Source organism: Lutra lutra, chromosome 13 (genome assembly GCF_902655055.1).
Source record: "Lutra lutra chromosome 13, mLutLut1.2, whole genome shotgun sequence".
NCBI lineage: Eukaryota > Metazoa > Chordata > Mammalia > Carnivora > Mustelidae > Lutra > Lutra lutra.
In genome coordinates this window covers 31,891,983-31,964,071 of record NC_062290.1, presented here as the reverse complement: position 1 = coordinate 31,964,071, position 72,089 = coordinate 31,891,983, and the positions used below count along the sequence as shown (strand labels likewise).

At 44.2% G+C, this 72,089-nt stretch overlaps 2 long non-coding RNA genes and 1 pseudogene across 3 annotated transcripts in view; 2 read left to right on the top strand and 1 right to left on the bottom strand.

The window, feature by feature from the left end:
• Window positions 1-20,636: 20,636 nt before the first annotated feature.
• On the bottom strand, window positions 20,637-44,634 carry LOC125082966 (uncharacterized; annotated as a pseudogene).
• Window positions 44,635-69,220: 24,586 nt separating this feature from the next.
• On the top strand, window positions 69,221-71,731 carry LOC125083587 (uncharacterized). Its single transcript, XR_007122316.1, has 3 exons — window positions 69,221-69,339; window positions 69,827-69,922; window positions 71,690-71,731. It is a non-coding gene; the product is annotated as an uncharacterized LOC125083587 (long non-coding RNA).
• The window catches only part of LOC125083585 (uncharacterized), a 5,206-nt gene continuing 4,846 nt past the window's right edge, over window positions 71,730-72,089 (top strand). For both annotated transcript variants that reach the window (XR_007122314.1, XR_007122313.1), the window contains exon 1: window positions 71,730-71,809. This is a non-coding gene — a long non-coding RNA (uncharacterized LOC125083585). The remainder of the gene's footprint in view (window positions 71,810-72,089) is intronic.

Genomic DNA, 72,089 nt, shown 5'->3' with positions numbered 1-72,089 from the left:
GGCAAGCCTGACTCCCCCTGACTCAATTGTCTTTCCAGAAAGCATTCATCCCCTCCAGTATGGGTGACCTGTCCCTCAGTTGGGATCCCACAACACTGGTCCTCATCCATCAGACCCAGGCCAGTCCTGGGTAAGGATCTCACCCATAGCTTTTGTCCTGGGCATGGACAATACTCGGTGTGGAGACTGTCAGTCTGGAGCTTCCTAAATTGTCATCTGTTTTTGTAACAAATGCTGGGGTTCCTTGTGATGGGGCTCTTTCCCTCCAAAGTAGTCAAATGAGCTGCCCTCACTTCAATCATGACTGTCTCCTACCTCACCCTATCATATAATCATTGGTACATAGCATCTTAGGCTTCCTTGCTTGCCAGGATACCAGAACCTTTTGATGGTCAGAATTGAAAGTATTTTCTGTAGGTGAATTTGGTTTTTGATGGACCTGTTGGTAAGATGAAACCTGTCCACTCTCTACAAATCTACACAGAGCTTGTGCCCCTGACCAATAGTGCAGTGCTCCAGCCCATGTCAGCCCTTCCCCTAGAGCTCAGAGCCCTCCTTTCTCACTGAGTCCGCATTCACTGGTGTTTCTCTCTCTTCCTGAAGGGAGAGCCACAGATATCCTCTCTCTGAAGATGTACCTTCTGTGCCTGGTTAGCTCCATCGTGTGGCAGAGAAGAGAGGGATTACTACCATGGCTTCTCCAGCAGCTTCAGATTACGTGGATGCCCCTTACCCAACATTGTGGGAAGAGAGGGATCTCCCCCTTTTTCTCACATGGTGTCTTGTCTTGAGCCTCCTCTCTCACACAAGCTGAAATTGAGGGGTACCAAGGTTGGGGGAGGCAGGGGTATGGGGTCATGGCTAGGGGAGACTGAGGGCTATGGGCAAACTATATCCAAACTATATCCAGTGCCAAAACCCTTGGTAGAGCCTCTCTCCATCCTGCAGCTTCCATGAGCAGACAATGTGCTTTGTAATGGCCTCTCTTGTTCACACAAGTTCAAGTGGCTTTTGCTGTTGCCACTAAAACTACATCTGGATGAACACAAATCTGTAACGCACTGAGCTGCACTGTCCTTAGAGGTTCTTCCCTCAGAGGATGTGGTCTGGCCAGAAAATACAGGGAGCAACCTGATAGGAGTGGCCTGGAGCCGGGCGTGGTTGCTCAGGTTAGAATAGAATCTCAGGTTAGAATCTCCACAAGGGGTTGGAGTGGCTAGAGCGTATCACCGGACAGGGCCTGGGTGATGTGTATTCCAGGATATAGGGCAGGGATACTTGTGGGGGATGACACATGAGAGGGCTATGGGAATGTTCTTCCCTGCTCTATGGTCACTCCCATTACAGATGGACTCACTGCTGGCTTCTCCTCCTTATGGTTTCAGATATCATCTATAGACTCCAGATTCCTCCTTTCCCAAGGAAGGCTGCCACTGGATAAAGAGCGTAGATAGAGGAGCCTGCAGCATGTCTTCCAAAAATGTGGTTAAAGTGTGTTCCAGAAATGGTGCTTATAGGAATCAGACATAAAGAACAGAAATTTGTGACACAGATGTACTTATTACTTCAATGATGTGAGTCAAATAATTGGAAATGGCTCAGTTGTTCAACAGATGGTGCTTCAAGTGCTGTCACTGAGAATGTCCAAGGGGACAGCAGCAACCATGCCTATCCACTGTAGGAACATCAGGTAGAACAAGAGCCCAACCCTAAAACTCTCTCTGCCGCACCACCCATCTTTGTATACACACATGCATGCAAGCAAGCACACACTAAATCCAGAGGAAAAGCATGGAAACTGGACACCATCCATTATGGGTGATTATTTCATGGAAGAATGAATGTGTCTTCATTTATTCATATTTAAATCATTATTTTACCACATAAACATAGTCTCCCTAAACCTAAAGAACTATTTACTTTATTTCCTAACTTGTTAGTGAAAAAATGGGAAGATTTAAGGTGTAATGTTAATATTTTTATAATATGCCCACTAAAATAGTTTAAAAATGGCCTATGCAGGAAAACAAAATCATTTAAATGTGTCTCATGGACCCAGACATTCCCCGGTTTCTGCATTTCAAGGTATCCTTATGAAAGGGAACACAATTCCAAATAATGATAGTTCATTTTGGGGCTTCCCATGACCATTGCTGTTTCAGACACATTAGGTGTAATAAAATGCTATTTTTATAAAAAATTGAAAAAAGGGCGCCTGGGTAGCTCAGTGGGTTAAGCCGCTGCCTTCGGCTCAGGTCATGATCTCAGGGTCCTGGGATCGAGTCCCACATCGGGCTCTCTGCTCAGCAGGGAGCCTGCTTCCCTCTCTCTCTCTGCCTGCCTCTCTACCTGTGATCTCCGTCTGTCAAATAAATAAATAAAATCTTAAAAAAAAAAAAAAAATTGAAAAAAAAAAGATTTTTATATTTTTCTTATGTTTTGTAGCCAGACAGAGAAGGCCATAATGTAGGATACCAGGCACATGAAAATCCCAGATGAAGTACCAAAGACAGAGAGAAAAGCAGTGGTTGCTGGGACTGGGGTGAGGGAATGAGCAGTGAGTGATACATAGCCCAGGTTTCACTGTGATGGAAATATTATTCAAGTAATGAGTGATACATAACCCAGGTTTCTCTGGGATGGAAATATTCCTCAAGTAAATGGTTGTGCAACACTATTAAAGTGCTTAATGGCACCTCCATATACCATTGAAAAGGATCAGAATAAAATTTTATGTAAACTCAAATTCTACTTTATTTAATGAACAAAATCTATTAAGCCTTATACAATTGTATACAGAACACAAAAATTAAAAAGAGAGAAATGACAGAGGAGGGGAAACCATCCTTAGGGTTCCAGCCAGAAAGAGCTACTTCTTGGGGGCTGAGGGTGGTTGTTCCACTGAGACAGGTGCTGGCTCAAGCCCTTCTTGACCTCCATAGAGGGGCTAGACTCTTCTGGACCTCCAGGTCAGGCAAAAGTGCTGGTGGCTCCTCCATCACAGAAGAGTGAATTAGAGCCCTGACTACCACCTGCACTGGTCCCAACAGGGCAGGTGGTGTCACCACTCTTCTTAACGTGTGAGCTCCAGCACCAGGGAGGGTTAGGGCACCTTTGTCTCCAAAGATACAGCGGATGCTACAGTGGGAGCTGGGCCGAGTTCCTGATGTTGTTCAGGCTGTTGCTCTGGGCCTGGTGCTGTAGCTCCATGAAGAGAAAGTATCATCAACATTATTGAATTCCCATGTGCCTTCTAAATAAAGGAAACTTTCCCCACCACTCAATGTTGCCTGCATGCAAGAACAAATCTCTGTGAAGTCTCCATGACTGAAGACCACCGGGACCAGGATCTGAGACTATTTACTGCTCTCTGCCCAACTGCACTCTATGGAGGCTTGGTCAGTGTGGCCCATCCTGTTCCCTCCTCAGGACCACATCATCAACACCAGTCCTTCTCACCCACAGATTCTGGCTCGGTGGGCTCAAGGTGTTATATCTGTGTGAGCAGAAGCTGGGCATGGTGCTTCAGGTCTGGGTCTGGCATACTGAGCCCCATGTATGCCAGCAGCATATTCAGGCTGGGAAATTCTGGGGACTGTAAAAATGTTCAGAATACTTTTCTAGCCATGTGTTCAAGATGGAGGAGATGGCCCCAGGGATAGACAGGAAGAGGAATCAGAGGACAGGGCACCCTCCCAAATGAATATCCCAGGGAACCCTGTGGGAATCTGGGTCATTGGGCATCCAACTTCCATCAGAGACCAGTCCTATTCCTTGTCCACATGTGATCTGGCAATCCTGAGACAGGCCTGGTTACAGACAACAGGCTGGCAAGAGCCTCAATGAGTGGGAGATCTTGATGAATGGTGGGACCATTTCTGCCCTACATGGTGGATCTGGACACACTCTGTAATCTATCTCCTTGTGCACTTGTCACTTGAATTCAACTGCATGTGCCCAAGGAGCGGTGGTGTCTGGCCTCTTAATTACCCTCACTGCACATGCCACTGCTCTCTGAAGATCCAACCAAGGAGGGAGCAAATGGACTCTGTCTCTAGCCAGGCCTTCCCAGGATCCTCCCAATTCTTCAAACATTACCTCTTGTGCCCATGTGCTGCCTCTTTCACTAGATGCCATGAGTGGGTCTCCTACTGACACTAATCTCCCACAGGGTTTGAAATATCTGGTCCCTATACTCTCACTGTGTCTCCTGAGCACCCTTTGAACACCCAGTGTCCAGGTTCCAACATATTGCTGAGTTTGGTGGTTTCCACAGACTCTGGTCCAGGTCCCAGGGTTGGGGTAGAAACAGGGGTGAGAGGGCCTGGTGATGAGGAATGACTCTCTTAGAGGCTAAATCTGTCATCCATTCCCCTCTACTCTGCCACAGTACCCACACCCACAGCTTCCCTGGGTATCTGCTATCTTGCAACCCCCTTCATCCCAGTGGCATGAACCCCACATATCCCTCTTTACCAGAAATTCCAGAGGAGAGAACAAGGCTGCCCAGGGATGGCTCAGAGGTGTGACTTAGCCCGGCATAGGCTGTTCTGTATTACCTCATCGAACCTCCTGCCAAATGCCCTGTGGCTTTGCCCATGAGGTTTGAGCCAATATCTGCAGCAAGTCATTACCCTGGGTTTTCTGGGAGCCAGAGTCCTGGGAAGTAGGCAAACAGCAGGAGAACATCTTTCAATATTGGATGTCTCTAGCCAAGTAACTGTGGTGCTAGACTACACTAGAATATGGAAGCCTGTTTGTGGGGGTTCCAAATTCTGTTGGGGTCTGCAGTCAAGGAAGTAACTTCACTGCCTGAGATCACCTACCCAAGACTACTCCTGGATTGGCACCTACACAAACAGTGCTCAGGGTTGCCATCTGCTCATCCCCATTCTGCATGCAAGGCCACATCTGTACACAGTGACAACAATACACCCCTCTCCACAGGCCCCTAAGGAAGGTCTGGGAGCAGCCAGGGCCCCAGCTTGGAAACACACGTGTCTTCAGGAACAGCTCTCTAATCTTACCTGTTTTTGTCCCTGGATAAGACATTATCCCTGTCAGGGGTGGTCTGCATCTTGTATGTACAATACAGATGACTCTAGCATGGACTTCCTTCACATGTCCAAAGGCATTTGTGGGATAATATCTGTGATAATGGAGGAATGGTGTCACATGTAAGAAATAGCTCTAACCTTATTTTCATTCTCTTCTTCTCTGGGTCTGCTATTGGTTAGATCTCACTCTACAATTCCTACTGGTGTGTACGTGTGTGTGTGTGTGTGTGCACGTGTGCACACACATGCACGTGCGCACAGGCACATGTACACTCTCATGTGTGTACACATGTGTTCATCAGTGCTCAAATTCTGGAGTCCCAGAAGATGGCAGCTTCACCTACAGAGGGGTGGATAATAGCTTCCCAAGATCATATGCTTTCTAATTTTAAAAGCAAGAAGGGATTGGAGCCTTGGCCTCTGAAGTTCAGAATTCAACCCTATGCCTAGAGACTGCATACCCTGTACTGAGAGCCATTTACTTCTTTCCATTGGGTGTTATGTGGATAGGGTTCCACTCAGTGTGTTGCCATGAGCTGGGCTGCCCCTCAGACAAGAACTTGCTGGAATGCCTCCTATCTAGGATATCAAGGCTCACACTCACCCTTATACCATCTCCATGTCTGTGGCCACTTCTTTCAACACAACTTTTCCCAGAGCCCTCTGGTGAATGGCTACATGCACCCAGGGTCCCTACTTTGGGTTCATGCCTGTTTCAGCCTTCTAACCACTCTGGGCAATGCCCTAAGCCTGTTGAGGTCTTCACCTTCTCCTCTCAATGGTTCCCTGAAATCCCATATTCTGTTTATACATCTTTGTGTAACACTGTCACCTGGAGTGTGGTCTGGACTTAGTGATTCCTATTCCACAGAACATAGCAACATGACCCACAAGCCCCTTCTGAGATTTAGTTATAAAAACTCATTGCCCAGTCCCATGCTGACTCTGACCCCTATTCTCTCTCAGATCTTCACTCAGGAGGTACAAGCCCCTATGTTGAACCATGACCCAGACACTTGCACATTACATCCCAATGAGGGCCAGCAACAGACAGAACTCAGGCCTTTGAGATTGACTGAATCCTGCCAACATCCCTAAGTGAGCTCAGGTTCTCAGTGAATCAGGTCATGCCTTGGTGTTCTCAACAGTCCCAAAGTACTGAGCTCTGGCAGGAACCTCTAGCTGGGCACTCATGGATTCCTGATCCTCTAAGACTGTGCAAAATTGTTTGTTGGTTAAGCCACTGAGTGTGGGGTAATGTGGTCACACAGAACTAGGAGCGGGGTACTGATACTGTCCACCTGCCCCAGGTCTTGGCCCTCCTCCCCTTCCTCCCTGCTCCTCTCTTCAGCTTCTGCCAATCCCCCGGGCCTTATTTCTAACTCCACTGCAGGAATGTCATATCATTTCCAATCCTCTGCACCATGGTGTCCTCTGCCAGGCTAAATATACTCTGATTTGTGCAGGGCTGTCTCCTTCTTTTCCTGCCATAGGAATTCTCAATTTCATCTCAGCACAGCCTTCTCACACCCTTCACTTGGTGGAGCTCAGGACCCAGTTATAGTCCGTTGCTTTTTTCTTATAGGGCAAATGCTCTTTTCATTCACCTTTTTGGTTCATGATTGTCGATCTTCCCCTCTAGACTCTGAGCTCCCAGAGAGAGAAATTGGTTGCCTGATAAACACTGGCACCATCTGAGTGCTCAGGGCCCAGTGGCTGAATGAACAGACTAGAGGACCCAGCCATCCTTGACCAGCTCTATTGCTGAAGCCTATTTGATTCTCGTCATGGGTAAGACCTTTTTTTCCCCCGCCCTAAGGAAACTCTATGTTCCATGTTGGGCTCAAACTCATGACCCTGAGTTCAAGTACCACATGCCCTACTGGCTGAGGAAGCTGGGTGCTTCTCTGATCATATTTTATAGGTTCTAGGCTGTTAATGATTGAAATTTACTTGTTGATTTCAACATGTTGTAGGTATATTATGTTATGCTGAATAACCAAATAACTCCCCAAACTTTGGTATCATATCACCATAATTTCCCCACATGAGAGTGCTGAGTGAATCTTCAGTTTGGAGACAAAGCTCCTTCATGTGGTCTTTCAGGAACCAAGAGTCCCTCCACCCTGGGTCTTCTCACTCCATGGGTTGTCTTGCACTTCTGACACCATCAGCACTAGGGGAAAGATGACAAATACACATAGGAGGTTGTTTCCATTCAGGGTTTGAAGGCCTAAATATACGCTTTTATGCTCAATCCTTAAATTTTTTTTTTAGAATTTTATTTATTAGAGAGAAAAGAACACAAGAAGGGGGCTGCATAGGGCGGATAACCAGAGAGTTGCTGAGGTGAAGAGGACAAGGGGTGCCTTATATGGACTGGGACAGCTTGGGCCAAACAGAGCAAGTCTCCACCAACTGTGGTAGGCTGGGAGTAATGAGTAAACTCAGATTCCTATGCCTATGACCAGCCATCAGGAGAGGCCTCCCAGGGATTCCTTCATGGGCTCAGACAACATTGAGTGATGGGAAATATTTCCTTTATTTAGAAGGACACAAATAGTCAATCATGGTGTGGATACTTTCTCTTCATGAAGCTACACACCAGCCCCACAACAAGATCCAGATCCACTTCAAGAGCTACCTCCATCTCCTACTGAGATTCATGTTGCAGCTTCAGAGTTTGAGTGGAATGGGTGGGAATAAGTTGTGTGGGTGATACAGCTGTGGATATAGCAGAGGGGAGGAACCTGGGCTAAGGAGGCTACCGCAAAGTTTTATCAGCAAAGATGTACACAACTGAAACTTTTAAGTTTACTACTGTGGGGGGATGTCCCTGGATTAAAGGTATTCATGTGGTGAAGCAGGGTAGAATCCCAGGTGTGGCAGCATGAGGATCCTGGGGTCACAAGAACAGCTGGGGCCTGAATGCTTCAGAGTCCTCAGATATCAGTTGGGGAAAGCTGGCTGAAAACCATGAGGCCAGGTGCTGGCTTCTTGCTCTATGTAGTCCTAAATTTCAAATCACAACATAGTTGGGCGACCGCATTCCTGGAAGGAGTCCACAAAAAAAAAAAAAAAAAAAAAAAAAAAGCAGAAGTTTGGCAAGACCTATAACTTCCAGGAGGTACAGCATGACTCTGTGTGCCACAGAAACTCCTAGAAATTGGAGTCAGAATTCAGTTGCATGCTTTGTCTCTGGCTGGGTGAACACAGAATTCTGACAGAAACCAAGTAGATAAGACTGATGGAATGATTTCTTGTGAGAGCTCACTGAAGAGTTGGGTTGTAAATTTTCAGCTTCTGGGTAGAGAGCAGGGTGAAGCCATATTCATCCCACCCATTGGTGCTCTAAGCCTTCAGGGAGTAATACAGGGCCACATACTGGAATCCAGGGTGGATTACCTGGATGTCTGCCTCTGCTTAGGAGAGGTGCATTTGCTCCAGCTGAAGTATACCTGAGAATCAGTGCCACAGACCCCTCCCCCAGAAGACCATCACACACAACTCACTTCTGTCAAGTTTACTGATGATAGAGGGCTGCAAAGCTTCAACTTTTAGGGAAACCACTAGGTAGCATTCTTTGTATTTTTATTTTTTAGCTTTTTATTTTTCAGTTTTTTTCTTATTTTTCATCTGTTTTTAATAATTTTTATTCCTTTTAAAATTATTTTATTTAGTTTTATTCATCTCATTGTATTTTATTTTTTCTTTCTTCTTTTCTTTTCTGGACACAATAATGAGATGGAGAAATTCACCTGAAATTAAAGAACTGGAGGTAGTACTCACTAGCAGGGATTGTATCACTATAGATATAATTCAAATATCTGAACTAGAACTTAAAACAATGATTCAAAAGATACTAGACAGGCTAATAAAAGCATAGAAGACAATAGAGAATCCCTCATTGTAGAAATAAAAGAACACAAATCTATATGGACCCAAATTAAAAATGCTATTACAGACATTCAGTCCCAAATGAAGACTATGGGAAGGACTGTGAATGAGGCAGAAGAGGAAGTCAGTGATATAGAAGATAAAATAATGGAAAATAAGGAAGCTAAAAGAGAGAGGAAGAAAACTATTGGATCACCAAGGGAGATTTTGAGAACTCAGCACTTCCATAAAGTGAAATAATATCCAGATAATAGAGGTACCAGAAGATGACAAGAGGGACAGAAGGGGGAAAGGTTTATTTCAACAAATTGGAGCTGAGGAATTTCCCACCTAGCAGAAGGAAATATGTACTCAAGTCCAGGAGGTACAGAGAACTCCTTTCAGAATCAATAAAAATGTGTCAACATCTTGAGATATAAGAGTCAAGCTTTCAACGTGCAGTGATAAAGAGAAAATCCTGAGAGCAGCTCAGGACAAGAGAAACATAACCACTAAGAGTAGATAAATAAGGGTGGCAGCACACCTGTCCACATACATCAGGAAGGCCAGAAAGGAATGCATGATATAGTCAATGTGCAAAATATGTAATTTGTGCAGCCAAGAATACTTAGTCCAGGGAGCCTGTCATTCAGAGTAGAAGGAGAGATAAAGAGTTTTCCAGGGCAAACAAAACTTAAGGATTGTGAACACTAAACCAACCCTGAAAGAAACATTTCTGGGGATCCTCTGAGTGTAGAGAGATCCCAAAGGTAACAAAAATCCAGAAAGGAACAGAGACAAAGGAACAGAGACAACAGAGCAACTTTACAGGTAATACAATGGCACTGAATTCATATCTTTCAATATCACTCTGAGTGCAAATGGACTCAATGCCCCGATCAAAAGATATAGTATATAAATACGGATTAAAAGAAAAACAAGAACCATCAATATCCTGCTTTTAAGAGACTCACTGCAGAGGCAAGGACACGTCAAGATTGAAATTGAAGGCATGGAGAATCATTTAGTATGCTAATGGGCATGTAAGGAATGCTGGAGGATCCATCCTTCTATATTAGACACACTAGATTTTAAACTGAAGGCTATTATACAAGATGAAGGACACTATAACATAATAAAAAGGATGTACCCAATGAAAAGATCTAACGATTGTAAATATGTATGCCCCTAACTTGGGAGCCGCCAAATATACACACCAATGAATTACAAAATTAAAGAAACTCCTTGATAAGAATACAGTAATACAAGAGGACTTTAAGAACCCACTCACAGCAATGGACAGATCATCTACGCAGAAGATCAACAAGGAAACGTGGGTTTTGAATGACACACTGGACCAGATGGACTTCACAGAGATATGCAGAGCATTGCCTCTGAAAACATCAGAAAAAACATACTTTTGGAGGTTACATGGAACATTCTCCAGAAGAGATCACATACTAGCTGAGAAATTAGGTCTCACAAGTACCAAAATATTGACATCATAACAAGAATATTTTTAGACCACGCTACTATGAATCTTGAAGTTAATTACAAGAAAAAGCTTTGAAGGACCACAACTATGTGGAGGATAAAGAACATCCTTCTGTAGAATGAATGGAGAATCAGGAAATTAAACAAAAATTTAAAAATACATGGAAGCAAATGAAAATGAATGTAGGACAACTCCAAGTCTTTAGGATGCAGCAAAGGCAGTCCCATGTGGGAAGTAATGACAATAAAGCCTTTCTTAAGAAAAAAAATTATATTCTCGAATACACAACCTAACCTTAAACGTAAAGTATCTGAAGAGAGAACAGCAAATAAATCCTAAATCCAGCAGGTGAATAGAAATAATAAAGATTAGAATGCAAATCAATGTTACAGAAATTTTTTAAAAAGTAGAACAGATCAATGAAATTAAGAGCTATTTTTTTTGAAAGAATGAATAAGATGGATGAAACCCAGGCAGACTTCTCAAAAATAAAAGACAAACAACCAAATAAATAAAACCCTGAATGAAAAAGGAGAGCTATCTACCAACATGGAACAAACAAGAAAATATTATGTGCAATTAAATGCCAAGAAATTAGGCAATCTGTAGGAAATTGATGCCTTTTTAGAAATCTATAAACTACCAAAACTGAAACAGGAAGAAACAGAAAACAAAAACAGACCACAATCAGTAAGGAAATGGAATCAAAAACATCCAAACAAACTAGTCTTGGCCCTGATGGCTTCCCAGGGGAATTCTAGCAACTATTTAAAGAAGAATTAATACCTATCCTTCTGAAACTGTTCCAAAATATAGAAACAGAAGGAAAAGTTCCAAACTCATTCTAGGAGGGCAGCATTACCTTGATCCCTAAACCAGACACTGACCCCACCATAAAGGAGAATTTCAGACCAATATCCCTGATGAACAGGGTTGGAAACCTGTTCCCCAAGAAAATAGTTAACAGGATCCAACAGTACATTCAAAGGATTATTCACCACAGCCAAGCAGGATTTGTTCCTGGAATGCAGGGGATGCAGTGTTGGTTCTACATCTGTAAATCAACCAATGTAATACAACATAAGAAACATATGGCCCCTCAACAGATGCAGAGAAAGCATTTGACAAAGCACAGTGCCTTTTCTTGATAAAAACAACCTGCCATGTAAGGAAAGAAGAAAATGCTTCAATATCATGAAAGAACATGCAAATACCATTCTCATTAGAATAAATGTGAGATTTTTTTCGCCTGCGGTCAGTAACACAACAGGGATGTCCACTCTCACCACTATTGTGAAACATGGTACTGGAAATCCTACCCTAAGCAATCAGAGAACAAAAATAAATAAATGCACCCAAAGTGGCAACAAAGAAGTCAATTTTCTTCCTCTTCTCAGTTGACAAGCTATTCTATGTAGAAAATCCAAAAGACTCCACCGAAAAATTGCTAAAAACCTATACAGCAATTCAGCAAGTCCCAGGATATAAAACCAATTTGCAGAAGTCAGTTACATATCTGTACACTAACAAAGAGCCAGAAAAAGGAGAAATAAAGGAATTGATTCCATTTACAATTTCTTTAAAAAACATATGATAACCAGGACTGACCCTGACCAAACAGGTAAAAGACCTGTATTCTGAAAATTACTGAACACTTATGAGAGAAGTTGAGGGAGACACCAAAGAATGGAAAAATATTCCATGCTCATGGATTAGAAGAAAAAATGTTATTAAAATAGCTATGCTACGCAAACAAATTTACACATTCAATGCAACCTCTATCAAAATACCCCCAAACATCTTTCAGAGAGCTGGAAAAAACAATCCTAAAATTCGTGTAAAAAAAAAAAAAAAAAAAAAAAACAATCCAAGAGGCCAACAGAATGTTGACAAGGATAATGAAAATGGGAGGCATCACAAATCCAGACTTCAAGCTGTATTTCAAAGCTGTAATTACCAGGACAGTATGGTACTCGTACAAAACCAGACAGTTATATCCATGGAGCATACTGGAAAACCCAGGAATGAACCCTCAACTCTATAGTCTCCCAGTCGTTGACAAAGGGGAATGAATATTCAATGAGGAAAAAAAAAAAGACAGTCTCTTCAACAAATGATGTGAAAATTGGACAGCCACAGGCAGAAGCAAGAATCTGGACCACTTTCTTACACCATACATGAAAACAAACTCAAAATGGATGAAAGACCTAACTGTGAGGAAGGAATCCATCAAAATCCTAGAGCATTGGGGCGCCTGGGTGGCTCAGTGGGTTAAGCCTCTGCCTTCAGCTCAGGTCATGATCTCAGGGTCCCGGGATCGAGCCCCACATCGGGCTCTCTGCCCGGCAGGGAGCCTGCCTCCCCCTCTCTCTCTGCCTGCTTCTCTGCCTACTCATGATCTCTCTCTCTCTCTGTCAAACAAAAAAATCCTAGAGAAAAACACAAGCAACAACCTCTTTGACCTTGTCCAATACAACTTCTGGCTGGAGGCAAGGGAAGTAAAACCCAACATGAACCACTGGGACTTCATCAGGAAAAAAAGCTTTTTCAAAGCAAAAGAAACAAGAAAACTGAAAGGCAGACTACAGCATGGAAGAAGACATTTGCAACTGACCTAAATAAAGGTCTAGTCTCCAAAATCTAAGAAGAACTCATCAAACTCAATAACCAACCCCCAAAAATGTCCAATCAAGAAATTGCCAGAAGAAATGAACAGACAAATCTGCAAAGAACACATAAATGGCTTACAGAAGCATGAAAAAAAATCCTCAACATCACTCTTCATCAGAGTAATACAGATCAAAACCATCATTAGACACCACCTCACACCAATCAGATTGCTCAAATGAACAGCTCAGGAAAGAACCTATGTTAACAAGGATGCAGAGAAAGGGGAACACTCTTACCCTGCTGGTGGCAATGTAAACTGGTGCAGCCACTCTGGGAATAGTACAGAGGTTCCTCAGAAAGATAAAAATAGAACTACCCTATGACCCAGCAGTTCAGTAGTAGGTATTTATCCAGAGGGTATAAATATAGTGATTAGAAGAGGCACATGCCCCCAGTGTTATTCCAGCAATGTCCACAAAATCCAAGCTATGGAAAGAGCCTTGATGTCCATTCACTGATAAATGAATCAAGAAGACTTGGTATACATACTCAATGGAATATTACTCAGCCAACAACAAAAACTAAAAGCAAAAACAAATAAACAAAAAATGGAACTATTTTCCCTTGCAACAGTGTGGATGGAATTGGAGGGTATCATGCTAAGTGAAATAAGTCACTTAGAGAAAGACAAATACCATAATATTACACTCCTATGTGGAATTTAATATACAAAACTGATGAATATAGGGGAAGGGAAAGAAAAATAAAACAGGCTAAAAACAGAGAGAAAGACAAACTGTGAGAGACTCTTAACTAAATAGGGTATATACTGAGGGTTGCTGGAGGGGAAGTGGGTTGGGGGATGGGGTAATTGGCTGATGGGCATTAAGGAGGGACCTTGATGTCATGAACACTGGGTGCTATATAGAACTCATGAATCACTAAATTCTACCCCCTAATTAGCAATACAGTGTATGTTAGCTAACTTGAATATAAATAAAACTAAACTATAAATGTAAAAAAAGGGTGAAAAATGTAAAAAATAAAAACACTCCATACTAGATCTTTAAAAATATATAACTAGACAATTCTAGGGGAGACAAGATGGTGGAGAATTAGGAGGAGGCGCCACCATTTCAACCTGTCCCCTAAAGTGAGCTGATTACCTACCAAAAAACACTGTTCACCCATGAAATCAGCCTGAGATTAGAATTATACACTTCTGGATCTCTACAGGGGCAGAAGACACCAGTGGGCAGCTAAAGTGGAGTGGGAACATTGGACTGATATCAGAAGATAAACAAAAGTGGGAAGGAGCCACCAGAAGAGACCCATTGGAAAGTAATACCCCCATACGGGAAAGCCCTGCAACTGGGGACCAGAATTAACTTGGAATCTGGTTGAAAGCACTAAAAAAGAGCAAAGATCATAGAGGAAAATTGGGGGAATCAGGCGGATAGGGACAGGAGCTTAAGCCCACCAACCCAAGATGCCACCACTGGCGCTGAGCCAGAGAGGGTGCAGTGAAGAAGCCAGGTCTTATTCCCTGAGCCACCGGGAGCCTGAGACCTCGTAGATATATACAGAACATTCCACCCTCAAACAAAAGAATACTCACTCTTCTCGAGTGTGCATGGAACCTTCTCCAGAATAGACCACATACTGGGTCACAAATCAGGTCTCAGCCGATACCAAAAGATTGACATTATTCCCTGCATATTCTCAGATTACATTGCTTTGAAACAGGAGCTCAACCACAAGGAAAAGTTTGGAAGGAATTCAAACACCTGGAAGCTGAAGACCACCTTGCTTAAGAATGTTTGGATCAACCAGGAAATCAAAGAAGAACTTAAAAAATTCATGGAAACCAATGAGAATGAAGACACTTCTGTCCAAAACCTATTAGATACAGCAAAGGCAGTCCTAAGGGGGAAATACATAGTCATCTAAGCCTCCCTCAAAAAAATGGAAAAATCCAGAATACACCAGCTGTTTCTACATCTTAAAGAACTGGAGAATCAACAACAAATTAATCCAACTCCACATCAAGAAGGGAAATAATCAAGGTTAGAGCAGAGATCAATGAGGTAGAAACTAGAGATACGGTAGAATTCATCAATGAAACTAGAAGCTGGATTTTCGAAAGAAAATCAATAAGATCGATAAACCATCAGCCCAACTAATCCAAAAGAAAAGAGAGAAGGCCCAAATTAATAAAATTATGAATGAAAAGGGAGAGATCACAACTAACACCAAGGAAATAGAAACAATCATCAGAAATTATTATCAACAGTTATATGCCAATAAGTTAAGCAATCTAGATGAAATGGATGCATTCCTGGAAAACTATAAACTTCCAAAATTGAACCAGGAAGAAATTGACAACCTGAATCGATGGATATCTAATAATGAGATAGAAGCAGTGATCAAAAACCTCCCACAAAACGAGAGGCCAGGATCTGACAAATTCTCTGGGTGGTGCCAGAAATCCTTCATTGCAGTAAGTTCCAGAGGACAGATGGTCCTGTCTACTCAGGAAAAGCCAAACAGAAGTTTTCCCCTGCACTCAGCGGTCCCCTGCACTCTTACACATAGAGGCCCCCAAATGACCAGTACTGACCCATAGGTAGGGACAGCTCTATGCCCCTATTCAGCAAGAAGAAGATACAGAAGATGAGACTGTCCTCCTTCAACAACTTTAATGACTGAAGGGTCTAAACTGTTCAGTATGACATGAGGAGGGTGGAGAAGGCTAGCTGAGGACAAAGCAGAAGTTGGCATGCCACACCATCCCTCCACAACATGTGATATGGGTGACATTCCTCAGGCACTCTGGCTGCCCTAAAGCCAAGGAAAGGAAAAAAACAGATTTTCCACAGATGGAGTTCAAAACCCTGCAAGACCAGAGTCTCCCTCAGTTTATAAAAGTCCTCTCAATTCTCCAGGAAGAGGCTTGCTTAACAAGAGTTTAGCTACATTCCAGAGGCCCATAACTCCATTTCCTGAAGCCCTAACATCTCCCTCCCTTCCATGACACTGAGGGAGGCTGAGTCCAAAGGAAATGTCATGAAGACAGAGTTTCTTTTCAAACCTGTAGTCCCTTGAGAAGGACCTGAGAGGAGGAAGGTAACATTCCTCCAGGCAGCTCCCAACCAACTTTCTATCAATGCCTTCCTAGAAGGAAAAACCACCTTCACTTGAAAAGAACAAAGCCTCCTCTATCCTGGGTGCCCTCTGTCCTCCTGCAACGTTCTTGCAAAACCTCCCTTTTGCCTGACCCCCCCCAGTGCTGACTCCCAGAGAGTCAGCCTCCCATCATGACCCCAGCAAGCAACCCTTTCTACCCACGGGTCATATCCCTGTGCTTTAATAAAAATCACCTTTTGCCAGCAAAGCCATCTCAAGACTTCTTTCTTGACCATCGGCCTTGAACTCTAACCTCTTTCCTAAAACAGTCCTGTCTCTTGTAGGGCTCCTGTGGAAACAACCCTGCATCACTGTCCCATTTCTGTCAATTCTTCTGACTCCATCCACCTAACCCACTGCACATTCTGTGTCTTCTGAGGATGGGGCACTTCTGTGATTCTTGCACTGAAACCCTCATATGGCACTGCTTTCAGTCCTCAACTATGTTGAGTTTGCCCATCTTAAACTCCCCAGCATCCCATCCTCACTTTCTTTTTCTCACATGTTTATCTGGCCAATAGGTTCTCATCACCAATACCCAATAACAGGTTTCTGCTCCTGAGTAGAGGACTCCATTTCTTTCCTTTGTCATCAAGCTCAAATCTTAACTCTCAGAAGTTTGTCTCACAACTTTCAAACTTTTTCTTTCCCCTAATGCTTCTCTACCAGTTTCTCTTTTCCCTTTTTTCAAGCATGCCCACCCTTGGCTTCCTTCCTTCCTTCCCCTCATTATCTTTTTGTTCTTTGTATTCCTTCCTCCCTCCACTCTTTCTTTCTTTTGTTCTGTTAGTCAACATAGAGTACTTCAGTAATTTTTCGTGTAGTGTTCCATGACTCATTGATTGCATATAAGACCCAAGTGTTCATGGCAATACATTCCCTATTAAAAAGGATGGAGTGATACCCACACAGGTGCTTCTCAAAGGTCTGCTTCTCTATAAGTCAATGGGAAGCTTCATGGTAATGAGCCCTGGCCTTCCACACTACAGCTGGACATGGGGTACACTAAGCATTCACCACAATCTCCTGTCTTCCAAGACACTGAGGAATCAGATTTTCCCACCAAATATCTGAATAGTTTCATTTCTTGGCTGAAATGGGTCTCAAGTCAAGCCATCACTATGTAGAAAGATCTATCTGAATTCAGGAAAGGAACATTGCACTCAAACAGAAGTGGTGTGCAGAGTTTTACACAGAGGCTATACCTGAAGGAGGGAGGCTGGAATTACTATGAGTCAGGAAGGGAGGAACATGAGTGAGCAATCCTTCCATAGCCCTTCCTATTCTGGCTATTAGCAGAGGGTTCACGCTGCACAGGAACCCGGACAATGCTGGGGCACAGGAGGGAGATTTCTCATGTCCCTCACCTCACTCCATGTGTGTTGCATCCTGGGAACACAAACCTTGTATTTACTGACAATGTTGAAGAGCCTTCAGCCATGTGTCCCTGGTGCAAGTGTCATCAGAGCTCGTTCATCCTGGATCACACCACACACATCTTCCCAGTGTGGGAGAACCTTTAGTCGGGGCCTTAACCTTGGGAGACATGAGAGAACTCACCCTTCTGAGGGAAATAGACATGACACGCACGGGGGAAACAATTCCAGGGCAGGGCTCGCATCTGTATGCAGCAAGACCACCAGAGAGGCACCATAGAGATGGAACAAAGGTTGGAGACCCTTCATTCAGAGAGCTCTGCTCTTATTCATGCCCAGGACCCCACATGGGGTAGAAGCCATGTGGTGGGATTGCTGTACAAGAGCTCGCAGCAACATGAATCTCTTTGAAGACATGGGCACATTCCCACAGACAGCAACTGGTGGAAGCCCATCTTCAAGGGAAAGACTTTAGTCCAGCCACACCCTTTTTTTCCTTTTTTTTTTTTTTTTTAAAGATTTTATTTATTTATTTGACAGAGAGAAATCACAAGTAAGCAGAGAGGCAGGCAGAGAGAGAGGAGGAAGCAGGCTCCCTGCTGAGCAGAAAGCCCGATGTGGGGCTTGAACCCAGGACCTGGGATCATGACCTGAGCCGAAGGCAGCGGCTTAACCCACTGAGCCACCCAGGCGCCCCTTTTTCCTTTTTTTTTAAATCATTTTTTTTAATTTATTTTCAGCATAACAGTATTCATTGTTTTTGTACCACACCCAGTGCTCCATGCAGTCCGTGCCCTAGCCAGCTTCTGAGGATCCACACCGGCGGGAACCCTGACAAATGCAGTCAACGTGGAAGAGCCGTTAGATACAGCTCTCACATTTGGAGACACCAGACAACTCAGAGCAGAGAAACCTGTGTCTGTCATCACTGGGGTCCCACCTGTACCCAGAGCGCCCACCTTTCTCACCACCACAGAAATCACACAGTACAAACCCCGTGTCTCCAATCACTGAGGCAGAGCCTTCTGCCAGAAGTGGTCCCTTTCCCAACACCAGAGAACTCACACGGGGAGAACCACTAGCTCTGTATCTTCGTGGGAGAAGCGTCAATTGGGGCTCAGGCCTGAGATCCCACTACCATCTCAGAGTGTGCATCATCCCTCACACAGGAGTGAAGGTGCAGGGACCTCCTGGGACACCCTGCATCATTGCTGCTGCTGAATGCTGATGAAATCCATGTGGGAATCCCATTCCTCATGGAGCCAACACGTGAAGGACCTGGGAGGATTCACACACAAGAAAATCCTCCTGGTGTGATGAGGAAAGGGATGTGCTCAGGTATCCCTTCTTCCTTAGCCAGAAATGACCCCCTCACTCCGCAGAATCACTGATCCCAATGCAATGGGGGGAATTCTTCCCCAGACACTCACATCAGAAAATCACTGGGCAAATACCTCCCAAGGAATTTCTTAGGGGGACATTGAGATACAATCTCAGACACTGACAATTTTTCACTGCAAACACATACAAATGGGTCATGTTCTGAGGGATATTGAATGCACTATTCCAGTAACCAATAGCTAGAAATAAAGCATATCTACTCTGATCCATCATCACTTGCATAAAGGCCAGTCTCACCGAACAGGTGGTGTCTCACAGCTGTGCACACTGTGCCAAGTAAGAACAGGGGACTTTTCCTTTATTAGCTCTCAAAACTGACACAGGTACTGTCTCTTGGTAGGAAGTTTGATCACAGGAAGTAACACTGCCTAGGATCCATGAGAATATCATCATTTGGAGGGTTAACTCAGAATCTCAGAACACAAGGTGATTGATGTATGTTCACAAAAACATTAACCTATCAGTGTATGTAGATAGCAAGGATGAATGGCAACAAGATTCAACAAACACATGGTTTGTGATCTACCTCTCATGTGTCCTTAATTCTACTAATATTGTCCTCACAAATTGGAAAGGATTTACAAATTAATTACATGCTTAGAAATATTTCTATTTACTTCACTTATTTGAGAGCGAGAGAGCTAGAGAGGGAGCAAGAACAGTCGGGGTTGGGCAGTGGGGAAGAGGGAGAAGGGTGCCCAATAAAGGGATTGATTCCCCAGGATCCAGGGATCCTGACCTCAGCCAAGGGCATATGCTTACCCAACTGTGCCACCCGGGGGATCGCAAATTAATTTAATCTTTTACAAAGGTGCTCTTCTGGAAGACCTGTTGGTACCAGGGCAGGAAAACCTCTACAGTTCAGCATCAGGCAGTGAGGGCTTCCTCCCCGTCTATGAGAACTTGGGAGCCAAGGGGTTTTCTCCACCACCAAGAACAGCTATGTATCTCTGGGCCTGAGAGGGTGTACGTCCACTGCAGATGTGGAAATACTCCCTGATTCGGAAGATTTTAGAACAGGAGGGGGTTCTTATGCTCCCTTCCATAAAGACAAAGCATGTCCAGGAATTCCTGTGTGCTTCTTTCAGTTAAGGACCGACTTTTGTTTTTGGCTCAGGTTATGATGTCAGAGTTATGGGATTGAGCCTCGTGTCATGCTATGCAAGTCATGTGGAGCCTGCTTAAGTGTCTCTCTCATTCTCTGCAACTCCCACTCCCCCCTGCCAAAAAAAAAAAAAAAAAAGGAAAGAGAGAGAGAGAACGTGTGTGGAAGTCCACTCAGACATCCATTTGTAATGATGCCCGGAATTCTTTGCTCTAGATGAATGGCCCAATAAAGCAAGTGTGGGCAGAAAGTCGATCGTAGAGAGAAGGTCTATTTATAAGGTCAGTCTGCAATAATTCAGGATTCTGCTACCAGAGGCAACCTGGAGTTCAGAAGTTTTGTGTGGGGCAGGCACTTGCAGAACCTTTTCCATATGTGCCACTAAGTAATTTTCCCCAAGCAGCAATCTCTAGATATTCTGGTTAAGGTTACATCCCAATTTAATCGACAAGAAGAGGGTATCTTTCCCTCAGGAAGAAAGACAGAAGCCAGCAAAAGTCAAGGCCTGAACCTCAACCCAGGTGGAAGGTTCAGAACCAAGACAACTTACTACTGTAATGTACATACATCAGGGAGATGACAGGGGTCACACTCCTGTATGTGCTGCACTTGAATCTGCACTGAAGAGACAGGGGCCAGACACTTTGGATGCTGCCCATGAGGCCACATACTCTGAGCCTCGAAGTACCACCTGTAAAAACAGGGATAGAATTTAGTTGAGGTCTCAGGACCCGCACTTGGGGAGACACAGTCACGCATGACAGAGAGCAGGCCCCTCCCTCCTAACAGAGGGCAGGCTCAAGGAGGCCAAAACCACAGGGCCCTGCGATCTGTGAAAGACTTAGCATTGCTGCTGGAAGACCTTCCCTTTAATACATACTTGGCGATTTGGCTGCCAGGAGTTCCATGAGGCTGAAATGTGCCTCTGGTCTTCCCTTGCTAAGACATGCCTCTCATGGACCCTGGAACTCAAAAGGAAAAAAAAAAAAACAAAAAACCAACAACTACCTTCCACTTCCACAATAACCTTCCACTTCAGGGTCGTGGCTATGGCAGACTTCACATTGTGCGCATTTTGCCCTGATAAACACCAACCTTCCAATAAAGCACAGAGCATAGAGCCACGTTTCAGCACCCCGGCGACCTGGCTGGCTGACGTGGCAACCTGGGCCTGCCTGCCTCCCACCCTTCCTGGCTCCAGTCCTTTCCTATCAGCATCTGCCTGGGCCCTGTGACTCTGGCTCTGCCCCAGGTGCCCCAGGCCCCGGGTGCAGGCTGTCAAAAGGCAGTTGAGGAAACACAAACTCCAGATGGCCAGCCCTGTGCTCCCCTCAACCCAACCACCATGGTGACCAACATGGGCCCAGGTGCCAGATCGGACTGCAGCCCCCGCCTTCCTGCTCAAACACAGGGTGCTCCTTGGAAGGAAGGCACATCGGCCCCAAATAACCTGCCCCTTAGCACCCACCCCACCGGCATGAATAACCCCTGGGGACAGATGCCCAAGACACCAACACAACCTCCACTCCAGGGAGCGCATTTCACTCTTCCTCACATTTTGCAAAGGTTGTCTGATGGTACCAGAAAAATCCAGCTAAGTTATGGCCACGGTGCTCTTGTTGTTTAGAACACTTAACCTCCCCAGATTTTGAAAGGTCACCTGACCCATTTCAGAGGGCTGGCACAGTGACCACGCCCACTTCTCCTGCCAGCCTGGGACTCTGCCTGCAGAGGGAATTCCCATCATTGCTGGCCAGAGGCACGACACTCTAACTGCCCCAGCTGACCTGAGCAGGAGCCCCAGCAGAGGAAGGGAGAAGGGACAGGGCCCTCGCGTCAAAGAAGAGCCTACATGGTGCTCAATGAGACATGACATCCCTCTGGGAGCTGCCAAAGAAGGGGCAGCTATGACAACAAACTCAGGGGCTTCATCTTATCACAAAGGGGTATAAACAATGAGCCACGGGGCTGTCTCAGACCTGAGAAGGGGCTGTGACCAGCAAGTCAGGCTGACGTGGATACTGGGTTGCTGTGGGCCCACCTAGCACCATGGGCCACCAAGCACAGACTTCTCAGCAGAGGCCAAGGTCCACCTATGCCTGGATTCCTCAGGAGGCAGTGCCTCTCTCTGGCAGCAGGTCCTGGGAAGCAGGAGAATGCCTCCAGGTGTGAAATCATCCCTCAGTTCTGAGTTCAAGACTGGAAGCATCTCTCTGTCCATTGGGTTGGCCCAGCCCTCCACAGATCTCCTCTTTCCCAGCAGTGACCTGGAACCCACAGTCTCCTCTTCCCATGGTGCCCTGGAACCATGCTTTTCAATAGGGGCACGCTGCTATGCCCCTGAGAGAGGCAGGCCAGGACTCCCAGAGGGCAGGGGCACCCGGAGCATACCGGTCTCACTCACAAACACCTCCATGGCACGCCCAATGGGCTCAGGCCAATGCTCTTGGAGGCCATCAGGATGACCCCAAAGTGCTGGTATTTCTTCATACCTACAGGTGGAAAGAGACAGGGATCAGAGGGTCTTGGAACCACCTCCCTCTCTTGGAACCACACTGAGCTTCTGTGGGGAAAGCTCTGCTCATCCCCAGAGGGTCTGTGTGGAGCAGCATCCTCCTCCTTCCCGGACCGGGGACTTTCATCCACCCAGCACAACAGCAGACCCACCCAGTCCCTCTGCACTCAGGGTCAAGGGGCTAGCAGGCTCTCTTCCAGATGAAGAGCGGAGGTGACAGAATGCAACGTCATTGGTCTTGCCATTCCTCCAGAATCTCTTTGTGAGAACAGATGGGAAAGACCCCAGCATCTGAGCAAGAAATGCACTGTTTGGACTCTTGAGTATTTTAAATTTGTCATTTTCCAGTGGCTTCTACCTTGCGTTTCTCCTTGTAGTACTTCTGAAAATGTCAAAATAAGTGTTCCTCCAAGAATACAAGTCAGCCATCAGGTCTACCCAGAAATGAGACCCTAAGTACCATCTAGATGGGATGTCCTCAAATCTTCTTCTTAGTGGGATGCAGTCTGAAGACTCAACTAGCTTGGGTGATCCAGGAACTAGGAAACTGCCACCTTCCAGGGGCAGAAAGGACCCGAAGCAGGTTGCCAGCCACCCAGACCATGAAAATAGATGGTAGGAAAATCCACTCAGATCATTGCTGTTTTCCTGTTAGAAAGATGGCAGAAAAGAGATGGACGAGAATTCTCAAGGAAGATTCATGACAATGGAAGCTTTCCTAAGAGAACTACTCTGAAACTAGAGTGTGAAGGACAATCAGGAAGGAAACCATAGGCACTTCTCCTGTTTCAAGTTTTTGAGCACCATAAACTTTTGACTTCCGGCACATAGACCTGCTCAGTGGCAGATCCACCACCACCTGGTACACATCCTTCTACTCTGGATTGAAAGAGAGACAACGTAACGCCCGTTAGCTGCCAGCACTCATCGTCATTCTTCCAAAACAAGTGCCTGTGCTTTTCCCTCATGAACCTGTACTCCCTGCTCAAAATCGGGAGCACACCTGATTTCTCTCCACTCCGTGTCTCCCAGATGACTGTGCCTAATTCCCCAAAGAGAAGTGTCCCATTTTCTTTTTTATTTTCTTCTCACCACGCACTTCTTGACTGACATGAAGATGTACCAATGCAAAGGGCCATGTTAGGCTATTTACACATTGTCAGGTTATGGCAAACATCAGAGGAAACGTTCAAATGCCAAAGTCCACCTCACCTTAAATTCAGATTTCTGAAATCGATGGATTTCCAATTCAGTGTTTTGGGGGAATTTCTTTCCAAAGAACTAGCCCCAGCTGTCGGAAATAAAATGTCTATTTGGGGGGTGCCTGGGTGGCTCAGTGGGTTAAAGCCTCTGCCTTCGGCTCAGGTCATGATCCCAGGGTCTTGGGATCGAGCCCCACATTGGGCTCTCTGCTCCGTAGGGACCCTGCTTCCTCCTCTTTCTCTCCCTGCCTCTGCCTACTTGTGATCTCTGTCTGTCAAATAAATAAGTAAAATCTTTAAAAAAAGAAACAAAAATTCTATTTTGACAGAACGTCAGAAACCCATCCAATTTCCTCCATCGTAGTATCTAAGGTTCTCTAAATAACTATACTTGTCTTCACACCACCACCACCAAGGAAACCCTCACCAAGTCATAAACTCCAATTAATTGATATCTGACATTTGCCAAAGTGACAGACATTACTTGATATTATTCAAAACTTAATTTGTTAAAAGTATATATTTTCGTAACATCATTAAGAAAGTTTTCCAAAACTGTGCCAGAAAAATGATCTATTTAGATATCAATTGGATAAAATGGTATAATTGTGTTACCTGAAGCAGCATGACAATTGTATTGTCATGTGTAAATATATGCTGTTACTTGTTTGGATTTTTTTCCCCTCCCATTGTATTATGTTGCAGAACTCATAAAATATGTTCATTTATGTTTCATTTTTATTAACTTGTTTATTTATTTTGTAACTATTTTACTCACTTCTTTGGCAGAGAGATAGAGCTCCCAAGCAGGCAGAGCGACAGGCCGAGGCAGAGGGAGAAGCAGGCGCTCCTCCCCTGAGCAGGGAGCTCGATTCTGGCTTGATCCCAGGACCTGGACCTGAGGTGAAGGCAACTGCTTAAGTGACTGAGAAACCCAGGTGCCCCAGGTAGAAACTACTTTAAAGAAATCACGTTATATTTGTTGCCTGCAAATGTCTATATCCCCTGGGTTTTTGCCAAGGAGTTCTGAATTTTCACTTTCCAAGGGACCGCACGGCAGTGACCAGTCCCGCAGGGACTTACAATGGATGTGGCCCCCTGCATGCCAAGCTCCAGGGAGTACACGGACAAGGGGTGAAACCAGCAGAGAGGTTTGGGGTCCAAACACTCCAGAGTGCACAGACTGACCTCGGCAGCCAAGAGGGTCCTACCCAGCTGTCACCTGCCTCATCCTCTGTGTCGATGCAAAGACACCACATATGCATGCCCTGTATGCAGGCCCCGAGACGCCATCCAGTGGTTGAAATTACCCACTGTCCACAAAGGGCCACCCTCCCTGCAGACCTGAAATGGAGGATGGGTGGCAGGAAAGAGGGAGGTCAATGCACTAAGGGCCTTTGAAATCGGAAACGCAGGGGGAATCCAGTGTTTTCAAAGAGTATCTCTCTGTCCCCTGCAGAAAGGGCACCTGGGATCCAAATTAATGCAACTCACTGAAAAATGACAGACATATGTTTGCATCCTTAGCACGTGGCTCAGGCAGTCCGCCCCACAGACAATATTAGTAACTGTCACCCTTGGCTCAAAGGGGCTCCTGGAATGAACACAGGGTCTTCCGGGGGAGGGGAGCCCCGCAGGAAGCGCTTTTTTTTTTTTTTAAACATATTTTACTTATTTGACACAGGAGGCATGACTTGGGTGAGGGGCAGAGGGAGAAGCACTCCCCTTGAGCAGGGAGGTTGATGCTAGGTTTGATCCCGGACTCCAAGAGCAGGACCTGAGCTGATGGCCAATACTTAACCCACTGAGCCACCCAAGAACTCCTAGAAAGACTTTTTGAAACAATCTCGTATAAATAGGAGTTTTCCAGAGTAGCAGATGCCAAATTAATATTTAAATCTCCTATGTGCCCTCAGGAGTATCTTTTTTTTTTTTAATGTCAAAAAATGGAGTTAGTTAACTTACAGTGCAGTATTGCATTCTGCAGTAGAATTCAGGGATTCATCACATCTCCACCATTCAGAGCTGATGACAAGTGCCTTCTTCAATGCCCATCATCCATCTACCCCTCCCCAACCCACTTCCCTCAATGACTCCACAGTGTGCAGGGATGCCTTCACTCTGAGAGTTCTGTCATGAACCATTGCTGTGGTGACCTGATGACATGCACCCATCCTTCCATTTAAACTGTCACTCTGTGAGCCGAGCCCCTTGCAGTTTGGTGAACAGGTGTAAAGGTCCCCATGATGGGAAATCTCAACTGCTGTTCTACAGGTATGTGCCTATCGATTTTCTCAATTCTCTTCTCTCAGGTTGGCTGCCTCACTTTTACTGAGACTGGCTTTTTCTCTTTGGCTTTTCCTTTCCACCCTCTGATTTCTCCTCCCAGTTTGATGCCCATATTTGTTCATTTTTCTGGGTTATTTCATTGGGATTTCTTGGGGAAGCAGCCTTCCTTAAATCACTTCTAAATTCAGAAAACCGTACTATTTCTGAATGCCAATTTTGGACACTGTCATACAGGGAACAAACACAGGTCACACGCTACACTGTTGTCCCTGGATCAGGAGAATCTTGGTGCTATCCAGGCAACACATTTGAGGGGAACGAATTGCTGGTCACCTCTTCTTGATGGAGATGACAAAATCTGAGAGGAAAGGTCAGTGGTCGAAATGCAGCTGTTTTTAGAAGGAGAGACACTGGAAGATATCAGGGTGTTTTCATGGGTTGATGTGGAGGGTTTCATGGGCCATCTGCATGATGCCTGGGAGTGGACGGGAATGGGCTGTGCCACCGTGTGTGTGGAAAGAACACATGGCAGCTGCACAATGGCCTGTCTGTTGGTCTCAAAGATACTGCTGGTCTGGGTTCTCAAGGCCCAGCCTAGGGAGGGAGACAGGAGACTGTCCCCTAAACCTATAGTCTCCAGAGGGGATCAAGAAACCTGAGAGTAGACAGGGGATATTGGGGAAAATGAGAGAGTAGGAAGGAACTCACTCCAGCCAAGGTAGCCTCAATTCCATCTAGGCTCCTCAGAACAGTCCTCACATCAAGAGCAGGGCATTTAGCATCATCCATCTCCTTCCTGAAACCAACCATCCCCAGCACATGGCTACCTCCATGTTCATTCGTACCATGAACTGCTCCTCGGGATTGGCCAGCTCAAGGCAAGCGAGTTCTAGGCAGGGTCAAAGTGTGACCGTTGGGAGTGGAAGGCAAGCGAATTCTCGGAGGGGTCCTATGCGACTGTTGGGAGTTTGAATCAGCTTGGGAGCCAAGCAGAACCCCAGTAGCTGTGGGGCTCAACTGGCCTTCAGGAAGGCCATGGGCGACTGTGCTGACCTTGCAGAGAAGTGAGGGAACACGGCCAATGCTACATGTTCCTGGTCCTTCACTAGGGCTCCATTTGGAAGAAACCGCCTCATATTTTATGTCAGGGCCCCAAACACAGAGGTGACTGGGGACTGAGTCTGGTCTCGTAGCACTCGCTCTCCCCTACAGAAACACTGGCACAGGGGGACTTGAGACTGTGAGGGCAGCTCTTGGTTCAGGGGTTCAGGACATTTTCTCAGGGGCCCTGGGTGGGTGTCAGGGGCTCGGGGATCCCCATCCACAGGGAAACAATGGCATTCCTTTCCCAGATCCATCCCTCATCAGGGTGGCAACTCTGTACAGTCCCTTCACCACCCTATATTTCAGTGCCCTCCACTGTCAAATGGGGCTTCCAGCCTGTTGCCACTCCCATCGGTGCTGCTGTGGGGAGGACAGGAAAAAGGGACATGGATTCTCTGCTGGCTGTAAAGTGTTGTTCTCATGTGAAGGATAAAGAGGGGGCTTCCATCCTCCCATGCAGTGGAGCCATACCAAGTCCCATGTCTGGCTTCACCCACAGCCAGCCGTCTAGCTGAGTCCATAGGCAGTCCGTTCCTCAATACCTACTTAGCAACTGGGAAGCATCCCATCCTTTCCTAGGTCCCAGGCGCTCCTTGTACTCAATCACTTGGGACACCGTGATGGCACACTAATGTCTAGGTCATAGGGCAGGGAAACGGGGCACAGAGGGTTCTCAGGAGCACTCTTGGGTAGGTGTGGCTGCTCAATGGGATGTGAACCCAGGCCATCAGGCATGCTCAAGGCGCTCTGCTGGGTTTCTGTCATGTCTCTGCTAAATACAAGCCATTGCCCACAGAACCTGTGGGTGTAGGAGGGGGCAGAATTCAGAGCAAAGCACACGGGGACCTCTTCCTAAGTCCCACCTGCAGGGAGGAATGCCTGCTGGGCAGCTGGTGAGTAGGGGCAGGAGACAGTTGGACTAGAAGTAAAGAATGTCCAATCCCCCTGTGGTCTTCTAACAACAAGCTGCCGACACTGCTCTCTATTTCTATGCGTCTCCCAACAATCTGTGTGGAGCTTACCCCTAAGGATGTGGAGGCGCCCACAACCATGCCGGCCCCTCCATGACCACCCAAGAAGAAAGTCCGGTTCTCCCTCCAGGATCAGGCCTACCTCATCGGGGACACTGAGGAAGGTACGTTGATTGGAGACGCATTATTTTGTTCAGTAGCACAGACATAACTGAAGCTTTCAAAACTGCTGAGACACATTTTCCTATGATTTCACTGGTAGCTGTTTCCCTCTATGCCATCTGTCACCATTAAGTCCACAAGTCAAGATGAAATTCTCATTCAAACTGGATCCGAGGGGCACAGGAAAGAAGTGTCTACTAGCTGAAGGCATGGATCTTAGGGCTTTTTGGAACATGAGTCCTTATAGGTCTCTCCAGGAAACATGGTTCTTAGATGTGTAGGAAGGAAGAGACTATGTTTTCCGCCAGTAATGCTGAACAGAAAAATGGAACAGAATACGACAGGAGGTTTCATGATATCCCCCTCCACTTTCGTCCATTAGCCACATCTTACATGTGTGTGCTAGGTACCTTAAAAGGAACAAAATGACCTCACAACATTTGGGGAACTAAAGTACCCAGTATATTCCAAGTGTTTACCATTCTACAAATTGGGCCAATGCATTCGGTGATGTTTTCTCATTCTGGAAACAGACAGAAATCTGCACACTAATGTCTAAGACAGCTGGGTTCCCAATAGCCATAGACAGGCACAGCCCCCAAATCCATCATGGCAGGAAAGGACACATTCAATGGCATCCACACACATCATGGAGTGCTATTCAGCCAAAAGAAGAAACAAAGGTTTCCAATATTTTAGGAAATATGTGGACCTTGGAAACCTAACATACATTTTGAGAGCAAGCACACAAGGAAAGAGGTATATTACATGATCCCAGGCTTTGAGGACACTAAAAGTAGAAAGGACGGTTCAGGGAGGAAAGGGGGAGGGCGAGTCATGTTGTCATGGTTACAGAGGTTCCATGAGATAGGATGGCAATGTTTTCCCCATAGATGGCTGTGCTGTCTACAAAGCATCAGGGATGTGAGCAGTGTCACTGAACGTACAAGTACTAATGAATACAACCTTCCACATTAATTAGATTCCATCACTGAAAAACCCACTACTCCAAGGCAATAGAGGACGATTGGGTCACAGCAGAGATGCAGGGAAGACAGCTGAACAGGCCCCATGACAAGGTGAAGAAGTGGCAAGCTGGCTTGGATTCACAGTGGGCAGAAGGACTCAGGGGACTGCACCCTGTAACCCAGTGTACCTTGAGTGTTTCCCAGACAGACGCTGATGAGTTCCCACTGATGACAGCCCCTCCATTTGAAAGCCAAGGTCCTGTTTCCCTTTTCCATTTTGCTCTCCTCCTCTGTGTTTGTATGTACACCAAGGACATTGGCCCAGCAGCATGTCAGGCCTTGCTTGGTCACTCTTCATATCCATTCACTCTGGCCCCACATCCACATCAAGCAGAGTTAACTTCCCAAGTCATTCTAGAGTAGTGCAGCCAATGTCCTGACAGCTCCTCTGTGTTCTCCTAGACCCTGTGGAGGGCCAGTCCTTCTTAGGGACTGGACAGAGGAAGGCACCCCAACTCTCTCTGAGGTAAACTCTCCTCTCTTTCTCAGAGACAGAAATGTTCCTTCCTTGAGTTCTTCCATCAATGAAGGATGAAAATCTGGCACTTTACCTCCCAGAGGAAGGGAGTAGCAGTCTCCCCTCATGGAGGAATGCTGGCTCCAACATCTTACGCACAGTGGACCCAAAAAGGGTGATGACACAGGACAGCCTCAGTTACAAACTCGATAGGATCAAACACCTTCTTCAGCAGAAAAGGTTTCTCCTTGAAAAAGAATGTTCTATCTGTTGATCAGAATGGACTTCGGAGATCTGCCACGAAAAGCTCCAGCATCATTCAAACTGTCCTCTTTAACTCGGGTGGGGGGACATGGACTCAACCACGGGACCTCATCCTATTAACTGCCTGAAGTCCTCCCCAAACCAAAGGGCTGGCCCAACAGTGGACAGGATGCTGGGATCCTCACTGTGTTTCCTTTTCCCCAATCGCAGGTAGATGCTGGGAGGAATGACAGCTGTACGTATTTAAGAGCATCGGTCTCTGGGAGGAAATCTAGAGTACAAAGAAGCCTGCCCCCTGATTCTGGGTTCTGACAAGGAATGGGGGTTGGGGGATACTGACCGAGACTGTCCAGTGAGGCAAGGTCACCACGTTGTACAGGGCCTGGAAGAACCAGTACAAATGGAAGGGGTGATTTGTGTGCACATGGGATGAAGGCCCTATGTGCCTGGGTGCATGGCAGTGTGTCTGTCTCTCTGTGTGTGTCTCTATGTGTTATGCTTGTGAACATGAATGTGTGCCATTCTCAGGAGATATTTCTCACACTTCTATCACAATCAAATTGCCACCCTCCCAAAACACTCTCATCACCCTGGTACACTTTACATACTCCTTCCCCTGCTCACCACAGCTGTACATGGAGGACGTTTCCCTTTGCTTTCCTGAGATGGGCATGGTGCAGAGATGAATGATCCAAACCCCTGACCTCCTACTTGGAAAGCCAAGATTGGAGCTCAGGTTTCAATCTGAAAGTTGCTCTGGACTACGCACCTGTGTTAGTCCCTCAGCCAGGGGTCATGATGTACCATAGGTTCTAGCTAGAAAAGGGCCACCAGCATCTGTGCACACAGCCAAAAACCTAGATTCTATGAAGGTCCCTGACAGGACCCACCGTGACACAGTGGCCTCCAAGGTCACAGAAGCTGGGGCAATGATAGAAGCCCATGTTACAGATTACAGCCTGGTCCCTGGACTCAAGTGCACAGAGAAAAGCCACATCCTCATGCTCAAGCCCACAATGCTGGATAGGGGGTGGACCCATGGAGGACAGAACAGGGCAACATCGGTCATAGCCAGTCTCAATGTGTACACACGACCAATGGCAGAAAAGCATCCCAGAGGGAATTTAGTGTACTTGATAAGATTTCCGTAGGCCCCAGGAAGGTTCACATTCTCTAAACACACACTCAGACACCACTGGCAAATAGGAAAGCAAGGTCAAGTTTGGTTGGAAGCTTTGGACCCAAAACCCCCGGGGGCAAATCTCCTGCAAAGCTGTCCTACAGAGTGTCAGCACACCCTCCAACACTCCTCTGTGTAAGGAACTTCCCAATGGTCAGAACACCTGGGAGGGTTTGGACAGCCACTGTTTCATGGGAAACACACACATACACACACACACGGGACAGCTCAAGAAGAGTGGAAGGAATCTATCAAACTCATTGACGGTGCCGGCTGTTTACGTAAGCTACGATGTCAGTGTTCTCCAGCATTGTACATGGGATTTTCTGAGGACAAATGATGATTGAAGACAACTACTAGGCTTCTTTTCTGAGGGTTGAATTCAGCCTGGCAAGCAAGGCTGCTCTTTATGCTGTGCAAAATCTTACAGAGACATGATGCATATAGTCACAGCATATGGGGATCTTGGGCCTGGAACTGATTTCCAAAGAAGAAGCATGTGACACCTTAGTGGCATGTCAGTCAGGAGAGGTTATGGGACTCAGTCCTCACACAGAAGCCAGGTTAGGGTTCATATGTATTGGACTATTTGGCTTTGATCGGGCTCGCTCTAGCTAGAAAGATAAAAACCCTCTTCTCATTTCCTTCCTGCTTCTCTCCCATCCTTTCCTCTCTGCACTAAGGAGAAGGCCAGGAAGCAGTGCTGCCCGTACCTCCTATGCACCCACGTGCACACACTTGCCTCCTGTCCTCATCCATCCAAACTCCCTGCCGACTTCTGTAGCAGCCACACCAGTGTCCTCACAGTGGCTCTGTATCCTCCTAGCTCCCCCCGAGGACCTGATGGAAGAGCTACCCATTTTGATGGCAGAGAAAGAAACTCCAACTCTCCCTGGATAAACTCATTTTTCTTTAAGACTTTATTTATTTGAAAGACAGAAAGAGAAAGAGAGAGAGGGACACAGAGTGCACAAGAGCACAAGCAGGGGGAGTAGCAGAGGGAGAGGAAGAAGCAGGCTCCACTTTTGAGCAGGGTGCCCAATGTGGGGTTCCATCCGAGGACCCTAGGATCAGGTCCTGAGCTGAAGGCAGAAGCTTCTAAGTCTGAGCCACTCAGTCACCTCAGTAAAGTCATTTTTTTTAAAGATTTTATTTATTTATTTGATAGACAGAGATTACAAGTAGTCAGAGAGGCAGGCAGAGAGGCAGGCAGAGAGAGAGGAGGAAGCAGGTTCTCCACTGAGCAGAGAGCCCGATGTGGGGCTCGATCCCAGGACCCTGAGACCATGACCTGAGCTGAAGGCAGAGGCTTTAACCCCTGAGCCACCCAGGCGCCCCCTCAGTAAAGTCATTTTGTGTCTGAGGGACAACCAGTGTTTGAATTTCTTTCCATGAACATCTGAGCATGTACATGCAAGAGGGTAGAGACAATTTCCTTGGTGCTGAGAGCCTGCAGTGAGTTTATACCATTAACGGACACCGTATTTAGACGGGCACTGAGAAATCATCACCACCACTCCTTTGCAATGGATGGTCATGAGCATTTTCCAGGAGGTCATTCTGTCTATGGAAAATGGCTTTGTAATGAGTTTCTGAAGAAAATGGACTTGGGAGATTTGACATTCCAAGCTGGAGCCTTTTCTGGAGGTTACTTTCTCCATCTCTGGATCATAAACTCAATGACCATATCCCATCTAGCTTGCTTACAACATCAAGGGCACAGAGATGTGTGCACAGGGTGCTGTGATCCTCACTGGGTTTCCCTTTCTCCAACTGCAGGAGGCGGCAACCGGAAATGGACTATGTACATATTCTCTCATCAGTCACTTTAGGGGGACAGATCTAGCTGAAGAACAAGGTAGGGCTTTCTCTCCTCCTTTGGTCTGTAGGGCTTCCCCCATTCTGAGTTCCTGCTGGGAACGGATCCTGGGGTGGACTGAACAAACGGAGTGTCCTGTAGAAAACCAAGACCCTGTGCTACAGTCCCTGCAAACCAATAGGTCATTCAGGTGGTGTGCTTGGTGCGTCTGAGGGTTGGGGCTTGTTTTTCTGTGGGTTGATGCTACGGGACTGGGCATGTGGGTGTGTTGAGTGCGTGCCTTTCATCAGAAGACATCTCCCACTTAATGGGGTTGAGGGCATGGCTCAAAATTTCAAAGCCAGGTCTCCATCCCCACTGTGCACACCCCCCTAGGACACCACATTCCTCGCTGACCACAGCTCCACCTGGAAGGTTGCTTAGGATTCCCTTTCCTCAGACAGGGATGGGGAGAAAGGAAGGGGCCCACACCTGTCCTAGCTGGGGACATTTCTCAGACATGGTCAAAACACAAAAGAATCAGAAGCTAGTTTAATCTACCAAAACATAATCACCAGCCTTACAAAAACGCTCACATCTTGAATGCACAGAGGGAAGGCTCACTGGCAAATGGCAACCACCAGGAAAGCATCATTAGCTTGGTGCCCCCTCAAACTTCTGACAATCTGCTACATGGTCAGGTTAGAGAGTGCCCTTCTCTCGCCTGGCCTCCACTTCCTAATGAATTTGCTGGTTCCTGGTTGGGGGGCTCCAGGGAAACCAGCTCCTGCTGACTCGAAGGACACACCCACATGCCACAGGAAAGGAAGACTGGGAAGAATCAGCACTTTGTGGTTGGGGACTCTTTTGGAATGCACAGATGTCAGTACCTAGAAATCCTGTGTCTTTGGTTTTCCTTACCATGCATGACTCAGGAACAAATATAAAACTCTAGGGTACTTGCGATAGCATTGAATGCAACCCTGCCACGCAGTGTTCTTCTGAAGAAATACAATCTCCTAGAAGAGGTGAGAAATAGGTAGGAGCAGCATAGGTTGATCCTGGCAAAGAAACGGTCTTGACAATGACCACGACGCAGTCTCTGGTTGGAGGAACTTGCCTGTCAGTAAAACGGAGTGTGCATATTAGTGTTTACCCTCTGTTGGATTGAAGAGGTCACCCTGATTCAATTCCCTGTAGCTAAAGTTCAGAGTCAATATTTCTCTCTCCCTTCCTGCTCCTTCCCCTGACCTTTCTTGATGCAGCAGCAGCTTGCTCAGTCAATAACCATGTAATGCAACGTCGCCATACACTCCTGTGCACGCCCACCCCAAGCTAAACTCCCTGAGCTCTTCCTGCAAAGCCCCACCAGTGGACTGGACATTCTGTGTATCTCTCCCTAGCTTCGCTGGATGGACAGGTGGGTGAATGTTCCACAGGAATGACAGAGGAAGACAACCCATTTTTCACCAGGGTGATACATTGGCCTTTCTTTGTGGGAGACACAAAATTCTTCTGGCTTTTTAAATCCAGGTCACATACAAAAATCTCAGCATGCACAATTTACAGGGTAAGGAGAAGTTTGAGTGAGATGCTACCTAAATCCCAAAGACATTGTAGGGGGTGGGGACAACCACAGCAGTATCACCTACCATCTGGAGGGCAGGGAGCTTTGGTATGGGTAGCAGCTATTCCTCCTTGCCATCTATTTTGTCCAGTGGGACCCGGAACTTGGGACCTGTAGGAAGACTGGGCGCATCTGTGCAGGACTCTTTTTGCTCTCTTCATACTTTGGGGTAACGGGCCTCTAGCACTCTTCCCCATCTGGTTTTATCCCATCCCCCAGGGAACAAAAGAGCCAGGCAAACAAGACTAAGCCTGATTTGATGTTCATACTGTTTTCTTTTCTGAAATCACAAGTGTCCCTGCTGGAAGGGGACGGCGGTAAGTATTCTGTACTCTAGTGTCACTCACTTGTTTGCAACAACCTGGAAAAAGTGGAAAGGTGGGGCTTCCTCACAGGCTCCATGATGAGAACCACCATGATTCCAGGTCCTGAGGGACTGAGAATAAGGGTCGGAGGAAAAGAAAGGTATTTTCTGGGAAAAGACCCGTGGCCTCATGGCCCTGTTCCCGGAAACTACTCCACTGCTCTTAGTTGGTGCAGGTTTGGGTGCAGGGAGTAGGTTTGCCTTGGAGATGGACTATTTTACAGCTTCTCCAGGCCCTGTAGCTGCAATAGAAGGCAGAGTTTCTATTCACGTTCCTGATCCTCTCCAGGACATTTCATCCTCCATCCAGGAAGGGCCAACTGCAGCTCAGTCCAGACTGATTAGCTCCTCACGTCCACACACTTGTCCACACATGTATGCCAAGCAAAGTTCCCTGAGTGATTCCTGAAGAGCCCCATCAGGGTCCTGACACTCTCTGTGTGTATCTACCTAGATCCCCTGGCTGGCCTGTGCAATGGCACGGATGTGGACAGCACAGAGGGAGAGGCCCCATTTTTGACCAAGGTGGTAAGTTAGCCTTTCTTCATGTGAGGTACAGCATCCTTTGTTTCTCTTATACTCGAATTCAGATCTGAACACCTCAGCACGTACAATGTCCTTGGTGGGGAGATTATTGAGTGAGAGTCTGTTACCCATGGATACCCGATTCCAAAGACTCTGCAGGAAACAGCAGGTTTGGTTACAGTCCTCAGGATAGTGAGCTTTTTCACTGATACTACAGAAACCGCCTTGTTACCTGTTTTGTCTAATGGACCCAGGGCATGCAACTTCTAGGTAGATTCCATATCAGTGCCCATGACCCTGCCCATCACCAAGAGAACAGAAGAGCTGCACATGCAGGATGAGGCATGACTTGATGTTCATCATGTTTTCTTTTCTGATATCGCAGGTGGCCCTGCTGGAAAGGGAGAGTGGTAAGTATGCTGTACTCTAGAGTCACTTATTGGTTTGGAGCAACCTGGACAGTGGGCAAGGTGGGGCTCCCTTGCAGGCTCCATCTTGAGAGCCACCCAGAATCCAGATCCTGTTGAAATAAGACTAAGAGTCATGTTCCGGACCAAGACCCGAGGCCTCATGACCTGCCCCCAGAAGCTACCATGCTGTTCTTAGGTGCTGTAGGATTGGGTGCTGGGCAGGAGGTGTGTTTACATGGGAATCCATGTGCTATGATTCTCAGGGTTTGTGTGTGTGTCAGGTGGGTGAATGGTATGTTCTCGAACATGTCTGTTCCACTCAACATGGCAATTAATGGTGTCCATGTTCTCAGGGAAGTTTCCCATCACCATCACATCGGATCACACTACACATATCTCCCCAGTGTGGAGGAGCCTTTAGTTGGGGCTCTAACATTGGGAGACATGAGAGAACTCACCCTTATTAGGAAAGTAGACATGATATGCACGGGGGAAACAATTCCAGGGCAGTGCTCACCTCTGTACACAGCAAGACTACCAGAGAGGAATGATAGGGATGGAACTAAGGTTGGAGACCCTTCATTCAGAGAGCTCTGCTCTTATTCATGCTCTGCTCTTATTCAGGACCTCACATGGGGTAGAAGCCATGTGGTGGGATTGCTGCACAAGAGCTCACAGCAACATGCATCCCTTCGAGGCCAGGGGCACGTTCCCACAGACAGAAACTGGTGGAAGGCCATCTTCAAGGGAAAGACTTTAGTCCAGCCACACCCTTAGCCAGCATCTGAGGATCCACACTGGCAGGAACCCTGACAAATGCGGTCAACGTGGAAGAGCCGTTAGATACAGCTCTCACATTTGGAGACACCAGACAACTCAGAGCAGAGAAACCTGTGTCTGTCATCACTGGGGTCCCGCCTGTACCCAGAGCGCCCACCTTTCTCACCACCACAGAAATAACACAGTACAAACCCCGTGTCTCCAATCACTGAGGCAGAGCCTTCTGCCAGAAGTGGTCCCTTTCCCAACACCAGAGAACTCACACGGGGAGAACAACTAGCACTGTGTGTTGGTGGGAGAAGCGTCAACTGGGGCTCAGGCCTGAGCTCCCACTACCATCTCAGAGAGTGGGTCATCCCTCACACAGGAGCGAAGGTGCAGGGACATCCTGGGACACCCTGCTGCTGAATGCTGATAAAATCCATGTGGGAATCCCATTCCTCATGGAGCCAACACGTGAAGGACCTGGGAGGATTCACACACAAGAAAATCCTCCTGGTGTGATGAGGAAAGGAATTTGCTCAGGAATCCCTTCTTCCTTAGCCAGCAATGACACCCTCACACCGAGGAAACACTGATCCCAATGCAATGGAGGGAAACTCATTCCCGGATACTCACATCAGAAAATCACTGAACAAATATCTCCCAATGAATTTCTTAGGGTGAAATTGAGATACAAACTCAGACACTGACAATTTTTCACTATAAACACATACAACTGAGTCACACTCTGAGGGATGCTGAATGCCCTATTCCAGTAACCAATAGCTAGAAATAAAGCACATCTGCTCCCATCCATCAGTACTTGCATAAAGGCCACTATCACTGAACAGGCAGGGTCTCACAGCCGTGCACAGTGTGCCAAGTAAGAATCAGGGGACTTTTCCTTTACTAGCTCTCACAACTGACACAGGTACTGTCTCTTGGTAGGAAGTTTGACACATAAATACATTGCCTGTGATCCATGACAACATCAATTGGAGGGTTAACTTAGAATCTTAGAACACAAGGTGATTGATGTATGTTCACGAAAACATTAATCTATTGATGTATGTAGATTGCAAAGATGAATGGCAACAAGACTCAACAAACACATGGTTTGTGATCTACCTCTCATGTATCCTTCATTCTACTAATATTGTCCTCATAAATTGGAAAGGATTTACAAATTAATTACATGCTTAGAAATATTTCTATTTACATTACTTATTTGAGGGCAAGAGAGCTAGAGAGGGAGCAAGAACAGTCAGGGTCGGGCAGCGGGGAAGAGGGAGAGGAAGCAGGCTCCACATTGAGAAGGGTGCCCAATGCAGGGCCTGACTCCCCAGGATCCAGGGATCCTGACCTCAGCCAGAGGAAGATGCTTAACCAACTGTGCCACCCAGGGGCTTGCAAATTAATTTCATCTTTTACAAAGGTACTGTTTTGGATGAACTGTGTATATCAGGACAGGAATAAAACTGTACTGTTCAGAGTCAGGCAGTGAGGGCTACCGCCCCCTCTATGAGAATTTGGTAGCCCACTGCTTTTCTCCACCACCAAGAATAGCTACTTATCTCTTGGCCTGAGAAGGTGTAAGTCCACTGCCGATAGGGAAATAGTCCCCAATTTAGAAGATGATAGAACAGGAGGGGGTATGTACACTCCCTTCCTTAAACACAAAGCACACCCAGGAATGCCTGTATGGTTCTTTTAGTTAAGGGACCAACTCCTGATTTTGACTCAGGTCCTGATTTCAGGATTGTCAGATTGAGCCCCTGACAGGTGACATGCTCTGCACAGCATGTGGAGCCTACTTAAGGGTCTCTCTCTCCCTCTGTACCTCCCCTTCCAACCTTGGCTACCAGGAGTTCCATGATGTCTATGCTAGACTAAAGGAGGAGCATGTAGAACAAGAGGTGACCCAGACGTCAATCACCATTGGCAACTAGTGACAAGAGACTAAATAATCTTCCTGCTGCTTCCAGAACCAAGCAGAAGACTTGCAGAAATCCTATTACAACTGCATTTCATGTGACCATCTTAGCGATGCTTACTTCTCCTAGAATCTTCATATTAGAAACGTATCCTCATTCATCCACCCTGAATCTTCAGTGATATAGAATTCCTACAGGAGATGTGCATACACTCTACCTCCTGATGTCTTCTCTACTCCATGTGAGTGAACTTCTTACTGACCCTCTTGATTTTGGCTGAGGTGATGATCTCAGGGTTGTGAGATCGAGCCCTGTGTCATGCTCTGCAAAGCATGTGGAGCCTGCCCAGTGTCTCCCTCTCTCTCTCTCTCCCACCTCCTCATCTTAAAAAAAAAAAAAAAAAAAAAAAAAAAAAAACAAAACAACAACAACAACACGTCCACTCAGAGATCCATTTGTAAAGATGCCCAATATTCTCTTTACACTAGTATACTGGCCCTAAAAAGAATGTGTTGGCAGAAAACACTATTTTGGACAGAATGTCTATTTATAAGATAACCCTGCAGTAACTCAGGATTCTGCTAACAGAAGCAACCTGTAGTTCAGATGTTTTGTATGGGGCAGGACTTGCAGAACCTTCTCCATATGTGCCACTAAGTAATTTTCCCCAAGCAGCAAACTCTAGATATTCTGGTTAAGGCTACATCTCCAATTTAATTGACAAGAAGAGGGTATCTTTCCCTCCAGAAGAAAGACAGAAACCAGCAAAAAAGACTCCCAAGTCAAGGCCTGAACCTCAACCCAGGCGGGATGTTCAGAACCAAGACCACTTACTAGTGTGATGTACATCCACCAGGGAGACGACAGGGGTCACACTCCTGTACATGTTGCACTTGAATCTGCACTGAAGAGACAGAGGCCAGACACATTGGATGCTGCCAAAGAGGCCAAGTCACCTGAGCCTCGAAGCACCACCTGTAAAAACAGGGAGAGCATTTAGTTGAGGTCTCAGGACCAGCCCTCGGGAAGACACAATGTCACACAAAACTGAAAGCATGTCCTTCCCTTCCAGCAGAGAGCACAAGCTCAAAGAGGCCAAAGCCACAGGATCCAGAAGTGTGTGAAAGACTTAGCATTGCTGCTGGCAGACTTTCAAATAATACATGCATGGTCAATTGGCTACCAGGAGTTCCATGATATCATTGCCAGACCCAAGCAGGAGGATGTGGGCCAGGAGATGGCCCAGAAGTCAATCACCATTGGCAACTACTGACAAGAGTCTAAATAAAGTTCCTGCTGCTCCCAGAACCAAAGAGAAAATCTGCATAAACCCTCTTTCAACTGCATTTTGCATGACTGTCCTAGAGATGCTTACTTCTCCTTGAATCCTCTTTCACCTTTGACATGGTTCTCATTCATCTACCCCGTCACTTCAATGGCACGTAACTCCCATAGAAGATATGCTTATACTCTACCTCCTCAATGTCTTTTCTACTCTATGTGAGTGACTGTGTTAGTCTTGTTTCCTTCCTTTTTTTCACAACTCTATTTGGCTGAAATGAGCCTCTGGTCTTTCCTTTCTAAGACATGCCTCTCATGGACCCTGGAACTCAAAAAAAGAAATAAAAAACCAACAACTAATCACCACCCAATATGGATGTAACCTATACCTTGGAGATTGAAGTTGTTTCACTCCTAACTGGAGACTATGCTACTGACCCAAAGGGCAAGCCCTCCAACAACCAGCTTCTAGAGGATTCTGGGATGATTTGGGGTATAGTTCTGATAGGATTTTCCCAATCAGAAAACACTGCCAGCCTCCAAAGTAAGGTCCTCAAACCTGACTGCAAACTAAATAGATTCAGAGCTTCACAGGACCCATTGTGAGGCACAGAAACACCTGGTGGTGGTGGCCGCGGGTGATGGATTTCAGTTCAGTGGATTTGGGATGGTTTCATAGATGCAAGAAGGCAGCCACAAGCACACTTGGTTTCTTAGCATCTATTCTAACTAAGCCTGGCAGGCATAGTGATGGACCGTTCCATACAGATTTTGAAACCATGCTGTGCTGGAACTTTTCATGAGGAATCTCTAGAGTGAACTTTCAGTACTGTGTCCAAGCCAAAGCCAAGCACAATACTCCCATCAGACTTGACTGCAATACCTGTCGATTTGGGTGGATTCCTCTTCTCAAGGTCCCCCAAATATCCTGAGGTTCCTATACCTGCCAACAGGTAACATTCTCTACACATCTGGCAAGGCTCCTGGGCATTGTGTCATCGAGGTGTCAAGCCGCTATTGCCATGGAGCTCCACAAAGTCACCCTTAATTCCTGAAAATTGTCTGGCCATCATCTGAGTCTATACACATTACTCTCAAATTGGACATTTCGCTCAATCCCTTGGTAAAATAACCAATATTTCCAGTGGTGTCCTGTTATAAGAAAAAGTCACTTGTGCTGAACTTACGCCAATAATCCTAAGTACCTTGGAAGAAAGAATTCTCCCTGAGAGTTTCTGAATGATGGAGCGTTCAGGGAGAGAGAGAAGTTAAATGCTCTCATTTGTTCACACAGAAATATTTCATCACATTTCTGAAGATCATGGGTATTTTCAGATACAGTTTCCCTCAATCTGGAAGAAGCAACATTAAAGAACCAGCAATGTTTCAATCAAGAGTCACAAAGGTAGACTAATGTTCCTCAACTCACTCAGTGCCCCCTTATTAATTCTTGTTTGGCTTGAATGCAGCTTTTCCATGAGTTCTGCAAATCCGTACCCAGTTGAATTTGAGAATTTTCACAATCGGACACTAAGAACCCACAAGACACATCTCCGTGTACAGTCACAGGCATTTAATGGCAAAGTAGGGATGAAAGGCCTGCGGACACATGCTAAATGAGATATATTTTAACTGAACATAAAAGGCCAGACATCAGCATGGAAGCAGAGACCACAAGACCTGCATCCTGGTCACCAGGGCATGGCATGTCCATGAGTTTCTGTATCTCCAAGACAAACACGCTTATGTCTTCTGAACTAAGGGTTCTGCTTCTAGAACTTTCTCCGAAGGAGAAAACCAGAGGGGTTGTAAAGGATTTGCAACAGTGTTTATGGAGGCTTCCTGGATGATGGCAAAGCCCTGCAGCTCACTGCCTTGCTCAAGGCCCACAAAACTGTTCAGTACCCCCTTTGCATCCACCATGGTCAGGCAGGTCTAGCCCTTTCAACCCTGGTTGCACAGCACACCCTCTCCTGGTGTCCACCAGGCCACTTGGCCTCTGTGTTCCATGTCCTCGACAGATCTCTTTGGATGAAGGTAACCCGCATAGGGGTGGAAGGAGCAAATATACCTTCCCACCCTTTCTCCCTCCTTGCACCCATCCAAGGTTTGTGCAGGGGGAGCAGAGCTGCAGGGACATGCAGATGGGGTTCTTCTGTGGCGCTTCCAAGAATCCACTTGCACAGAGCCTGAGCCTTAGCACTTAGCAGGCTATTTTGGTCTCCACCCACACTGTCCACCCCAGCCATGGGGCAGCATTCCACCTGCCAGCCTCCTCAGAAAGAACTCCTGCACCCTAGCTAGCTGCCCTCCATCCAACCCCCAGATGCTGACCTAGGCATTCGAAAGGAGACTGGGTGAGGAGACACACCCACTGCACCCAGGTGCCTGAGTGCACTCCACACCACACCATCTACTTCAGGGTTGTGGTAATGGCAGACTTCCCACTGTGTCCTTTTTGCCCTGAGACATGCCAACCCTCCAGTGTGGCACAGAGCACAGAGCCGGGCTTTAGTCCCCCGGTGACGTGGCTGGCTGATGCAGCTGCCTGGGCCTGCCTGCCTCCCTCCCTGACTCCAGTCCTTTCCTATGAGAATCTGCCTGGGCCCTGCGACTCTGGCTTTGCTCCAGTGTCCCGAGCCCTGGGTGCAGGCTGTCAACAGGCAGTTGATGAGCCACAGACTCTGGCTGGCCAGCCCTGTGCTCCCCTCAACCCAGCCACTGTGGTGACCAATGTGGGCCTAGGTGCCAGACAGGACTGCAGCCCCCGCCTTCCTGCTCCACCTCAGGGGGCACCTCTGAAGTAAGGCACGTCAGTCCCAAATACCTGCTCCCCAAACCCCTCCCCACCGGCTGAATAACCCCTAGGGAGAGATGTATAGAGAAGCCAACACAATCTACACGCCAGGCACTGCATTTCACTCAGCCTCTCATGGTACACAGGTGGGTCAGAGGAGGATTCAGCACAGCAGCACAAATAACACTTGAGTAGTGAACAAATGTGTTTCTCCCAGGGCAGCAACATTTCCAGATACCCTGCAGTAGGCCTGGTTGTCAGCCTACCTGTGCTCCAGTAGGAGCCCTGCTCTGACATTGATGAGCAAGCCACAGACCAAGAGTACCTCTGCAGGTAAACGGGCCCAAATGTATCCTGGATCCTTTCATTTTGTTGTTTTGATTTTGCTCCAAAGTCCAGGGAGACACCTCTGGGACATGGATGGGGCTCTCCATTCAAGAGCACAGGAGGTAAATGAGCCATATGTTCCACTCAACACCACTCCTGGGATAGGCTGAGTCAAGCTACTACACATGTGCTACCCTGTGACCTCAGCAAGGCCAAAGCACAACCTGCTCCCTGGATGTGGAGAGAACAGGGATGCAGTACCTGAGCCAAACATTCTGAAGCCAGAACTCTAAGGGAACTATGCATGTGGGCTGGCTGTAACACAGAAACTGGCAGGCACCACGCTGCCCTGAAAGCCACGCAGGTTCCTGGCAGCTTCAGAGTGGGGGTTCAGTGCCTGATCTCCATTCCAGATTGCTCCTGCTGTGTCCTGACTCAGACCTAAGCTGGAACCCCTGTGGTGTCTCCAAGGTCAGGTGGCATAAAAAGGGCCTATAGTAGTTGGGGTGGCCCTGGGAAGAGAACACACTGAGGCAGATCCCAGGATGAGGCTGGATGTCATATCAGGGGCTCACTGAGATGGGAACCCATAGCAGATTGCTGTGGGAATAGGGAGCCCTGTGTCTGTGGAGAGTGTCCACATCACTGCCTCAACAGCTGTGTCCCTGGCAAATGACTGAATCTGTCTATGCCCCACGTCTTCTGTAGAACAGGCCTCACAGCACTTTGTCCCCCAGAATTTGGTGAGGATAAACCAAGACAATGAACAATAAGCACCTGACTGGTGCTTGGAACAGAAGCAGCATCCATGAAGACACATCTCCTTAGGATTGCTTGGTAGGAAACATGTTTTGGAACACCTGGCTCAGCTGGTCATGTGGTTTTGAATACCAGAGAAATAGCACCTGGCTTCAGGGAGCCTCCCTCCAACATGGTGACTCAGAGCCACCCTTATGCAGTTACACAACCTCCTCTCCAGTGACATTCCTGCCTGTCTGGTAAATATCAGGCTGTGTAGGCACACTACCCTGCAAGCCCTGACCCAGGAAGCCATGGACCCAGCAAGTTTGTAGTTCTCAGTTGGGCCCAGCTGTCCTCCCCATGTCACCAGGACAGTGGACCTGGGCCTCTGCCCTTACCTCGCTTCTCAGTGGTGATGACAGTGACCTCTAGGGGCTCCCCCAGCCCTGCCTCATCTCGGTCATCAGCCTGAAGATGTACGCTGACTCTGGGGCTAGCTCAGTGGCCATGAATTGCCTCACCATGGCACCCATCTCTACTGTGGTCAACATGATGGAGTTGCTGTTGGCCAGGCCATAGGCGATCTGATACCCTATGGGTGAGACAGGAGAACCACGCATCAGTCTCATCACCCCCTCAGACCCCACATCCCCGCCACCCTGCCACCACCACTCTGCCGTGTTTCCACCATGTCCTTCATCCTCTGCCAGCATCTGAGAGGAATGGCACAGCCGAAGTGTCGCATGGAGCCTCTGAGTGCTAGGCCCTGATGACTCTCGTTCCCCTTCATCCAGCCTACACCAAGATGTGGAAACAGTTTCATCTTTAGTGATTCAATACTTACATAAAACATCAGTACTCATCATATCAGCAATTTAAAACCTCCCAAAAAAACAAGTTCCAGAAGCAGATGCCTTTCATGGTAAATTCTACCATTCAGGGAAGGATTCATAACAGTCCACTTTTCCAAAAAACAGAAGAGAAAGCTTCTAAAATCACTTGCTGAGGCAACATTACCATAATACAAAAATAAACGAGGACACCCCAAGAAAAGAATCTTACAGTCCAATATCCCTGATGACCATAGATGCAAAAATGTTCAACAAAATACTAGCAACCCAAGTACACCAATATGCTGAGAGGATCATATACTATGATCAAGTGGGATCTTGTAGGAATGCAGTGATGGTTTATAGGTGCACATCGATCAAAGTGATACAGCACATTAACAAAATAAAGAATAAAAATTATGCGATCACCTTGAGATGCAGGGAGGCATTTGACAAACTTTAATATCCGTTTTCAATCAAAATTCTCAACAGACTGCATAGACCAGGAACATACCTCAACACCGAAAAGGCCATATATGGGGTGCCGGGGTGGCTCAGTGGGTTAAAGCCTCTGCCTTAAGCTCAGGTCATTATCCTCAGGTCATTATCCTGGGATCGAGCCCCACATCGGGCTCTCTGCTCAGCAGGGAGCCTGCTTCCCTCTGCTTCCCTCTCCCTGTTTCCCTCTTCCCTCTCTGCCTCTCAGCCTACTTGTGATCTCTCTCTTTCTCTCAAATAAATAAATAAAATCTTAAAATAAAAAGGCAAAAAAAATAATAAAAAGGCCATGTATGACAACCACACAGATTACGTCACATCCCATACTGAAAAGTTTTAGCTGTTACTATTTCCTCTAAGATCACCAAAGTTAGGAACACTGCCAATCTTTCCTTGCCACTTTTACTGAACACAATATTGAAAATCCAAGGCAGAACAATTATGCAAGAAGATAATCAGAAGTCATCAAAACTGGAAAGAAAGAAGGAAGTAAAATGGTCACTATTTGCAGATGATATAGAATATAAGGAAAACCTCAAAGAAGCCAGTGAAAAATTGCTCAAACTATGACTAAATTCAGTAAAGGGACAGGATACAATATCACTACCCCAAAACCTGCTGCGTTTCTATACACTAATAACAAATCATCAGAAAATAAATTAGGAAGATCATCCCACCTGAAGTTGCATCAAAAAGAATAAAATACCCAGGAATAAACTTCACCAAGAGGTAAAATCTTGTACAATGAAAACTACAAGATGGTAAGGAAAGAAACTGAAGGCAACACACATAAGCCGAAAGACACCACATATTCATGGGTGAGAAGAATTAATAGCGGTAAAATGTTTGTACTTCCCTAAACCATCTACATTTCAATTCCTATCAAGATTCTAAGGACATTTTTCACAGAAAGCGAACAAAGGATATAAAAATTTGTAAGATGTCACAAAAGACTCTGAATACCAGAGAAATCTAGAGAAAGAAGAACCACACTAAAGGCATCGCTTTGCTCATTTCAGACTAATGACAGACTCAGACTCAGACTAATGACAAAGCTAGAGTAATCAAAACAATCTAACATTGTCATAACAACAGACACACACATCACCAGAAGACAGGAGAGAGCCCAGAAGTAAACACACACATCTACGGTACGGGACCTTATGACAAAGGAGCCAAGAATAAACAAGGGGGAAAAAATAGTCTCTTTCATCAATGGTGCTGGGAACACTGGAGAGCCACATGCAAAAGAACAAAACCGCACTATTCTTTTACACCATACACAAAAATTAACTCAAAATGGGTCAAATACTTGAATATAAGTCCTGGAACTATAAAACTTGTAGCAGAAAACACATGGTTTGGAAAGGTCCTGGATATAGGTTGTGGTAGTGGTGCTCTTAAGCTGATACCAAAGTAAACACAAACATAGAAGCAAAGTGTGGGCCTACATCAAACTATAAAACAACAAAGGAAACCATCAACAAAATAAAACAGTAACCTAAGGTAAAACATTTGTAAATTATATATCCAGTAAGGGGTTAATATTCAAACTATAAAGAACTCATGTAACTCAATAGCAAAACAAAACACACAAAAGCACCAAAAACAACAACTCCACAAGTAATCTAATGTAACAGGAGCAGATCCAAATAGACATTTTCCTAAAGAAGATATACAGATGGTCTACACGAACATGAAAAGATGCTCAACATAATTAATCACCAGGGAAATGCAAATCAAACCAGAATGAGGCACCACTTCACACCTGTCAGAAGGGCCATTATCAAAAACACAAGAAATAGCAAGTTTTGGTGAAGATGTGGAGTAGAGGAAAACTCTAGTGCACCATTACTGGGAGTATAAATGGGTGCGGCCAGAGGTTCCTCAAAAGAATGAGAAAAAGAACAACCAAAGGAGCCCGCAATTCCCTTTCTGAGTATTTATCTGAAGGAAATGAAAGCACTAACTCACAAAGGTATATTCACCCCTGTGTACACTGCAGGATTATTTACAAGAGTGAAAATAAAGAAACAACCTAAATGCCATCAGTGGATGAATGAATAAAGGAAATGCCATCAGTGGATGAATGAATAAAGGAATTGTGGTCGATAAACACAGTGGAATCCTACTCAGCCATAATAAAGGATGAAATCTTTCGATTTACAACATGGTGGCCCTTGAAGGCATTATGCTAAATAAAACAGGCCAGACAGAAAGAAAAATACTAGAAATCACTTACACGTAGAACCTTAAAACAAACAAAACAAAAACAAAAATGTGAGCTCACAGACAGAACAGATGGGGGGTGGCAGAAGTTTGGGGTTGGAGGTAGGAGAAATGGGTGAAGGGGTCAAAAGGAAAAAAGAAAACAAACCCAAATATAGCATCTTTTTTTTTTTCAGTTAAGTAATCTGTACCCCCAACATGGCTCAAGCTCATAACCCAGAGATCAAGAGTCACACACTCCACCGACCCAGCCAGCCAGGGTCCTGGAATTGTCGCACCTTCCAATATTCAATGTATGGAGAAATGGAAAATTAATTCAATCTATGGTATTTTGAGGGCTAGGTATTTTTTGGTAAATGTACAAATGAAAGAACACATTCTTCAGGGTCACACACTCAGGACTGTATCTAGTTCTAATATTTATCATGACACTGAGCAAGGAATTTACCTTTTTAAATTAATTATTTATTTGAGAGACAAATTATTTGAGAGGGGAGGGGGGGACATAAGTAGGGGGAGGGACAGAGGGAGAGGGAGAAGAAGACTCCCCACTGAGCAGGGAGACTGACCTGGGGTTCGATCCCAGGAACCTGGGATTATGTCCTGAGCCAAAGACAGAAGCTTCAATGACTGAACAACCTCAGTGCCCCTACTTAACCTCTTTTCTGTCTGTTTCCCCACTTCTGAGGATATTATGAATATTTGCTTTTAGAATAGCTTCTATTTTTAATTTAAGAATAGGTTTTAGAATTTAATGAAATAGAGGTCACTTAGAATAATACCTATGAGAGTAAGCCCTCAAAAAATGTTTTAAAAAATCTTATTCTCGGGGTACCTGGGTTGCACAGTCAGTTAAGCAGCTGAGTCTTGATTTTGGCTCAAATCAAGATCCCAAGCTCCTGGGAGAGAGCCCCGCACCAGGCTCCACACTCAGTGGGGCCACTGCTGGAGGATTCCTTCTCTCCCTCTGACCCTCCCCGCTCTAGCATATGCTTGTGCATGCACTCTTTTTCTGTCTCTACAATAAATAAATATGTCTTAAAAAATCTTATCCTGGACATCTGGTGGTTGCATAATCATTTTCATAATTGGGCAGTATCTCTTAGTTTACAAAGCAATTTTATACACACTCTCTTATTGGAGTCAGGATATGGTCCTGGGAGAAGAATTTATTGTGTTTATTTATAGAGGAAAATAAAGAAAGCCAGACTTAGAGCAGGGCTGTGCTTTGTTCATGGCTGCAGAGCTAACAGATGATCTTCTGATTTTCAGTTCAATGGAGGAAGAAAAGAAAAAATCCAAACACTGTAACAAGAGCCAATGAAGGGCACTACAAACTGATAATGGAATCAATGCAGTAAGACAATGCAACATTTATAAATATTTACCCACCCAGCAGTGGAGCAACTAAATATGTAGAGCATATATGGACAAACCTAAGAGAAGCAATCAGTACCAATACCATAGGGAACTTTAATACCGCACACTTCTCTCAATGATACACCATCAAGACAGAAGACAAAGGAAATATCAGCGTCAGACAACCCGTTACTTAGATGGACTTGACAGATACACACAGAACCCTCCATCCAAAAGCAATACATGGAATACATTCCTCTCAAGTGTACCTAGAACATTCTCCACCATAGGTCATATGTGAGGCCACAAGACAAGTCAGTAAACTCCAGAAACCTAGAATTTTCTCAAATGATGAGTGAAATCAAATCGACCATCTTTTCCAGCCACGGTGGTATGGAACTAGAAATCAATTACAAGAAGAAAACTGGAAATTCATAAACACGGAGACTAAACAACATGCTACTGAACAACCAATTGTGTTCATGGGCAAACCAAAATAGGATCACAGAAATACTTTGAGGCAAATGAAAAAATATTACAATGAAACAAAATTTATGGAATGCAGTAAAACAGGTTCTAAAATGGGGGACCCGATTACCGATTAGTTGGTGGAGCACTGTGACTCCTGACCTTGTGGTTTTGAGTTTCAGCCCTACACTGGGCATAGAGCTCACTTTATTTTTTTAAAGATGCCATTTATTTATTTGACACAGAGGGAGAGAGAGAGAGAGAGAGAGACTGAGCAAATTGGAGGGAGCAGCAGGCAGGAGAAGAGGGAGAAAGTGGCTCCCTGTGCTGACCAGAAAGCTGATGCAGGGCTCAATTCCAGGACCCTAAATTCATGACTTGAGCCAAAGGCCAACGCCTAACAGACTGAGCCACACAGGCACCCCTTAGAGCTAACTTAAAAAAAAAAAAAGTGGTTCTAAGAAGGAATTTTATAGTGACACAGGCCTAACTCAAGAAACAAGAAACATCTCAAATAAACAACCTAACTTGATACCTCAAGGAAACAGAAAAAGAACAAATAAAGTCCAAATTTAGTAGAAGAAAAGAAGGAACACATCAGAACTGAAATAAGTGAAATACAGACTAAAAAGACATGCAGGTACACGATCTCTCTCTCTCAAATAAATAAATCTTTAAAAAAAAAAGTGGTGAGAAGATGGATAGTCCAAAAATAGTATTGGAATATTTGGATTGAGATGAACAATGCAATTTATATCTCTACCTCACCTTATACACAAAAGTAAGTTTCAAACAGATTAAATATCTAACTGTAAAGCATTTAATTTTAAAATTACTAAGAAGGAGAGAATGTCTTAATAACTTCAGTAGCAGGAAAGGCTTTCTTTTTTAAAAAGTATTTATTTATTTATTTGAGAGAGAGAGAAAGAAGGGTGGGTGGGGAGAGGGAGAGTCTTAACCAGACTCTGTACTGAGTGTTGAGCCCAACGTGGGCCTGGATCTCTTGACCATGAAACAAAAGCAAGAGTCAGTTGCTTAACTGACTGAGCCACCCTGGCACCCCAGAAAGGCTTTCTTAAGGCCAAAAAATAGGCAGACATAAAGGAAAAATCTGATAAGCCTAACTGGACATAAATTCAAATTCTGCACCAGAAGACAATAAAAAATTATAAAATGGGGACGTTTCTAGGAAAAAGTTCCTGTGGCTGGGGTCGAAGAGGTTGCTGCCTGTGTTCTCTTCAAGGATTTTGATGGATTCCTGTCTCACACTGAGGTCTTTCATCCATTAACTGAGGGTTGCTGGGGAGCCGGGAGGGGAAAGATAGGGTGGCTGGGTTATGGATACTGGGTAGGGTATGTGCTACGGTGAGTGCTGTGAATTGTATAAGACTGATGATTCACAGACCTGTACCCCTGAAACAAATAATACATGTTAATGAAAAAAAAAATTTTTTTAATTATACAGTAAGGGAAAACTTAGAGAAATTAACTATATAATATTCTATTTTATAACTATAGTAAAATATAAAATAAAATTTAAATATAAAATATTTATATTTCTTTTTTAAAATATTTTTAAAAGATTTTATTTATTTATTTGACACTGAGAGAGAGAGTTCACAAGCAGGCAGACAGGCAAGCAGAGAGAGAGAGGGGGAAGCAGGCTCCCCACTGAGCAGAGAGCCCAATGTGGGGCTGGATCCCAGGACTCTGAGATCATGACCTGGGCCAAAGGCAGAGACTTAACCCACTGAGCCACCCAGACGTCCCTAAAGTATTTATATTTCTAATTATAAAATAGAATAGTATATAATATATATTTATGTATATAAAATAAAAAATCAGGATCAAAAGTTTTCAGCATTCATTTAAACAAATTAAAGTATGTTAAAAAATAATATACGGTTAGATAAAAAATAAGTAGAAAATTCCTAGGAGAAACCAAAATGACCAATAAAAATATGATAAGCTGCTCAACCTTATAAAAATAAGAGAAATACTGGGGTGCCTGGGTGGCTCAGTGGGTTAAAGCCTCTGCCTTTGGCTCAGGTCATGATCCCAGGGTCCTGGAATCGAGCCCCACATCAGGCTCTCTGCTCAGCGGGGAGCCTGGTTCCCTTCCTCTCTCTCTGCCTGCCTCTCTGCCTACTTGTGATCTCTGTCAAATAAATAAATAAAATCTTTAAAAATAAATAAATAAATAAAATCTTTAAAAAAAATAAGAGAAATACAAATTAAAGTATTAGTGAGCTAGCAGATTGGCAAAACCTTAAAAGCTTGCCAATATCAAATATTGGCAAAATTGCAAAGAAACAGATCTTCCTACAGTGTGGGAATGTAAAGTGATAATGGTCACATTGGAGAGCATTTGGCCTAAAATTGCTAAATTTGCTAGAATTGACCTAAGATATCTGTTACATGTGATACAAGGAGGCACGCATAAAAATGTTGTTTGCAGCATTGTTTGTAATAGCAAATATTAGAAACAACATAAATGGCAACCAATAGGAGGATGAATAAATATATGATATAATCATGCAATATAATATTTTACAGAAGTTACCAAAAATAAGCTAAAAATTTTTTAAACGAAAAAAAACAAGTTGCACAGTGATATGAGGGGTAGACACAAGCCAATCTATGTTCTCTATAACTACATGTACGATTTTTTAAAAAATGGATATATGTCAACTTTGCTTTATGACCAAGGTAGAGTAACAGGAAGCAGATTTACCCTTCTACCTGAAATAAGAACAAAAACCCCAAGTAAAATATATGAAACAAGAGTTTTTAAGACACTACACAACAGATAAAAAGTATCAATGATTTCTAAGAGCCAGGATATAAGCAAGATGATTCTTGTAATTGTCCCGGCTTACTGTCTTAAGGGAATTTCCCAGTTGCAGTGCAGAGAACAGGAACGCAGACAAATCCCTATGACTCCCTAATGTGAAGAGATATAGCTAGAAGTCACAGGACAGAATGCTGTAGAGACTTCACAAAAGGTTCCTCAGAGATCCATGGAATGTCCCTCTTGACTACTCAGCATAACATTTACTGATGGAGGCATTCATGTTGGAAATGACCCAGAGTTGGAGAAAGGATGATTAGAGGGACTATGTCAGAGAATTAGAGGGGACAATGAGTGGTGCTCACTCAGAGCCACGAATAGTGTTTAGTCCTACCAATGCGACTAGAAAAACCTTCTATTTCATGGGAATTTGGCAGAGTACACACAAGAGTCTTGCCTCAGTAATAGAGAAGAATTAGGAGAATAATTATCCCTGGGCTGATGGAGCGCTGCCCCATTTCCACCCAATAAATCTTTTTTTTTTAAGATTTTATTTATTTATTTGACAGAGAGAGATCACAAGTAGAGAGGCAGGCAGAGAGAGGGAGGGAAGCAGGCCCCCTGCCGAGCAGAGAGCCCAATGTGGGACTCGATCCCAGGACCCTGAGATCATGACCTGAGCCGAAGGCAGCGGCCTAAACCACTGAGCCACCCAGGTGCCCCAGACACCCAACAAATCTTAAAAGCAAGACCCAAAAGGATCAAACTCTTTCAAGTAACTTAGCTGCATCCTGAAAAGCTCAATAAACACAAATATAAAATATAGAAATACAAAAATATCCAATGCCCAACAAGGGACATGCACAGACTATGACATAAATATGAACGTAATAATTGATTTTTTAATCCATTTTACACAATTAACTGGTGGTTAGCATATTTGAAATGATTTGAGACTTTTCCTGTCTGAGATTATATACCAACCATTCCTTTGTGTTACACTGTTTTGATCTCTTTTAAAAGGCAAATAGTTTCATGCTATTGTCAATTATTTTTATCCAATCAGGTTTTCTCTGGGGAACTGGGGAGCATTAGGAAGAGAGGAAATAATGAAAAGGAGCAAGGAAGTGCACCGAGAGGGAAGGTAGAGGGCACCAAAGGCGAACACAAGTACAGAGGACCTGTGCGTGAGCCATCTCAAACCAACATCTGTTCCAGCAGTTTCAGGGGAAGAAACGTGTACTTTTTTTTTGTTTTAAGTTGAAAAGCCAATTTTGTTTCTATGATAGACAAAACATTATACATAACAGGATAATATAAGGCAAAAGCTGCCTTTTGAGAGTTCTGGTGACATTTATGTGTCTGAAACGTGTACTTTTTTATCACTAAGTTACAGCTGACACAATTAGCATGGAGAAAAATTTAATTCAGTTGAAACAGAAGGGGAAGCTTAAGTTGCACATTGTAGAATATAATTTCTCATAGATAAACAGAATTTAATTGACCTTCCTTTTGTGATTATTAAGAACTTGCATTTTAGAAATGCACATCACCAGCATTTCCATACAAGCTTTCTCAGTTTCAGGACTCCTTACTTCTTCTTCTTCTTTTTTTTTTAAAGATTTTATTTATTTAGTTGACAGACAGAACACAAGTAGGCAGACAAGCAGAAGGAGAGGGAGAAACAGGCTCACCGCTGAGCAGAGAGCCTGACATGGGGCTCAATCCCAGTACCCTGGGATCATGACCTGAGCCGAAGGCAGTGGCTTAACTGACTGAGCCGCCCAGGAGCCCCAAGGACTCCTTACTATTCAGCTGAGAGAATGGGGTGTCACTTAACTTCTTTCAACAGGCAACTCCTTATGATACTCAGACATTTTCCATTTCAATCAGTGCAAAGATTTGGAAGTGTTGAAAGAGGACTAATCCTCACGTGTCTCCTCCCCCATCCTTCTTTCCCAACCAAAAGATCCAATCACATGAATATTATAGTCATTTTCTTAATAGATTTTGGGATTGGGGGTTTATAGATGTGAACTTGGATATAAAAAGAAAATAATCTAAAGAAGAATAATTTCAAGTGCGTGAAGATAATCATTTCAGCTGAAGTAACTAAGAAATAAAGGAAGAGTAGATGCACCTATGTGTTCAATAATAGAGTGGTTGAATTATGATACATTAATGATGATCACAAAAGTATACTAATACAACAATAAAATCATTATTTTGCTTTCAAATACTTAAAGCTTTATAATGGCCAACATGGAGCCTGAAAGTCATCCCCACTCCTCCCTGACAAGTAAAAAGCTCAACAAACTGGAAAGTCAACAGCCCTCCTTAGATCCATCAGGGAAGTGGGGTCACAGGGCAAAGCACTGCCTTCAACATTGGAGAAACCAACAGGCCCGTATAGAAGATTACAATCTACCAGAACAGAAAGCCACACACAGAAACCTTCACTGGATTTTGTAGGAAGGCAGGAAAACCTGAACTGTAATTGTTCAATTGCTGAAGGCTCAGTGTGGATTTCTGAGAAATAAAAACTCCAGGGGGTGGGGGGATGGGAAGCCACACATTTTTAGGAATTTTACCTCATAAGTTTGACCAGGTTCTCACAGTGACTATCAGTAGCAAGAAGAGAATTGGAATCATTTTGAAATACTAAGAGCATTCTGTTATTAAAAAGGCCTCCCCCTCAGAGGAACTATTTTACTAGAGTCTAAACTACTGGGGTTTTATCACAGCCTAACCAACCCAGAGGAAGGAAATGTCCAACCTCAGCTGGCTCTCACCTTCTACATGGGGGAAAGGAAAGACCCAACTCCAACCCACTCTAGCAATTTTGTCTCATCTCGGGGCGAGAGTGGACTGAGAGGCATTTGTGAGGTTCACAGTCCAGAGACACAGACTCACCAGAAGACTGAAACCAAATACTAGGACTACAGAATGCTTCCTCTCCCCAACACTCACCACATTACTAAAGGCTGGCGTATTGAAGGCCTATGTGCCGCAGTTCCTTTTGCCTGGTACATCATGTCTGGCTATTAAGAAAAAGTTACAAGGCATACTAAAAGGGCAACACAATTTGAAGAAACAGCAATGGCAAGATTGTTGGAATTATCAGCCAGAGAACTGAAAACTCTGATCAATATGGTATGGACTCTAATGGATAAAGTAGACATCAGGCAAGAGTGGATTGACAACTTAAGTAGGAAGAAGTAAATTCTCAAAAGAAAAATTTTTTAAATGCTAGGGGAAAAAAAAACACTGTAGCAGAAATAAAGAATGCCTCTGATGGGCTCATTAGCAGATGGGATATGGCTGAGGAGAAAAATTCAGAGCTTCAGGATAAGACAGTAGAAAATTCCAAAATGGAAGAGAAAAGGTAAAGAAGATAGAAAAAGAAACTAGAACAAAATATTCTGGAACTGAGACGTAGCTACAAAAGTTTTAACATACATGTAATGGGAATATCAGAAGAAGAGGGAAAGAAACAAAAGAAATATTTGAAGTGATAATGATTGAGAATTTTCCTAAATTAATATCAGAGACCAACCCACAGATCCAGGACTCTCAGAGAACACCAAGCAGGATAAATGACAAAAACCAAAACCAACCAAGACAAACAAAACTATACCGAAGCATAATATATTTAAACTTCAGAAAAGCAATGATAAAGGAAAAATAAGCCAGAGAATAAAAACACCTTACTATAGAGGAATAAAGGTAAGAATTACATCCAACTTCTGCTCAGGAACCAGGCAAACAAGAAGACAGTGAAGTGAAATATTTAGTGTTGAAAGGGGAAAAAAAAATGCCAACCTAGAATTCTGCACCCTGAAAACTTAACCTCCAAAAGTGAAAGAAAAGTAAATATTTTCTCAAATTAACAAGAATTGAGGGAATTAATTGCCAGTGGACCTGCCTTACAAGAAATGTTAAAAGAAGTTCTTTAGAAGGAAAAAATAGAGGTCAAAAACTCAGACCTACATAAAGAAAGGAAGACCATCAGGGAAGCAATATGTCAAGGTAAAATAAAAGCTTTTCTTTTTCTTTTTTTTTTTTTTAAGATTTTATTTATTTATTTGAGAGAGAGAGAAAGTATGAGAAGGGGGAGGGTCAGAGGAAGAAGCAGACTCCCTGCCAAGCAGGGAGCCCGATGAGGGACTCGATCCCAGGACTCCAGGATCATGACCTGAGCCGAAGGCAGTCGCTTAACCAACTGAGCCACCCAGGCGCCCAAAGCTTTTATTTTTCTTACTTTTAGTTGATCTAACAATAATTTGTTCAAAATAATAATAGCAACAATGTACTTAATTATGTATGTTTATGTACATATATATGTTTAGTATGCTTATTGTATAAGTGAAATGAGTAACAGCAATGATACAAGGGATATATGGGAGGAATTAGGATTACTTATGTTATTATAAGGTACTTGCACTACCTGCACTATTTGAAAATGGCTTGTATTATTATATTGCACAAGTCTAGGACAGCCACTAAAAAAACGTTTTTTTTTTTTTAAAGTAATATAACTGATATGCTACAAAAGAAAAGAAAATGGAATCCCATAAAATGCTCAATTGAAACTACAAAAAGAAAAAATAAAAATAAAAGAATAAAACTACAAAAGGTGGGGCTCAGTTGGCTAAGCATCTGCCTTCAGCTCAGGTCATGATCCCAGGGTCCTGGGATTGAGTCCCATATCAGGCTCCTTGCTGAGCAAGGAACCTGCTTCTCCCTCTGCCTGCTCTGCCTGCTGCTCCCCCTGCTTGTGCTGTCTCTCTGACAAATAAATAAATAAAATCTTAAAAAAAAAAAACTACAAAAGGGAGAGAAAGATAAAAACAGGAACAAAGAACAAAGGCACTAAATGGAAAATAGTAACAACTATGGTAGGTATCAATCCAAAAATATCAATAATCACTTTAAATGTTAATTGTCTAAATATACCAACTAAAAGACAGAGATTATTAGAGTGGATCAAAAAACAAGATCTAACTATATTTTATCTATAAGAAACTTATTTTAGGGGTGCCTAGGTAGCTTAGTCGGTTAAGCATCTGCCTTCAGTTTGGGTCATGATCTTGGGGTAATGGAATTGAGCCCTGCATCAGGCTCCCTGCTCAGTGGGTGGTCTGCTTTTCCTTCTCCCTCAGCTCCTCCCCCACATTCATCTCTCTCTCAAATAAATAAAATCTTAAAAAAAAGAAACTTATTTTAAATATAAAGACACATATAGAAATTAAAAGTAAAGGAATGGAGAGATATATACCATGTTAACACTAATAAAAAGAAAGCAGGAATAGCTATATTAATTTCTGACAGAGCAGACTCCAGAGCAAAGAAAGTTTTCAGAGATAAAGAGGGGCATTACATAATAATAAAGCAGTCAATTTTCCAAGAAGACTTAACAACTCTTAATATATACGTGTCTAACAACAGATGTCAAAATGCCTGAGGCAAAACTACTAGAACTACAGGGAGAAATAGATGAATTCATTATTACAGCTGAAGAATTCAACACCTTCTGTCAGAAATCGGCAGATCTGGGAGCCTGGATGGTTCAGTTGGTTAAGCAACTGCCTTCAGCTCAGGGCATGATCCTGGAGTCCCAGGATCAAGTCCCAGGATCGAGTCCCACATGGGGCTCCCTGCTCAGTAGGGAGTCTGCTTCTCCCTCTGACTTCTCCCTTCTCATTCTTTCTCTCAAATAAATAAATATAAATAAAACAGAAAAAAAAAAAAAAAGAAATGGGCAGAGCCAGTAGAAAACCAGTAAGGACATAGTTGAACACCATTAGTCAAGTGGACCTAGTCAACATTTATCAACTATTTCATTCAAACACAACAGAATACACATTATTGATAAAGAACATATACAAAAAAATCCCCCATAATTAACATTACACTTAAAGGTGAGAAACTATAAGTTTTCCTGCTAGATTAGGAACAAGACAAGAATGTCCCTTCTCAACACCATATTGGAGGTCTTAGGTAATGCAATAAGACAATAAAAGGAAATGATCGTTTATGTAGGGAAGAAAACTGTCAAAAAAATTCCTGGAAATAATAAGCAATTATTGCAAGGTTCCAGTATACAGGGTTAATATACAAAAGTCAATCACTCTCTTGTATACTAGCAATGAAAAAATTGAATTTGAAATTAAAAACACAATACCATTTACATTAGCACCCCCTAAAATGAAATACTTAGTTATAAATCTAACAAAATATTTATAACTTCTATATGGGGAAAATTATAAAACCCAAAGGTAAGATGTCAGAACAACTAAATAAATGAAGAGATATTCCATGTTCATGGATAGGAAGACTCAATATTGTCACAATGTCAGTTATTCTCACCTTGATCTATAGACTCAACAGAATCCCAATAAAAGTTCCAAAAAGTTATTTTGTGGATATCAACAAACTGATTCTATATTTCATGTGGAGATGTCAAAGACTCAGAATAACCAACACAATACTGAAGAAGAGCAAAGTCTTACTGATAAAAATCAACTTCAAGACTTACTACAAAGCTACAGCAATCAAGACAGTACAATTGGCAAAAAATAGACAAGTAGATCAATGAAACAGAATAAACAGCCCATAAATATACCTACATAAATATAGTCATATAGTCAACTGATCTTTGACAAAGAAGCAAAAATATTCTTTTCAACAAATGGTGCTGGAACAACTGGATATCCACATATATTAAAAAAAAAAAAAATCTAGGGATACCTTGGTGGCTCAGTGGGTTAAGCCTCTGCCTTCAGCTCAGGGTGCTACCACTTTGGAAGACAGTTGGTCAGTTTCTTACAGAACTAAACATATTCTTACCATATGATCCAGCAATCATGCTCCTTGGTACTCACCCAAAAGAGCTGAAAACCTTGTGTACACAAAAACCTGCATACAGATGTTTATAACAGCTTTACTCATAAGTGCCAAAAGTTGGAAGTAACCAAGATGTCCTTCAGGAGGAGAATGGATAGATAAAATGTGGTCCATTGAGACAACGGGATATGATTCAGCGATAAAGAGAAATGGTTATCAAGCAATGAAAAGACATGGAACAAACTTAAAATTCATCATAATAAGTGAAAGAAGTCAATTTGAAAAAGCTTCATGTTGCAAGGTTCCAACTATATGACCTTCTAGAAAAGGCAGAACTATGCAAATGGTATAAAGGTCAGCGGTTTGTAGCAGTTAGGGGAGGAGGAGGATGAATAGGCAGAGCACAGAGGATTTTTAGGGCAGTGAAACTGTTCTGTATGATATGTATGATATTTTAGATATATATCGCTACATAGTTGTCAAAATGCATAAGGTACTATACCAAGAGTGAACTCTATGAGAACAGTTTTTTTTTTAAGATTTTATTTATTTATTTGACAGATCACAAGCAGGCAGAGAAAGCAGGGTCTGGGGGGAAAGCAGACTCCCTGCCGAGCAAAGAGTCTGATCTGGGGCTCGATCCCAGGACCATGAGATCATGACCTGAGCCGAAGGCAGAGACCTTAACCCACTGAGCCACCCAGGTGCCCCACCAAGAGTGAACTCTAATGTAAACTCTGGACTTTGGGGTGATAATGTGTCAGTGTAGGGTCAGTGAGGGTGACAAATTATCACCGTGGTACAGGATGTTGATAATGGGAAAGGCTGTGTGTATGTGGGGAAAGGGAATTTTACTTTGATCCCCAAACTACTCTAAAAAATGCAGTGTGGGGACACCTGGGTGGCTCAGTTGTTAAAAAATGCAGTGTGTTTAAAAAAAAAAAAAACACCTTATAATGCAATACAATACAAAACAAGAATGCATATCAAGAGGGAAATAATGTTTAAAGGGAACGAAGAACTTGAGTAATATGTACCTAGGGATTTGGGTTGCACATTTGTAGGAAGTTCACATTGTCATTAGCAATTGTTTATCTATGAAGTAGAAGTAACATAGTGAGGAAAACTCAAAAACACAACATTAAAAAATGCCATCTATGGGCTCTTAAAAAATGGAACAAAATTATTTCCTATCCAATACTTCTTGGCTTTTTTTTTTTTTAAGATTTTATTTATTTATTTGTCAGAGAGAGAGAGAGGGAGAGAGAGCGAGCACAGGCAGACAGAATGGCAGGCAGAGGCAGAGGGGGAAGCACGCTCCCTGATGAGCAGAGAGCCCGATGTGGGACTTGATCCCAGGATGCCGGGATCATGACCTGAGCCGAAGGCAGCTGCTTAACCAACTGAGCCACCCAGGCGTCCCTACTTCTTGGCTTTTTAATCATTGTGGGGAATGAAAGGACAGAATTTAAATTCAGCTTTATGATTTTTAAAAGATTGGATATGTTTCTACAAAGAAGGCTCCTCTGAGTAACAAAGAAATGAACACGGTAGCAGAAAGTGGAAAACAGGCTACATCTCTTGTCAGCTCACGTTCTCTGAAGCCCTGTCACTTAGTGGAGACAGTAACTATTCGAAGAATAGCAAATGGTAGTCATTCAGATTCCCGAGATTTTCACTAAGGATCATGAATGGATTTTTAAAAAAAAATATGTAAAGAATGTCTACAGTGCAAGTAAGTGCAAATAACTGACATTTTGGAGAGAATATTTTAATCAGCAGAGAAGGTAAAAATGACAAAGTTCCAGGATCAGAGTAAACATATGAGATTAAAAAATTAAAAAAAAAATTTTTTTTAAAAGGACTTTTTTTTTTTTTTAAAGAACTTTTAAAAAAAAGTCCTTTTAAGAGACAGTTGGCTGTTTAAACCAAAAGTACAACTCACTGAGAGAATCACCACATTATTTATTTGGGTAGAAAGGACCTGGGGGCCCATTCTGCAGAGGAAGAAATAGAATCACTAACAGTCCTCATGCCTTGCACAGCCAGTGGCTAGAATCCCTCCCTCATGAGACCCTGTGCTAGAATGCCGCTAGAACCATCCAGAACTATGTTAGTCTTTCTTGGAAGCCAACAAGTGTTTGACCAGTTAAGAGCACAGTAACAGTAAGTCACGTTAAGTTATAATGATTATCAATATCTTTAAAAGCCTTGTAAAGTTCCTTTTTGAGTAACCCTCACCCCACCCTTAGAGAAATTTATCTGTGATTCACCTCTTTGAAATACCTCATTGTTGTCACACATTTACCATAGCAAAAAAAAAAAAAAAAAAAAAAAAGCTTTTTATTAACAAAGTGTTCAGAAGGGGGCGCCACTGACAACAATGAGAGTTTCTGCAGGGACAATTTTGTTGCAGAAACAGCTGAAAGCAATCAGGTCAGACAGAGCCAAGGGCTGGAGGGATTTTTAAAATTACAAAAACCAAACCAAATCAAACCAAAACAAAAATCAAAACCAATGGCCAAGATTTCAAGTTTGCTACTAAAGGTATGACATTCTCCTAAGACATGCGAGTGACTTGATCAATATATTTATATATTTATATTTGAAGAAGAAGGAACTATTTGATGCAGCAAATCCACGTTGACTAAAAATTACTAGGTATGGGGGCGCCTGGGTGGCTCAGTGGTTTAGGCCTCTGCCTTCGGCTCAGGTCATGATCTCAGGATCCTGGGATCGAGCCCCACATGGGGCTCTCTGCTCAGCAGGGAGCCTGCTTCCCCCCCCCCCCCCCCCCGCCGCCTGCCTCTCTGCCTACTGATGATCTGTCTGTCAAATGGGTAAATAAAATCTTAAAAAAAAAAAATTGCTAGGTATGAAATACATTGAGGGTACGGGAAGGAAAATGCTTTCACCTGATCTGACTAGGAAGTGGTTGAAGCCTGAATTAAAGTGATAGAAAAAGAGTAAAGACCTGGGAAATGTATGGGAAAAAAAATCCCTAGAAAAACAGCAATAATAACCGGCTGCTATTTATAGATCCAGACCCTGTGGTAGGCAAAGAAGAGCTGGTTTCAGCCAGGGAGCTGAGCAACCTTTAGCTCTTGAGAACTGGGCTGGAGGGAGAATTCCTTGAAGGAGGAAGATCCAAAACTTGTGTAGGGGCTACAAGAAAAGTAGCTGGGACAGTGGTGAAACCTGGCATCTTACAGTAAGGAGTTCCTTCCCTGTTTGAAGCTTGACAGACCAGTGAGGAACCATCGCCAGGCATTCCACCTCCAGAATGACCTTGTTATTGTTTCCCATCAAAGGCAGTGAATCTTCTTCGGGAGTGAGGAACCATGATGGATTTTTGGTATCACCTGAGTAGCTGTTAGACTCATTAGCTCACACTCAGTGGGAGAGAGCTTTTTTTTTTTTCCTTAACAATATGTTTTAGTAATACAAAAGTAACCTGAACTTGTAGTGAAAGATTATTGATGTGAAGAACAGGATTCTAAAAAGAAAATAACATCTTAGTATATTTAATTTTAAAACCATATGGACCATCAATTTTTAAGGGAAGGAGTCTTAACTCTTTTGTTTTCTCCATTTTTCTACCAGAATCAGTAAATGTGTAGTTAGTGTCTGAGCAGGCCTCTTCCTATGAATTATTAAATATTAAGCCTAAGAATCACAATCCAATCGTCCCAGTACGGGGTTTGAAAAATATTGCTACCATGTGTATGTAGAATTCTGTATAATGCACAAAATTAGATGTTACCAGCCCCAATGCCAAAAATATAGCGAACAATTAAACGGATCATTTCATCAGCAGGCACCAGGTATGAAATCTGGTGCATTCTTTGGAATCCTGATCTGTTGGTTTCATATTACGTTTAAGATAGTATCCAAAAAAAAGCCACCCTTACTTTCTGCTTCCAGCAAAGTTACAGTAACATGGACTCAATTCATTGTCTAGCCTGAAATATGCCCCAAAACAGACAAGAGAGATGAAACAATGGTTTTCAAGTAACTCTACACCAAAGAACAATGATCTGAGACAAAAAACAAACAAACAAAAAACCCAAAAGCAAAATAAAGCAAAAACACCAAAGCTGTTGAGTCCTAGACTGTTCACCGCACTACCTGGAGAAAGTTCTCAGGCCCCTGGAGGCGTGGCTGGTAAGTGCCTGGGAGGTAGGAGGTCAAGGGTAACCGGCAGGAGGAGAGCTCTACTTCTGGGCGCTCTGAGCCGAATCCTGGCCGGCTGTGCAGGTGCCGGGCAGAAAGGCTGAGTTCTGATGAAGTTCTAGACCTATGTGAGGTTTGGTGGGCTGAGGTCCAGAGCCGATGACCAAGAAAGAATTCTTGAGACATCTTTGGTGCAAACTGGTGGTTTATTAAAGCACGGGGACAGGACCCATGGGCAGGAAGAGCTGCTGCCCCAGGTTGTGAGGGATGGCAGATTGTGTACCCTGCGGTTGGGGGAAGGTGAGGGAAACGGAGGTTTCAGCGGAGTTTTCATATGCTAAAGAGGGCCTACACGGTGCCCGGAGACCTGTGTTGTCTTTTAGCAAGCCATTAACATCAAGATAGTTGGGAGATTCCTGTCTTGCAGGATTGTGATCTCTGCAAGTTAACTATTTGTTTCTCATTTATGGCGGTCAGGGATGCCTGAGGAATGTTACACATATTACCAAGGGGAACAGGTGGAGAAGGGGTGCAAGGTGCCAGCTTTTGCTTTGTCCTCAGTCAGCCTCCTGCTCCCTCATCAAGTTCCAAACCTGAGAGGGGGCTCACGGGAGTGAGGGAGTGCGAGAGAGCGGGAGGGCGGGAAGGGTGGCGGGCCTAGGGGAAGGCACCCGGCCCGCTCCTTCTCTTGTTTTGGAGACTCACGTGGTCCTGTCTAATTGGCCGCCATAGAGCCAGAGTTCCCGGTGAGGCAGAGGCGTCCTCCGAAGCTGTAGTTCCCGGGTTCTTCCAGCTGCCAGCCCCGCCTTCCTGCACTAGGCTCGAGGCTGCACAGGGACCACAACTCCCACAAGGCCCCGCGCTCTAACAGAGCGTGGCCAATAAAGGGGCGGGGTCTGCGTGGAGGGGAGGGACCATCATGAAGGGGCCTTGGGCTCAGCGTCCCCATGCTGCTTCCTGGAGCTCAGGAGCTTTCTCATCACTGGATTGGCATCTGGCGGCTGGACTCATTCGAGTCCTGGGGCATTGCCTTGGACCGGCTCTTGACGGGTAGAGTGTAACGAAGTGTTAGCTTAGGAGGAGCAGTGTTAGGGACTGGGTACCGCTGAAGCTGCTGGTGGTCCTGGGCTTCCTGAGGAGCCTGTCTGAAGAAGTCACAGGTGCTGGTAGGGGAATCCTGGGGGAAAACTGGGGCCCAAACCAGCACTTTGAGACTCAGAGCCGGAAGCCAACAATAACTGGGGAAAAGTCCAATGGCACTGAGGTGCTCTACCTTTGGCTGAGAAGATAAGCAGGAAAGTTGACGAACCAATGGGATGTCTGTAGACCTCTACTGGAACTTTTAGGTCTGTCTTCTATAATTCCTTACCTGTCACTCAGAGCTTTTATCTTTTTCTTCCTTGGGTTGCCTTCTTAAAGAATTCCTTAGCTTCATATTCCATTTCTCTGGTTTGGTTTTAAGCAGTGCTCATTCTGCTATTCAGCCCATCTCTTTGAAAGGTTTCTTTTTACTGCAGTTGCTATTTGTATTTCCAAGATCTCGGTTAATTATTTTCATAACTGCCTGCTCTCATTTCATGATAAGATATTCTGGCTTATCCCTATGATTAATTTAATTACATTGATGTTTAATGTCTAGCACTTTTTTTTTTTTTCCTTAGGTGCATATTCTCTCTTGAAAGAAAGGATAAAACATATTAAAGCTGTTCTTTTTTTCCTTGGCTTGATTTTTCTGAAACGCTTGTGATTGTTGGTTTATGTCTCACGCGTTTTTATGTACCTCGAGAGTCACTGTTTTTTACTCTCTTTGCAGGAGGGAGGGGGATGAAGAGGATGAACTGCAGCGTATTTTTTTTTCTTTTTAACAAAAATGGGTAGAATCAGGGTTTGTAACCCAGTGGTCACCTGGGTATCCCACCCCATTCCTCCAGAGCCTCGTAATCATCGGGATTTTGCTTGTTTCTTTTACCCAAGCTCCCATACTCTCCAAGCTGGAAGCAAACATCCCATTTTCTAGTTCCTGGAAGGCTATACTTTGGTGAAGCTTCAGTTCTAGTCTCTCAGCCAGTTCCCCTTTCATTTTCTTTCTTTCTTTCATTTTTTTTCATTTTCATTCTGGCCTCCTCCCTCTAGGTTTGCACCGCCTTTCCTTATGTACAAATGGGGATAGTAGGAAAGAGTGACTGAGGAGCCCTTCCAATTTTTAAAAAAGATTCTATTTATTTATTTGACAGAGAGAGCACAAGTAGGCAGAGCTTCAGGCAAAGGGAGAGGGATAAGCAGGCTCTCTGCTGAGCAGAGAGACTGAAGATGGACTCGATCCCAGGATCCTGGGATCATGACCTGAGCTGAAGGCAGCCACTCAACCGACTGAACAACCCAGTCACCCCCAAATATTTTTTAGTATCTTCTTTTCAGTACTTCAAGGGGAACCGAACATCTTCACCAGGACTCTCAAAGATGAATGAAAAACCAGTAATAATTTGCTACAAAAATGACAAATATCTATTTTTTGTACTGCATCTAAACAAGTAAATTTTGAAAATTAACATTATGGTAAACATAAGAACTTGCTGGAGGTAATCCTTTGAAAGTTGATGCTTGTGTACTTTTATATCTCGGTCAAGCAAGGCACTATAGAATCATGGTGACCATCCATATTCTATATAAAAACTCTCAGTTCTGTTAAGAACATGAAACAAGGGGTACCTGAGTGGCTCAGTTGTTAAGCATCTGTCTTAGGCTCAGGTTATGATCCCATGGTCCTGGGATTGAGACCCACATTGGGCTCCCTGTTTGGTGGGAAGCCTGCTTCTCCCTCTCCCACTCTTCCTGCTTCTGTTCCCTCTCTTGCAGTGTCTCTCTGTCAAATATATAAATAAAATCTTAAAAAAAAAAAAAAAAAAGAAAAGGACATGAAAGAAATTCTCCAGGGAGAGGGAAGAGAATAAAGTTCAAAATTAGAATAAGTTCAAATTTAAATTTGTACATCAAAAGCTCTTTCTAACTGCCTCTCTTACACATAATTCTACTAAAATAGCAAACCCAATAGAGGACAAAATTGTTTGTTTCAAAATACATAGCCTTGGACTTTTGTTATATAGGTAGAAAATTACCCAGTTGCCTCCATTAATTGGTTAGAATTTTGAGAGGAAGCTTGTGTATAGAAAAGGGGATTTTTAGCACCAAGGGGCCAACAAACTGGAGGACACTAACACTGCAGCAACTCTCTGAGGTCACACGCTGATTTTGGATGGTCGTCTTTTCCCTCGAGGAGGGTACGACTGTTCAAAGTGAATGTGTATATTTGAAGAGAGGACCTCAAGACCTCTGGAAGTCTGCATGCCTCATTCACTGGGCAGGGGACTTCCTGCTTCAGGTATTTGCACAATAGACTCTAGTTAAAGTCCACCTTCAGCTATGACTCAAAGCCATGATTGTTAAAAACACAGAATAGGGTCCTACGTAGCATATACGATGTGACCAATAGGCATTAACGGTCACTCAAGGGTTCTGGTACATTGTTATCCTCCAGTAGATTGTAGAGGTAAAAAACATCTGAAAGAAGGATGAATACCCAACTTTTGTAGCAACATGGACGGGATTGGAAGAGATTATGTTGAGTGAAATAAGTCAAGCAGAGAGAGCCAATTATCATATGGTTTCACTTATTTGTGGAGCATAACAAATAGCATGGAGGACAAGGGGAGATGGAGAGGAGAAGGGAGTTGAGGGAAATTGGAAGGGGAGGTGAACCATGAGAGACTATGGACTCTGAAAAACAATCTGAGGGTTTTGAAGGGCCGGGGGGTGGGAGGTTGGGGCATGAGAGAGGGCACGGATTGCATGGAGCACTGGGTGCGGTGCAAAAACAATGAATACTGTTATGCTGAAAAGAAATAAAAAATTTAAAAATTAAAAAAAAAAAAAAACATCTGAAAGGTTCCCAGGAAGCAGTGGGTTTTGTTTTGTTTTGTTTTGGTTTTTGGAAAGAAGAGAAGGATGGGGTCGCTAGACTTTAAGAAGTCATGAATAAAGCAGGAGAGGTAGGAACTGAATCATAAACTTTCGTTGTTAGCTTGGCAGGAGTTGAGGTATAAGGTCCTGGGTCTGTATGGAGGTGGGTAGGTCACAGGGAGATAGTGAGTTTAGTACTCCGAAGGGGGGCTGGCATTTGGGCTTGGGTATCAAGAAATCACCAATGTAATTAAGTGGGATAACCATGTTTGTAGTGTGTGTGTGTGTGTGTGTGTATGTGTGTGTGTGTGTTAATTCTTCATAGCTGAGGATACTGAGTTATATGGTTATTTTTTTTTTAAAGATTTTTTATTTATTTATTTGACAGACAGAGATCACAAGTAGGCAGAGAGGCAGGCAGAGAGAGAGGAAGGGAAGCAGGCTCCCCGCTGAGCAGAGAGCCCGATGCGGGACTCGATCCCAGGACCCTGAGATCATGACCTGAGCCGAAGGCAGCGGCCCAACCCACTGAGCCACCCAGGTGCCCCGAGTTATATGGTTATTGATCCCCTATCCAATTCCAACATTCCTAGTATTTATGACTTCTCTGGCTCAAATATTAGCAACGGCTATGGAGAGAAGGGTTAGACGCAAAAGCATGGAGCACAGTGTATAGAAAGTTTCTCCAAAGCTTGAAAGAAGGCTTTATCAGTATATTTTTGTCTACTCAGGCTGCTATACCAAACACAGGCTGGGGGGCTTAAATGACAGAAATGTATTTTCTCACAGATCTGGAGGCCAGAAGTTCCAGATCAAGGTGCCAGCAAGGTTGGTTTCCAGTGAGCCTTTTCTTGTTGGCCTGTAGATCGCTATCTTGTCAACTGTGCCCTCAGATGACCTCTTCTCTGTGGGCCCCCAGAGGGGAGGTAGGGAGAGTGCTTTCATGTGTTTCCCCCTTATGAGGACACCAGTCCTAGCAGATTAGGACTCCCGTGACCTCATCAAACCTTCAGTACCTCCTTCTACACCCTATCTCCAGATGCAGTCACACTGGAGATTAGGAATTCTACATATGACTTTTGTGGGGACACAATTCAGTCCATAACAATCAGTACAGGAGAAAAACCATGGAGTGAATTCTAGAGGAGTCACACGGTGATGTTATAAGGTAAGTGGGTATAAAAGAGACCTCTGAAGTCCAATAGGACATTAGAGCTAGAGGCCGACAGGAAAGTCCCGTACGTGCCACAGTTTTGAGTTTGATGCAAGCGCAACTCTGAAGGGAAGATATTTGGGAGGCCTTGGCCAACCACTACTTCCAGCCAGGGGTGATTCTGGAGGGAATATCTCTCAGAGTGCTGCCTAGAATCAAGACTTTGGGGTTGGAAAAGTGCCACTCCCAAAGCTGGAGAAGGATGGTGCTGTAAGTTACTTGAAGAGTACTGTTCTGGGCGATAGGAGATCTGGGGTGTCCTCTTTGTTCTGCTGCTGACCAGATGTGAAAATGCAGACGGTTAGTCTCAGTTCTACCACCACGTGCTGCTGTCACGTGTCCCAAGCCCCAGAGTTAGTTTTATCCATAACCAGAAGCAGGTCTTTTAGTTCCCAATCTCTTAATAGGGCTGATCGTCACAATATATAGTGGACACGTGACAGCCACTGGGGAGAAGTAAGGGTTCTCTTCCCCTCAGGGAGAGTGGAAAGGCTCTAGGAGAGGGCAGACCACTAGGCCTAAGGCAGCCAGTGCCTGGGAGTGGAGGCACGGGGAAGAGTGTGCTGATGACAGCCTTGTGGAGGGAGGGCAGAAAGAGCCACCACCGTGACACTTGAGTTATAGATTGAGCTTGGGGACAGAGAAGGGGTCAGGGAACGATAGAGCAGCAGCTGGCAAAGTGATTCTGTTGAGCTTAAGCTCATAGTGCTTTAGCAAATTAGAATGGGAAATACCTTGCTATTGTCTGTGACTCTGTGATTGTGCAAGTATGAGTGACAGAGTGGGGACAGAGAGAGAGGGAGAGAGAATGCATTAAATTTTAAAGAAGGACAATAAGGGATGCCTGGGTAGCTTACTTAGTTAAGCATCTACCTTTGGTTCAGGTCATGATCCCAGGGTCCTGGGATTGGATCCCATACCAGGTTCTAGTGGGGGGCCTGCCTTCCCTCTGCCTGCTGCTCCCCTTGCTTGTGATTTCTCTCTCTTCCTCTGTAACAAATAATAGTAAAAAATAAACAAGGGAGATAAGTAATGTTTACTTTTGTTTCTGATGCCAGACATAGGTTCAGAGGATTGAAGAGGGAGATCCAAGGAGCTAGCCTCTTAAGAGGAGTAAATACCTAGTCACTGGTAAGACCCCTGGTCCTGCAATACAATATGGCTCCTATGATCTGGGTCCTGTTAAACGCCTCTCACCATCTTTAATCCGATAGTTTGATTCTACATTGCGCTCAGTGTGGGGAACTGGGAGAAGCTATGGCACTTGGCCCTTTGTGGGGGAATTTTAGTAGTATAAATAGCAATAGTTATCAGTTCTGGAGCACTTCCATGACTCTGCTGCAGGCACTGTGCTGTGACCTGGGTTTATAGCAGTGAGATAAACATAGAAATAGATGTGGGCTCTGTTTCCAAGAAGCTGAAACCCACTGTTTCTCCTTGTCCCCTTCCCATTCTGTCTTCTCCAGCCCCTGTGCAATCCCACCAAGAAGGGAGCTTGCTTCTCCCCCTCCCTTTGCTGCTCCCCCTGCTTGTGCTCTCTCTCTGTGTGTGTCAAGTAAATAAATAAAATGTTTTAAATTTTTAAAAAAAAAGCAAAACAAATAACCCTGTTCTGTAGAGTGATTTTCTGAATGCAGTTATGGGCAGGGCTGGGTACTGAAGAAGACGCTCTGCAGAACAGAGGAATGGGGAAATTACAGAACAAATTCCACAGGTCATTGAATGTATCACTTTCATCACCCCACCCATAGCACTCATTAATCTCTAGCCCAGCCAATCTGTTGGTTATAAAAATGAGCTTTCTCCAAACTGACAGTTCTCATTTTAGCAATATAAATCATTCTGATTTTTATCACTAATGCGATCAAATCCTGTCTAGTAAAGAAAGCTTGAGAGTTCTATAGCTCTATAAACATTTAAGAAAAACAATGGACTCAACTCTAGTTACTTTTTAACTAATTTGACTTGCCAAGGGAAGGAGAAAGTAAATATCAGAAATCTTATCACTAAGGACAAATTGCAAGTTATACCTGCCAAGATGTGGTTCAAAATATAAATAATCAGTCTCCTTAGAAGCCTTTTACCTTCTTATATCTGTTATGTTGGGTAAATGAGTAGTTACTAGAACACAGCTGGCTCAGTGATCACAATTCAGCTTACCCTCAGAAGTACAAATAAATTACATGTTTAGCCTGGTAACTGGACACTGATATAGAATTATTCACTAGCTGATTCCTAGATCAGAAACCACAAAATTTTTCTTTTTTATGGAAGTATGGCTGTTACAATAGTCTCACCTGTACCACATAGTGATTGATTTAACTACTATATACGTTACAGGTCTAGATATAACATTTTAATAGAACAACAATATCCTTGATGGTATCATGGAAATGTAAGTGCCTTGTGCACTTTTCTTAATGTGTATAATTACTTAAACGTCATAGTAAATGAAGGCCATTGTCAAGCTTCCGTCAAGGAGAGTCCTTAACTAGAGGGATTTCCCATTGCTCTCAGGATGATAACCTCTGAGTGACAGGTTCCATTAGTTGGCCACACACATTTGGAGCCTTGTGGACTTTCTGACAGCTGAGCAGTGTATCTGTTTCAAGCATTGTGATCCCTGTTCTTAATGCAAGAGTGACAGTTGTCACTTTTCCTGTTACCCCTGTCTTTAGGAAAGCGTCTGACTCAGAAAGTCAAATCAGTCCCCCACAAAGGGATTTTCAGGAGAACCATCTCAAAGATGATCACCTGAGATATCGTCAAAAAAAAACCCTGAAATTCTAAGCAACATCCATAATAAGTCTTTTCATGTTGATAAGGAAAGATTTTCCCCTAAATACCAGATAGGCTCCATGAAAGTGAGATCTTTACCTGTTTTGTTCACCGTGTCACCAGTCCCTAGAAGAGCGCCTAAGACATCACTCAAGATTAGGTTGTTTTGAATGAATCAAATGAATGAATGAACTGTGGCCTTTGATAGTGAGGTAGTTTATGGTCCTTAGGCAAGAGATGGGATTTGTGTTGGGATTTCAAGAATGGGAGGAGCCAAAGAGAAAATTGAGAAGCTAAATGTGAAAGTATGCAATTTACTGACTGGAGTAGGTCTGAATACATTTCAAACATAATTAAACTATGGCTGTGGGTCTATACGCATTTCCATAATTTTCCCTTGAAAATGTGAGGCATACAGATGTCATCGCCAGTGAATTCTCTTTGTCCGTATACAGAATCACCAAAAAAAAGAAAAAAAAAAAGGCATTCTGACTGTCCTCAGCTCATCCGCTCCAGGATTGTAACTCTTTCTTCCCCGTGTTCTTTCTGACATCATGGACTTTCAGGTTGACCTCTCCCATCTTGGGTCCCACTCTCATTAGCTGTAGAAGTCATGCGATGTTTGCGATGTGAGGGTGGCAATACTCTCTGACCTTTGGTTACAATATGTCTTTAAAAGCCAGTGTTTATTCTGCTTTTACAGCATTTCTCCATTTGAACTGGCCACCTTTTAAGTGGTCATTAGCCACATGTAGCTGCTAGCTATGGGACTTAGACAGCAGAGGTGTGGAAAGTCCACACATTCTTCCACTCAAAGGATATTGTGAGTTATGCTACATCTTTTTTTTAAGTGTCTTTTTTAGGTATTTAAATTCAATTAGCCATTAGATAGTACATCATTGGTTTCAGACAGACTTTAGTAACTCATCAGTTGTGGATAACGCCTGGTGCTCATCACATCACGTGTCCTCCTTAATGCCCATCACCCAGTTACTCCATGTCTCCCGCTCCCCTCCCCCCCAGCAACCCTCAGTTTGTTTCCTATAGTTAAAGGTGCCTCATGGTTTGTCTCCCTCTCTGATGACTCCCATTCAGTTTTCCCT